Genomic DNA, 72,089 nt, shown 5'->3' with positions numbered 1-72,089 from the left:
AAATCTGAAGCCTGAATCCATTAAGTTTTAAAAATGTTTAGTATTAAATCAAATACATTTGAATGCATATCACATTCAGTAATAAATGAATAGCTTGCCCAGAAAATTCAGTGCCACTTAATTAATCCAGATGTTCAATTTTTTATTATCAAATGCGTCTGAACAAATTAAGATTTGAATACATTGAGTTTAAGTGTTGAATTGAATTATTAAACAGGGACTAAGACACTATCGCAGATAGAGGAGATACAGGAAAGGGGGCAGCAATCCAGAGGTGCTCTAGAACAGGTTTTACATTTCCTTTTGCGTCATTGTATGTTGCCTTACTAGATTACTCTTAAAAGCTGTAAATAGCCTTTACCTCTTTTATTTGTAGGTGGAAGTAACCAAAACACCCTCTGTTCAGATGTCAAATATCAGGAAATGACTAATTTCAATTATCACCATTTGTTAATAATTTGGCAGAACAATATGCCCTTCCAATTTTATCTGTCCAACCACCCTTTTCTACGCAACTGGGATGAATTAACCAAGCCCACAACAGCCACCACATGACTCCAAGCAGCAGAAGTTGAACCTCGGACATTCTGGGTTTGATCCTATTGACTTGTACTGCTAAGCCATATCCGTTCAGGACAATATATATTTTAACAGCAAAGTTACAACAATTGTTCCCAACATTGAAATCGTAATTAAAGTATATCAACACTTAATGGAAAGCAAAATGAATAAAATGGCACTACTAAAATTGTCCTACAATTTTTAAGACAAATGGGTGGTGAGACGATATAGTGTAGAAGGTTTTACACATGAAATTAGAAAAAAAAAATTTTAATTTAATAAAAAGGCGGTTACAAATGTTGGTCTCAGAACTGGATTTGTCATGCAAAATTAATACTTATAGAGAAGTTTCCAAGAGCTAGGAGCACATATAATTGCTCATGATCATACTCTGAATGAGAAAGGTACATAGATTTGGTTGTGATGAAGCTGCAGCAGGGAGAAAAAAAAATCTCTTATGGCTTAGTATTATGGATACAGCTTACAGTAATAGTAATGTTTTTGCTTCAAGATTTCACAAATTTCTTCCCAGTGTAGCGTAGAATTTTAATGTTACTTGGTTTTCTAATAAATTTACTTGGCAAGAGAATATGAAGTCCAGTTACGTTTTCTCATTTTAAAGTAAGACTTGGCAGCTTATTTTTGGCCTTTTTCAGTTTACATTAGATGAAAATCTCTGCTAAATCAGGCCCATCTTCAAGGTTCTCTATTGATACTTGGCTGCTTATTTTTAGAGTTGTCAGTTTATTAGATGAAACCCTGGGCTAAATCAGGCCCATATTCAAGGTTTTCTATTGATACTCTGTGCCTCTTGTAACTATAGCATACATTGCAGAAGCTATTTTAAGGCAGGCCATGGTCAAGTTTCAACCTAGGCCTTTATGCCACACACATAGAATCCTTTAAAAATTATTGTCATGTAGTTTTCTTTACATACATCTTAATACATGCTTTTCAAACAACAATGTACTCTGTCTGGTACATCAACTTTATACACCACCACAGATGAAAATTCGTTCAAAATAATTCCCCTAACAAAAAATGAATCACTAAAGTGAGAACCCTCTCCACTATAAAATTCACAAAAAAGGGAATGATTTGAAACTTGTTAGGTAACTACACAATTTCTATATCATTGCTTCAACCCTTCAAAAGATCAGTCAAACCAACAAAACATACTTAAACACTACAATCAAAAAATCCTGTACAGAACAGAGCTATTGAAATCCATATATGAAGTGACAAGGCTTGAGGACCAAAAGACATCACATGATGACTATTAAAACCAAATAAAATCACCATGATTTTCCACCAATGGACTTGTACGTTGCAAAACTCCAGCTAACCCACGAATAGCATGGACTAGAGACACTAACAATACACTAGTTGTGAAACACAAACTTCAGACACAAATCGAGGCAACACATGCTAATATAAGCAGCACTGAAATGGTAAAGCTGTAATCATGTGAAAACTAAATGATCCTAAAAGATGCAATCACTACAAGGGCATCATGACAAACTCCAGAAGCCTCATATCACTCTGTATTGCATCAGATGTACTAATAAATATATTAAAAACAAAGTCACGCATTAGATAAGGAACAAAAATTGTATTCAAAAGTTCATGAAAAAAAGAATAAGAAATATACCAAGAAATTTGATTCATCAGAACACAATTGTGTAGGGGTAGGTAAAGAGATGATCTCAAAGTATGAAGGGGGTTAAGACTTTGAGTCAGCTTAGAATTGGCATTCCACTTGAGAGGAAAACTAAATCCGCATGCAACAGGTGCTCAAGGACTATTCTTATATGTCAAGAAATGTTCCTAGTAGTACGTAATAACCATGTGAATCTTTAGATTGGTAATTCAGCCTCACAACCATTTGATGAAATAAGATTCAGTTGATGTAAATAGCAAAAATCCCAGTTCTGAGTTTAGGGAGTGTTTCCTCTAAAGGTACTTTTGCATTATCTTTTTTTAAACTTAGTTTGAGTTTATGAGAAAATCAAAAGCAGCAAGGTTTACATACTAAAGGGCAGTTAATTAACATACCAATCTTCCCATGACCAATATCAACCGTGCAGCCTGAGATGCGCCCTACTGCATAAAGCGATAACACTGCTTGCTCAGAAGCATAAAAGCCAGAGATGTTAAATGTTTCAAACATCAATTGCACCAACTGCTCCCTAACAGCCTGAAACCATCAAACCGTTATAGGCATGTTAAACGTTGAATAAGGAATGAATGATACATGATTTTGTACACTTCATGAAACATAAGTATCTACAAAGTAGTTCTTGGTATCTAAGAAAATTTTAGCAACTTCTTAACCCAGCCTCAGCATAATGCAACATAACTTACATATCAGTGGGCCTTATGAAATCACCTCTCTTAGCTTTCAGAACATTTAACTCATCACATAGACATGGACAACAATTATTTAACAGTTCAAACATAAAAAGTTCCCAACATAGCCACAGTGCAATGGCACGTAAAATTACCAAAGACCTGGCCTTATGAAAGTACCTTGTTTTTTAAAAACATTTATCTACTCACATAAACATAGATGTCAAAGCTTTTAATAGTTCGAAGTTGAAAAGTAGACATCATGACTACAACATACTTCATGATAGGCTACCCATCCTGAATCACTAAAAGCATTGGACATAATCTATAGAAATGAAACAATCTCACGAGGGAATCATCAGACAGCACTACTCTGCAGCACAAGATCAACCACTGACTAAGAAACACAATGGTGTACCCAAATATGAAGCCAAAACCATGAAAAAAATCACTTCCATCATTTTTTTCTTCTAGTCTCTAGTCATATGTGAATGAGAATGAGTATGAATGTACATATGCCATATATTTCCAGTTTGAATGAATTAGAATTTAATACACACATACAGCAAGTTCTTGGTAGCTTTTCAAAATAAAGATACATTTTTTCCTTTCACATTACACTAAAGATATGTATGTCAAGGTGCTAAAATCTATATGTTTTTATATAAAAAGATATATATATATATATATATATATATATATATAGAGAGAGAGAGAGAGAGAGGGAGAAAGGATCAGACCTTGGGAGTGCAAAGTGGATCTGTGAATAAAATTTGGCCTTCGTTGCCCATTTCCCACCCAAGGCCAGTATAAAGAACATGGTGCAATAAATCTTCCATGGCATCCCAATCTTTAACAAAACCTCGGACAATTGGATCCACCGTTATATCTTCAACCAAGGAAGGATCATCTAATGAAGCATCTATAGGCATCCGTTTCATTTGTGTCGGAATTATCTAAAGCATTCATTTAAATCACGTTAAACACCATCCTTCCAAACACTAAAGAATAAACCAAAGGACTAGAAAGCCTCAAAAAGATAACACCTATAACATCTGTGATCATCAAACAACAAAACAAAACATATTTCAAACGACTTTCTGGGCTTTTTCCATTTTTAGAGTGGGCGAATGGTTTCAACCTTGGACACATGATACCGTTTTAGTCGGAAGAAGTTATCTAGATAATAACCAGCTCAAAATTCATGAAATATTTTGCTCCACTTGGAATTAAGTAGGAGGATTTTCCCCCCTTCTGTTTGTAGCTGTATTTTACATGTTCACATCAGTATTGTTGACATAACAAGAAAATTTCAGCTCAAATTGAACTGACTTGCAGATAAAGTCTTAAAGGCCTGAGATTTCGGTTTCCAACTTATTTTTACTAATCTGCACATAATGTTTTCCCAACAAAGCTTACCCAAGAATGCAACTGAGGTTCAATAACAACCGGATTAAAACCCCCAAGTTTCCTATAGCTTGCCGCATCAATTTGCAAGAACGGTAGACTTCAAACATGATTCTTCACTAGAAAAAGCTACATAAAAAATTCAACTTAAACATGAATTACTTAAGTTACTCGGAATGAACATAGCCCTAATTTTTGGAATCCTCACTCCTCATTTCGACATAACAATAAAAATTTATCCAAAAATGAGAACTTTTCAGCTAAAGATTGAAGAACTATGCAGACCGAGAAAAAAACGCACGGTTTTTTCCCCCAGTTACTTTCTATCATATTTTTGTCGGATTAATGGAAAGAGAGAGGCGACAATGAAAGTGGGAAAAGAATTATCAGCATACCATGGAAGGAGCCTGATCAGGAATTGCAAAGCCGGCTTTGAGGAGCTTAGAGCCGGCATCCACTACCACTGCCTCCATTTTACCGGCGAAGAGCAGTTCAACGGCGCCGTCGGGCGGCGGGAGCACAATGGAGACTGGGAAGTAGAGGTACTGAGATAGGTAAAAGGCTAAAAAGTGTTTTTTTTTTTTTTTTCCAACTGAAATAATCCCTCCCTTTTCGTTTGTTCATTTGAAAATTGAAATAGAAAACGGTTTTACCCATTTTCGGGTAATTCCAAATCTTAGTCAACCCACACGGGTTCTAATTGGCACCCGACTTCACTTGGGCTGAAAATGGGACCCGAAAGGTGATAGCGATGCAAGTTTGAGTATAGAATATGGGATCCATCTGCAATCTAGTATTGAGAGAAATACTACACGTGTAGTATTCATTAACATATATAGTAAATGTGTGAATGCCATTCCCTCAAATTGAACTCAATTGCTGACGTGGCACTCTCCCATTATCAATTGGTGGTAGTCCTCCAATTGATTCCAATTTGATGAGTTGTCGTCCTTTGATTCGTCAATTGGTGGTAGTCCTTCCAATTGTACATGAAAATAGTGATGTGACGAGTTTTGATTGGATAGGAGGCGGTAGTTTCCTAATTGCATGCAGGATTGTGCTAAAATTTAGCCTTTTTTTCCCTTTCCCAACAATAAATTGTGTTAACAAAAAATTGGTATCCCAATTATTCACAATTATCAACGTTTTTTTTGGTTGCCAAATAAATCATAATTATTAATTATTATTTTTTATTTATTGTAATAATTGCTTATGTTATGTTCTAATTGTATTAATTATTATTATGTTATCTTTTTTGTAATTGCTTTTGTTATGCTCCAATTGTGAAAAATTTACTCTTTATTTGATTTTTTTCCAACGACAACCTAGCTAATCTCATTGAAAAATTAACATATATAGTAAATGTGTGAATGCCATTCCCTCAAATTGAACTCAATTGCTGACGTGGCACTCTCCCATTGGTCAATTGGTGGTAGTCCTCCAATTGATTCCAATTTGATGAGTTGTCGTCCTTTGATTCGTCAATTGGTGGTAGTCCTTCCAATTGTACATGAAAATAGTGATGTGGCGAGTTTTGATTGGATAGGAGGCGGTAGTTTTCTAATTGCATGCAGGATTGTGCTAAAATTTAGCCTTTTTTTCCCTTTCCCAACAATAAATTGTGTTAACAAAAAATTGGTATCCCAATTATTCACAATTATCAACGTTTTTTTTGGTTGCCAAATAAATCATAATTATTAATTATTATTTTTTATTTATTGTAATAATTGCTTATGTTATGTTCTAATTGTATTAATTATTATTATGTTATCTTTTTTGTAATTGCTTTTGTTATGCTCCAATTGTGAAAAATTTACTCTTTATTTGATTTTTTTCCAACGACAACCTAGCTAATCTCATTGAAAAAAATTGGTGCTCTTTATTTTTGTTTTTTTTTGGAATGAGAGGGGAAGACATTCAATTATTATTATCAAATTTCCACGATAATCTTTATTTAGTATTAATTCTACGTAAACAATCAACAATGTGGTGCCCTTCCATTAGTGTCATTTATTATTTGGTCACGCCACACACCATGTTTAATTATAGATTCCCCACTATTATTTGTTATAATTATTTATTTATTTACTTTTTATTTGGGTTCCATTTTTCGGTTACCCAATAAATCACATTTAATTACCAAAATTTTACAATTCATTGTTAATAACTAATTAATAGCGTTATTTTTTTACCTAACAAATCACATTTAATTAATAACTTTTTTGCAATTATTAACAAAAATTTTGGCTTCTTTTTTGTGTTTGCCCCAAAAAACACATTTAATTACAATTTTTTTCCAAATTTTATAAAAAGTGTTCTCTTTTATTTTGGGTTGCCCAACAAATCAAGTTTAATTATCAATTTTTTGAAATTAATTTTTAATTAATTAAGTAATAATTTCACAATTTTATTGCCTGACAAATCACATTTAATTATTAGCCTTTTATAATTATTAATATTATTTTGGTTACCCAACAAATCGCATTTAATTATCAATTATGTGTAGTTATTAGCCAAAATTTAACCTCTTTTTTTTGGTTGCCAATCAAATCACATTTGGTTGTCCTTTTTAACAATTAATTGATAATTAATTAATTAATATTGTTACTTTTTTGTTGCCTAACAAATCACAATTAATTACCAATTTGTTGCAATTAGTTGTTAGTTAATTAATCTACCTTGCTCCACCTTGAGAAAAACGCTTCCCTTTAGTCTCGTTGTCCCATTTTTTTTTCACTTTTCTGAATAAACATGTGGTGGGTAGACTTCCTCTCTCTGTAACAGTTTTTTCTGGTGGGATTTGACAGGGGGTTGGGCTCGATGCATCAAAAGTCTCATCTTTCCCTCTTGTTCATCGACCGTCACTCTCTAAACCTCTTAGAACAACTCTCTCTCTTCTTCTTCATCTTCCAGCCTCTCTCTGAGAACAACAACGAGCAAGATGGTTTTCTTCATCTTCCAGCCTCTCTCATCTTCTTAGAGAGGCTTTTTGTTTTAAAGTTCTTCCCTCCCTGCCAAAACTTATTTAGCCCTTTATTTTTTTTAATTTTTTATTTGTCTAATATACATAAATTTCTGATCTTGCAGGTGAAATATTACAAATTTCCTCCAACATTTTTTTCAAATTTTGTAAGTTTTTGTTGATCCCTTATTAAAAACAGGTTCTATATGGTTAAATGTGCTTTGTTGCAACCTTTCTTTTCTATTACTGACTTATTCTTGTTTTTCTTGCCACATGCATATCTCGATTTTTCCCATGGCTATGAAGCATCAAAACACATGTAAGAAATTTGAGAAATTTTTTCCCTAATGCCTTCTGATGTTATGGGTCGAAATAATAGAAATATGTCTACAGTTTGTCTTGCCTATGCCTTATTCACATATCTTGCTCCAAGAAGATTGTCGACCTGCTTCATTGCTATTCTATAAATGGTTATATGTAGGTAAATCGCTACTCTATTTAAGATTTTTTTCCCATGAGTGCGAATGTGTAATCTTTGTCATGGTGCAGGGTTTTTACCCATAATATTTTGATTGGTTTATTTGTTTAGACAAAAGAAAAAGTGTGAGGTTGAATATTATATAGGTGCAGTCTTCTGATGAGTTTTTCCCTTCAACCTTCTATTTTATCAAAATACCAGATTTTGAACAAATGTCATGAATCAGAAATGTCTATGCTCAATTATAGACTGATATGTGAAAGTTGTCTCTAATAATTTGAAATTCACTCCTTTAATTCATTAGTGAACAGTTTGATAATAGTAGCCTTCCTACCTTTTATCATGCAACTTATTTTAGACGGGTTTTCCTTCTGGGTTTATATTGTGTATGGCATTTTTAGCAATTAAAGGATTATTCTATGACTAATTAATATGTTAACAGGTTAGACAAAATAAGTTAGAGCGAGACTAATTGGCAGTGGAGTGAGAGGAGTCTTAACATGGAAAAGAACAAGTATAGAAGACATGTTAAAGATTTGTCAATTGACAGAGCAACTCTGTATGAACTTCAACTAGATGCTGCCTAAGGTATATGTCATTTGGTGATAAAACACTGCATTCTGCTGAATTATTTTGGTGGTTCTTGATTCTCATTTTGCAGAATTTAACTAGTGAACTCTACCACAAATCCTTGGAAGATGCTGCTAAGGTATAATTGCTCATTATCTTTCATTTGCTAATCACCGGATAACAATTTGTTCCATGTGTGTTTCTTGTATTAGGAACAAAAAGACGTTTACTTGAAATATCAGACCTAGATAATCAGTTATTACAAAAATGCCTGGTCTGTGTGTCTATCTATTTTTTGCATATGATGTTTTGACTTGGACAAAAGATTGAAATGTTTAGTCCAGATTATTATAGAACAATGGTGAAGTATGTGTATGTGTGTGTATAAAAGATTATTACATGTGGTGAGTTTATTCCTAGCATGTATTTTGAGACCATTAACAAGTATAAGATTAGGAAATTATGGCTGCATATTTGCTCAATCCAGCAGTTTTGCTAGAGAAGTTTTGCTCAGCTATACTTGGCTTAGTGTCTTTAGATCTCGACATATTACTGTTGCTTGGGAAAATATTTTTGCTTTAGGAATCAGGGTTTTTTTATTGCCTTGAAGACTGCAGGGTGTAAAAAACATTTACTCATGTTGATATATTCACCAAGATTTATTATGGCTATAGCACAACGTATGGTAGCACAGGCGTGATGTGGACATGATTTGCTTCAAACAAGCAAATTTTGTTTGGGAAAAAATCATATGATTTGCTTTAGTATTTGTATTTAACATGTATTTGCATTATATATGTTGACTTTTTTTTTTTGAGATTTTAATATTTTAGGTTCCAATCTTGGTCCTTTATGTTTTGCATTGCTGGTTAAGCAGAACCACCCAAAAGAAAGAAGAGGTTTAGATGGTTGAAATTCATCATATGTGGAATTTGATAGTTTTCTTTGATGAAAAAATCCGGATTTGTTTTTTCTTTACCTTTTTCTGGTTTTTTTAGTTGGCTTTTTCCTTAATTTTGGTTTCTTAATCAATTTGGATGTGAAACTTTGGAAATGCATTCCAAAGTTTAGTGCTTAATGCCTATTTATGGTTTGGCAAACACAAGTTCTTTGCTTCCTGCTAATCCTCAGGCTTTGTTGCTATTGTTTTGTTTCATATTGTAGTTTCACACACCCTATGCTAGATTTGGTGGTCTAACATATTAATTATAATTATCTTTTATGCTCTAATATGTTCCAAATGTTTATTACAAGATATTAAGATATGCAACAAAGGATTGGAGAAATTCTTTTCTCAAAGTGCACATTATTTAGACTCTCTGTTTTTTCCCCTGGAAAAAAGTTAATCTAATTTGATTTTGTCTTTTCTTTTTCCTAATTAATTTGATTTTTTCTGCATTTGTTTGTTCTATATTATTTCTAGATAAAGGAACAAGGAAAAAGGAGGCTGCTTTTCTCCATTCAACCATGAATGTGTGTTTTAATGTTTTTGTGTTCTCTTCATTCCCCCCTCTTCCTCCTTAGTAGTTTATTGTAATTTTTTTCTTGCTTTGCCCTATTTATTGGTTTTGAAAAAAGTGGAGGATGATTGTTTGGGAAGGTTATCCTATTTCCTCTAGATTTAAAGTTAGTAGATTACCTATTTCATTTTTATTTTTTATGTTTGTCTCTCTCTCGTATTTTTTGCATCATATTGAAGCATTCCTTGAAATTTGAAAATGGATTGTAGGAATTAAAAGATTAACCTCCAAGTGAAACTTCATATATAGGGGAATATCTGACTTTTTTTGCTAGCAATACAAAATAAAAAACAATTGGTTGCGACCAGATTATCTTTGCATTTTATCCCTTGGTGAATGTTTAGTTGTAAAACAAGACATATTGTACTGATGTTGGAATCTTATTGATTTTGTGTAAGTATGACTAAATATAATGTATATTGATGATATCTTGGCGATGAATACTCTTTCTCAGCTCTTTTTGATGAATCTCCTCTTGTTCCCATCATGATTCTGTTGTTTGGTGATTTCTCAAATCATTTTCTTGGTTTTGTTCTTGCTCTAGCTTTTATTTGTTTAAGCTATCATGGGACATCCTTTTTGGTTTTGACCCTTTTGATCATTTTTTCCTCATGGTAGATGGCTACCAAAGCACATAGAAATAAGGTAATTTCTTCCTGACAAAGAAGAAAATAGTTATGACTTAAGATATGCATGTTAATAATTGTACTTCTTGCTGCAATTAAATTTGTTTTATTGAAGCGTATATAAGGTTCCTAAGCAAGACACAGAGAGCATCATCCAGAAAGCTAATTCTTTTGACTTTTGAATCTTTGAATACCTGTGCATCGTGGCTATGGTAAAAACTTGGTTCTAAATTTCTTTTTTGCTTTTCAAAATAGAAGTAAGAAAATTGTGCCCAAGACAAAGGTGCAACGGTTTATGTATACGCGGTCTACTATGAGAGATAGGTAGCCAGCTATTTCACACTTTTGGATAGCATTTTATAACTCAAGTAAGTGAAATTAAATTCTTGGCTTCTTGTTTTCTTAGTTTTGTATCAATAAGTTTGATTATGCCTACATAAGTTTGATTATGCCCACAATGTGCTGCTTGCTTTAGTAAGATGTTTGGTGTGCTATGTAAATAAGTTTCTTAATCATTGACTTTAAAAATTTGGCTACTAAGATAAGCACAAAAATTAGGACGAGAAAATTCCTATGGTAGATTTAATATAAATTGGGAACTTAAGTGGCGTGCCACTTTTGCTGTTTCATTGGAGCACAAGGACTTGACAATTTAGGAAGTTGTTTAACTAATAAAATGGCTGAAATGGTTTAAAAAATGTATTTTTCAAAAAGGTGAAACAGATTTAAATTGTAGCACTAAAGAAGTTGTCATTTCTTTTTATTGATTTTTTTATACAGTATGTATTATACAAAATTTTTTTTTTTTGTCTTTCTTCTTTTCTCGAATTCGATTAAAAACTTACATACAACTCATAAGTAATGACAAAAAGATGCAGAATATTGGCCGACTAATATCTTGTCCTTTTTTGAGGGCACAAGTGGGAATGCAAAATTTGGTTTAAATCCATTTGACAAGTGTGCAGTTTCAAACCTTTAAACATGAGATACACAATTTTTATACTTAGTCTAACTCAGCCAAATAAATAGTTGTGTATCTGCTTGGTGACTTTTGAGTGTAGAGATGTTTTATTACATTTGATGAAACAAGAGTATGAAGCCTCCTTGGTGAGTTCTTACTTTATGTTAGTTAAATAGTCAAAATTAGTTCAAAAAATATTATTGCAAGTTTTCTATTCTACAAGTTCCTATATTCCTTTCTTGATGTCTCTACCTTGTATGAATTCCAAAGAAATTGAACTTGTTTCGTCTTTTGGTGATTTTAATTCCAAGATTCAAAAACAGTTCTGAATAAGTTTCAATTGTTGTAGGAAAACAAGACTAAAGTGATAAAATTTGTTGGGTCGGTGGATGAATATTTTGGCCTCAAATGCCATTTTGAAAGGTATTAATACCTTTCTTTGCTGTTATCATGCGCCCAAAATATTTCCATTATATTTCTATTTCATTTGCTTTATCATATCTCATTTGCTATGTCAATAAGGTTCTAAACTTGAGATAATGACTTGTTTATCTTATCACAGACCGGAAGCATATGCAGCTCTCCACTCCCAATTGTGTTTGAGTCTTGTATCTCTTACTGTTTACATTAAAAAAAGGAGTCTTCATGGGTGTTAGTAGTTGAGAGAAAAAGGGCATTTCATAGCTTTTTTGTATTTTTATAATTTATACCTATTGGAACATTAAGAATATTGTACTGATACTGCTTTCTAATGGGAAAATCTGGTGGAGAAAGAAATCCAACAGGTCCTGTAACTTACAATTATACTATTCGTTTTCTTTCTAGATGAGAGTCCATTTTCTTAAGTCTGCTAACATGGATGCACTTCACGGTTACAGTATCATCGAAAATTACTTTTGCTAATTGCTTTAGAAACTTTTGAATGGATAAATACGATACAGCTTTATCTAATTTTGAATGGATGAATACAATATTTATGATTTAGCTTAATATAATTTGCAACCATTATGTACTTTGTATAACTAGAAAAACCTAAATAATTGGGCAAACTTGAAATTTAATTATGTATGATGCATAACTGGGCAAACATGAAAATTTTCACCGCGCATCGCGCGGTGTTCTCCTCCTAGTTATTGTCTAATGTGGGAGTGACGCCTCAACAAATGATAATTGCAATGATCGATGAAAATAAGTGTTCATATAAAATGTCCTATTTCTGCCTTGGGTCATGACCGATTGTTGTAGATGCATAACCGGGAACATGTGTATTAAAAAATGAGAGAAGTGGGGACAGGCTTAAAGAAACAAAAGAGCATACTCTTGTATTCTACCATCCACGTCATAAAAATTTATGGTCTTCCCAATGAATTTGTATCAGACAAAATTCAATTTAGTTGTACCGCAACTAGATTGTCCGAGGATTAGTTCCAAGTTTGCTGTCCAAGTTGCATTTAATGCTTTCACCAACAGCCACTCAAGCGTTTGGAAATGAGTTATTAAAAATTTAATGAATTAAAATGGTTGTTGAGAATAATAAATAGCATTACTTTGAACCTATACTATAAATTGTTCAAGAATGGCAAGGATCCATCACAATGTATATGGAAGAAAAGTAGGTGGAAAATCAACAAAGAAAACCTCCCAAAATTGAAAAGAAGGTAAGTAATATTTATTAAATTTTGATAAAGACCACGTTTATGTTTTTTAAATAATTAGATAAATCACTAATGTTAGAGGAAAATGTTATCTGTGGGTCTTGCATTATGCGGTGGGATATGCATCTCTTTGTTTGATTAATTTTTACGAAGTACAAAATAGTCAATTTTTATGCAACTAATTTTTTGTTTAATTATTTTCACTAAGTTTTGGGTCACTATTTGGCTATTGGTTCCGTTAAGGACATGGATTTGATGTCATAATAATAATTTAAAATATTAATAGAAGAATGTGATAGACAATAAAAACTATGTAAGGACATAGTTTTCATGTTTGTAAATTTGGAAGAAAGAATCGGAATAAATTATCAGGGAGAAAGCATTGGAAGAAATTAACCAACCAAATTGTGAATGAGTTTGTGTCCAAATCAAATAGTAAACTGTTTTTGTCCACTTATGACTTTTATTGTAAGTAAGGTAGTGGGAGAAAATGGTGGATAATTAACATAAAAGCCTCTTTTAAGACTTTAAATCCTATTACTGATTCTGGAGTCGTAAATTATTCAATGTTTTTTTTCTGCTACTCCACTGTTTTTTCTTTGGTAGGACTAAGTTTAAAGATTTAATTAATTTTTTTTTGAAAGGAAAAAAATTAAGGAATGACATGTATTACATTCTTTTGTATAATTAATTTAATTATGAATTTTGTGGAAGAAGTGAAGTTTAAAAGTGGCGTGTTTATACTATTGAATTCATATAAGTGTGGTTACATGGGAATGAAATGTAATAAAAAGGATGTGAGTATTGATTACCAATTTTGGCAGTACATGAATGGTATATAATAACGTCAATCTTTTGTTTTATAGAATAAAAATGGAAGATAGCGGAGGCATGTGTGGAAGACAATCAATGTTAAATTTAAATGAATGTCCAGAAGACCCATATGTAGATGTGGAAGAAAATGGCAGTAGAGAGACTAGGGGCGAAGAAAATGTCGAGAACACTGCAATTGATATTGCCTTGGATCAATTTTGTGTGGATGGCATTGAGAGTGATGAAGTGATGAAAATGACATTTCCGTCCGAGTCACATGTCGAGCTATTTTATAACACATACGCAAGAGCAATAGGGTTTAGCATCCGCAAAAGTGATTTCAAGATGTTTGATAGTGAGATTTTGAAATGCAGAAAATAGGTGTGCTCGTGTGAAGGAGAGCGCAATCCAAAATGGAAAAATCTTCAAAATAGACAGAGGGAGGCAAAACCCGACTTTAGAACAAATTGCGAAGCTTGTTTTCGGATAAAGTACAAGTCTACAGGAGATTAATGGCATTGACTTTTACAATTTTGTCTAATACATAGACTTTGAGTATGGGGATGGTGGTATCGGCGTTGAAAACGAAGGCCGCACCAAGCACAAGCCTATAGGAGATTAACTATTGTCCCTCAAATTCACAGTTCCCACCACACATCGGCATGTTGACGGGAAGTGAAAGTGTGGCAATTGTGAAAACTTTCCTTGTTTGAAATAGAATTCCATCCTGTGCATTTGCGCCAATTTTTCCCCTAATGAATTGTACACGATTGGATTCCGTCCATTTCATCAATCCAATATGGTCTTATATTACTTTAATTACAATCTACAAACATTAATACAAGATTGCATAATTAATATGTAGTTAACTATGTTTGTTGCATATTAATAAAATTGCAACATTTTGGCTTTATTTATGATAGCTAATAAATAATTAATTTTTGGACTAATTTGTCTAAATTAATCATACACCATAATATTGGACCGATATGGTCATACAATTAGCAAACCGCTACTGTTTACGCATTTACCCATATTAAAGAAATAATTAACATTTTTGGGCAAAAAACCCATCCCAATTTGTACAAAATTTATGTATTGGAGTAATTTAGGGATGACAATTAAAATTAATTTTTTGGACTAATTTACTCCTAGTTTTTTTTTTTGGCTAAATCAAACATCTAACTTAACACTGCCAACCAAACGCTGGACAACAGGATTACTCATCCAAAGATGAGTAATCGTCTCTCATTTCACGGAGAGTTCGTTTGCTCCATTGGATCATATGATAATTTGAAGTTATTTACTTCTATTACTTGTTATAAACGACTATTATAAATGAATAGTCACCCATATTAAAATAATAGAAGTAAATAACTATTTTTTTTAACAAATAGAATAATGATCACTTGCTAGTATTATTTTTCTCGAGCTCAACTAGGCTCAAACTATCATAGATTAATGTTGAACTCGAGTTTTAAAATGAAAGTTGATAGAGCTCAAGATCGTTGTCAAGATTTGCATTGTACCAAAAAGCAATTTTGCAATCCTCAAGTAAGTAATTCCTTCCCATGCTATTATTGACAGAATAAATATTGATGTTTATTTGTTAAACTAAACGTTTAATGCAAAACCAACCAAACGCTGGATAACAAGATTACTCATCCAAAGATGAGTAACTGCCTCTCATTTCATGCAGAGTTCATTTGCTCCATTGGATGAATATATTTTAACAAATTGATGGTATAAATTGCTATTTTATTCTTCTTTTATAAATGACTCTTTGTGCAGTCTTATATTACTTTTATTACAATCTACAAACATTAATGCAATACCTTCTATATAATAATTTATTCAAACAATCGTATAATCTATGTTAACTAGATATTAATAAAATTGCAGAATTTTGGCTTTATTTACCATAACTAATAAAAAATTAAGTTTGGGACTAATTTGTTTAAATTAATCATACACTATGATTTTTGACCGGTATGGTCATACAGTTAACAAACCGCTGCTATTTACGCATTTACCCATATTAAAGAAATAAATAACATTTTTGGGAAAATTGCACATGATTTATGTATTGGACTAATTTCGGTGTGACAATTACACTTAATTTTTTGGACTAATTTACTCCTTTTTTTTTTTTTGGTTAAACCAAACATCTAACATGACACTACCTACCAAATGCTACACAACAAGATTATTCGTCTCTCATTTCATGTAGAGTTCGTTTGCTCCATTTGATCATATGATAATTTGAAGTTATTTACTTCTATTACTTGTAATGACTATTTATTTATGTTATAAATGTCTTTTTTTTAAACAAATAAAATAATGATCACTCGTTGTTATTTTTCTCAAGCTGAAGCTCGAGATTAATATTGAACTTGAGCTTTAGAATGAAAGCTGGTGGAGGTCAAGATCGTACTGGAAGTTGTGAAAATTGAGCCAATTCAGCTCATTTTGCAATCCTATATGTTATGGAGCCTTGTTATTAAATCTATGTACTTTTTGTAAATTCAATATTAATACATTAATCAAAAAATGAATAAAAAAAATAGAGCCTTGCAATCCGATATGACTCGATAACCCGTTTGTGAATTAATAATAATTTAATAAACATAAAAATTATTTTATCTAACTAAACTAAGTTTTTTTTTTCCAAAGGCATTAATCACTTAATCCTAAATGAATTTATTTAACTTGTGTGAAGTTAAAGTTATTATATTTGTACAAATAATGTATTATATTATTTTTTTACTTTTATACTGTTTTAATTTAATTTATATTTGGTTTGGGATAAAACACCTTTACGATGTTTGATTTATTTTAGATTTGGTTTGGGATTATTTATTTAAATTTTTATTACTTGATTATGTAATTAGTTTTGTGCGAAATTGGTTTATTAGAAATTACAATGATAAATTAATAAATTAAAATTAAGTTTCGGGTCATTTTGGGTCACCCCACCAATCAAAAATTTTCGAGTTTGTGTCAAGTATCTTGACCTGTTTCAGTTTGGTGGGTCAGGTTCAGGTCAGCGGGTTTTCTGTTACACTCGGGTCTCAACTCGACCCGTCACCCCGATTTGGACCCGATTGCCACCCCTAATCGTATTGGAAGTTGAGAAAATTGAGTTGATCCAGCTCATTAAATCTATATTTTTTAAAATATAATATTAATATATGTAATCAAAAAATGAACAAAAAAGAATTTGGCAAAAATACAATATATTACGGCTACTTTGTATTTGCTGCTTTAATTTGAAGTATCCCAGTTAACAGAACAAAGTAAAGTATAATGAATTTTTTTGCAAAAAATATAAAACATTTACCCATATCAAGATTTCTATTGTACCAAAAAATTCACTCCGAACTGTGATATGTTTTGTTTTGTTCATTCTTGATAATGCCCACACAGAGTGTTATTGATATATTTCATCTGCTGAAGTCTCTGGAGTTTGTCAAAAAGAACCGCTCAATTACAGCTCAAGTGCTCTTGATATACCCGAGGTGCACTTTATTTTATTGAACAGCGAGTACTCTTTTTTTACCTCTTAACCCGGTGGCCTATTGCTCAGTTTTTGGCTGTATTAGTTGACAAGTTTTACTCTTCTATATTTTATTAATTTCCACACCACTGGTACAGTGTTGATACTAGACAATAGAGTCGTCCATAGAATATGAGTAAATTTTGGGAAAATGATCAAATTCGCCTCTAAACTTTTTACTAGTGCTAATTTAGTCGCTAATTTTTATTTCTTGCCAATTTGATAGGTGAATATATGTTGCGGTTCTAATTAAGAACTTTCGAGGCAACGCCACCACGTAAAAGTACTCGAACCTCTAATTGAATAGCTAAATAGGGGTATTTTGAGAACTTCAAATATAGATGTTAATAAAACCAAGTAAATAAAAAATCATTAGTTTTTGGGGTATTTTAATATTTAAAACTTTTTTGAGGTATTTTTAAATTTTTTTATTTTAATTTCTTTCCTCTTCCTCTATCTTACCTCTCCCCTATCTCTACCATCGTCACCACTCTCCTCTCTGCCACCGCCACCACCCCCTCCTATTCCCTTTCCTTTTTGTCTATTGCTCTCTTCCTATCCCCTTACTAATGCTGCATCTCTTGATCTCGTTCCATCAAAGAAAAGTCCAAAAGATAAAAAGCTAAAGTTCCCAAATTAAAGGAAGAGAAAAAAACTTTCAAAACCAAATCTTGCAAAAATCCTAGATTAAAGGAAGAGAAAAAAGCTTTCCATTCGAACTCACTCCATAGGATAAGATTTCTATTCCAAAAGTTGATCTTGCAATTCAAATAATTAAAAAGGTGACTGCATAAGAACATTTTGAAAGACCCAAGTTCAATATTAGAAGTCTTTGGCTTTTCTCCTCAGTTCGTTGAACATTGGGATTTGTTATCCATAGTATACTTCCAGTTATTTTTCTCATTGTTAGATTTCCTGAAATGTCATAAAAATGTATCATTTCCTCGGGCAATTGTCCTTCAAAAGAAAATTTTACTACTACTGCACTTCGCTTCTCATGTCCCAAGGGAAAGGTGGGTGGCAGGCCATGGAGTTTGGTGGTGGAGGAAGAAAATAATCCAAAAATACCAAAATACCCTTGTTTGTTCGGTCTATCAGGAACTAAATCGATGTTCTATGGTGGCGCTGTTGCGGAGGTCCTTAATTAGAGCCGCAATATAAGTTTACGTATCAAATTGTCAGAAATAAAAATTAGGGACTAAATCAGCACTAGGAAAAGGTTCAGGGATGAATTTGGCCATTTTCCCGTAAATTTCACATACACTGTCAATATATACACAATCATGGTTAGATAGATGACACATCAGTAAATTTTAAATTTTAAATTTAAAGTTTGCACATGTGTCATATATCTAATGGTAATAGTATATATACTGACAGTGTATATAAGATTAATTCATAGAATATTTAGAGTACTAGTGTTAGTGAAAAAAGAATTCTATCAAATTTAACAAAGAATATTACTATTAGATTTGTTATTTCTATTTTTTTTTAAAGTTCCTCGCCTATAGTTTTGATTCAAGTAAGGATTTCCTAGTCACTAATAACAAATTTATCTTTTTCTCATGCTAAAATTATTTTTTATTTTCTTTGTGCATGTTGCAACTCAAAAGGTCCTTTTTTACCTATAAATAAATTTGATACTTAGACAGGTAGTTTCAGACATAGTATAGACTCAGGAGCCTTCCAAAATTAATCTATAATTTCAGCATATGAAATAAAATAAACTAATTAATAGAACAATTTTTGAACAATTTTTTGTTATTACATCATTCCATATTTTATCAAATGGATAACATACAATTACAAATATAAAAATATATGATAAAAGAATAGACTTACAATTCTCAGATGATGCAGACTTCTACTGAAAATTTATGAAAAATTATAACTAAGATGCAAATACTGTTACTAGAATATTGGGGGTTTCTACAATTTGAGAAGTGCCTTAAATTGGCCTATATAAAATAGTAAGAGGATCTTCAACTTCTAATTGTTGGATCTTAAATTGTTTCCATCATCTCCTCTCCTCATTGGCCTGATGTTGAGCTGATGATGTTTTAGTGGTGCGAGCCTTGTTGGTGGCAACAATTGCAGCCTTTTTTTCCTCTCAATCTCTTATTCTCTCCTAGGGCTTGCTTTTCTATCCTCAGTTTTGGATCCTTCTATAGATACACATTGTTCCTGTTACTTTCTTAAATTATTGTTTCTTCCTGTTCCTGATAAGGTTCTGTATTGCAAGTTGAGTCAAAAATCAGTTTGTAAGGGCTAATGCAATGTCTTTGAAATTGAAATATGGATGCTTTGATATTTCTCCTGTTGAAGTGGAGGTCAAGCCATTTAATTGCTGCTTCTTGCCAAAGATCAATTGGAAACTTTGCGGTCTTCTTGAACTCATAGGCCATGCATGCATTATGTTTATATCTCCTAATTCTACTAATGATTGGTGAATGACTAGTGTGAGATCCCGATTCGTCCTTAATTTTGAATAAGGATTATTAGTGCTAAATTTTGTTATAAAATTTGATTTTTAGGATGATGGTAATTCTTTACATGTGATTTTGCTTTTAGAATTAAAAAAAAAACCCTAATTTTTTGCTTATGACAAAAGGTTGTTGTTTAATTGCTTTGATGTAGAATAAAGTATGTTTAAATATAGGTGATTAAGATAGGGAAGTGCTTAATAGAGAAACTAAGTAAGGTTAATGAGATTGGACTAGATTAAGTTTAAGTCCTATGGAGTAAATTGTAAGGAGTTCAAATGTTCAAGGGCAAGAGTGGAATAAAAGGGTAAGTTGAAGTGTAAGGGTTAAAGGAGCAAAATGGAAACTTTTATATGATTGGGTGATAAGAAAATATCTTCTCATGTGTTGACTAGGCTTATGACTAAGCTTATATCTAGAATATTCAAGAGGAACTAAGTTGTAAAACAACAAAAATAAGAAAGAAATAAAGAGAGAGAGGGCCGAACCTCTTAGGGAGGAAAAGAAAGAAAACCTTCAACTTATATCTTTCATTTCTTGCTTGGATCTTGCAAACCAATCGATTAAATCTTGAATTTTTCCATAAAAGTGATTTGCTAAGGGTGTTTCAAGGACTTGGTGGAGTTGTTTTGGAAGAAAAAAACCTAAGCTACTACCTTTCTCGGGGTGTCAAGACGGTGGTGAGTTAGACGGAGCCGGTGGGGCCCACTAGTTGGCGACTTGAATTCATTTCCATACTTTCTCTTGTTATACTTGCTCTTTAGGTGAGTAATCAGGGTTTGTGTGTAACTCAATACTAATATGAGTTTACTATGAAAAATGGGCACTTAGGCGAGAGTGTATTTTATCGCATTCGATCTAAACCCCATTAGTTGCTATTGATACCTGTGAAATATGATTTGTGAATTGTTATGGAGCATTTATTGCTTGTGAAACATTTGCGGAGCATTTATTGCTTGTGACGCAATTTGAGAGCATTTATTGCTTGAACCAGAGCATTTATTGCTTGAACTACGGTTTTAGAGCATTTATTGTTTGAAAAATATTTTAGAGCATTTATTGCTCGTGACTTAAGTTGAGGCTCATGGTCTCTCTATGGGGGATCCTTTAAGAGAAGCGAGTTGTGTGGCTCAGGATCTCAAGGGTCAACCAGTGATCAAACTCGACAAATGAGTTGGCTTGGGAGCCACTCGTATCCTTACCATGTGATGTTACTTTTCTGCTTTTGCTTTGCTCTCACTGTGCAAATGTTGACATGTAAAAATTACATTTTTACCCTGATTAGTCACTAAGATTCTAGCTTACCCCCTTTTCTTTTGTTTTCCTTAACAGGGGCCGACGCGGGGAAATTTTGACACCATCACTATTATAGTTGGGTTTTGTTTGTAATCACCGAATAGTTAATATGTTTTTCCCTATTATAGTAATCCATGTAAAGACCCTTCTTAGGGTCTACTCTTTGATTTTGGGTCATAATCATAAGGATGTAATGGTATGGGTAGTCACTTTTGGGGATGTAAATAGAACTCTTTTGCCGATGTATATAATGCGAATAGTACTCTTTTGCCGTGTGAATAGCTTTTATTTGCTTTTGCCTTCGAGTCCCGGCGAGAGTTGGGCAAGCGGTCCGCCGAACCCTCTGGTTCGCCTTAGGGTGAGGTGGGACTGTCACAACTAGTCTATTATTCGAATGGCCAAAATACATTATTGGTTGAATTTTTTTAAAAAAAAACTTCAAGCATGTTTTCTACATTAATCATCCCTTTCGTCACCAATGCTGTTTGCTAATCCTTCCTCGTCATCGTAGTCTTCATCCATGTATGGATCTTGAATTTCTTGATAAATTTCCTTTATGTGAAATTCCACCAATTTTTCGAGTTGGGTTCTTTGTAAAATATTTATATCAGAAAATTTTCATTCACAGTAGATTTTTTGAAAGTCATCTTTTAGGACAATCGGAGGCTACTGAGAATGAGTTTCATTTTTCTTCAATTCTATCATAAGCTAGTTGTCGTGCTCTCCAATGGTCCATTTGCTCTTGTCGTGCTCTCCAATGGTCCATTTGCTCTTCTACAGTGAAATTTTTGCAATCCAAAAATAATTTTTGAAGGGTATGCTTGACCTGTTTCTATGTTCGTCAAGAATAGTATGATGTTGAACTAGCCAATATGCTTCTTGAATAAATTTGAAATCTTTGCTAAATATTGTGACTTCTATTTACACTTGTCTTGGGTGAATAAAGAATTAACTCCATATGCTAATTTTCTCCCAAATTGGTCTATCTTCAGAACGGTTATTCTTCTGGGAATTTTTCTTTCTTTTTAAAGGAATTCTCTATATCATGATCTAGTGGAGAAGATGATCTTTTGCCTTTAGCCAATGGGATTGAAAGGTCAACTTAGTTGACCATAAATAGTTTCGTGAGAGACTCTGAGTTGACCTTTCTATGGAATTATGAATAAAAGACAATCAAGTTAGTAAATTACCTAAATAATCCTAGATCATAACTATTAAGGCCCCGTTTGGGGTTGCAGTGCTTTTGGTAAAAAAGCACTTTAGACGTTAAAAGTACTTTTGAGACGTTTGGGGAACATCATTCCATAAATTTAGGAGTGAAAGTTTTGGTGTTAAAAGCACTTTTAGCAAAAACTCAAATTTGGTGCTTTTAGAGTAACTTTTGTCATTTAAAAAATAAAATATTAAATTTAATCATTTTATCCTATATTATCAACTAAATAAAGAGATAAATGCATTTAAAATTTTTCAAATTACACATAATCCAATACAATAAATACTTATTGAATTATGTCTCCAAACAATATATTTAAAAGTGCATAAGCACATATTAAGCACTTTTATTAAAAGTTCTATTAAAAAAGTATTTTTCAATAAACTACCGTAATCCAAACAGGCCCAAAGTCTAACAAAGTGTCAAATACCTATGAGCGACAATACTGGTACTTATAAAATAAAAAATTTTGCCAGAAATGTCTTACTCCCTGGTATCAGAGCCTCTTATCTAGTACATATACAATAATAATGCAACAGCTAAAAGATGAAATTAAAAGTATAAATATTTTGATCAAATTAGCAACTTTAAATACTTTAGTGAACTTGTTAAGAAGAAAGAAAAAAAAAAGATAAAATAAGGTTAGTTAGACAACAATTAGAATTAGTTAGTCTATGAAAAAAATATAATAAAAGAAAATTAGTTAGACAACAATTAGAATTTCAATTGCTAAGGTGCTAAGGATTAGAATGAAGTGTGTGTAATAAAAGAAAATTGTTAATTGATAATTTTTGAATAGATTGTAATTCTAACACTGATAGATCTAATTATAAATTTTCTAAACAATTAAAAAGAAGAATTTGATAAAAGGCTAAATATTGTTAGAGTAATCATAGGCTTTAGTAAGAAAAACAACCAGTTAATAAAAGGGTTAAAGAAGAGACTAGATTATATAAAAGAACAAGGTAATCAAATAAATATTAAAATAAATAATTTAGATTTTAAACCCTGTAGTACATACTTGATTGAAATAGAACTTCAAACACCTAAAACATTAGAATCTAAAATAAAAAAATTCCCTGCAACAAGTAGATAAACAAATTTGTTAGGTCCATAGACAAGTATAGAAATTAGAAAATTTGCAAATAAAATTGAATGAAAAATTAGAAGAAATTAGAAAAATTACATATGGTGAATGAATAATTTAGAATATATAGAAGCATTAAAAAAAGTTAAAAAATATAACAAAGATCCGGAAAGTCTTAGTAAATATCAAGGCATAAGTAAGAGAGAGCAAGTACAAACTAATCAATCCAATATACAATTTTTAACACTATTATAATTTTGTGAAAAATTAAATAATCTTGAAACAAGGGTACAACAATTAGAAAATAAGTTAGGATAAAATAGTAAGTTTAAAGAAGACATAAATAGTTTAATAAGCCAATTTAAGAATATTAGTTTAGGAAATAAAGACAAGGAAAATAATCAAAATTTTAAAAGACCAATTAGTAAACAGCACTATAATTATGGAACATCCTAAACTCATTTTTTCTCAAGGTAAAGTCAATATGAACTGGATAACTAGGGTAATGAGTAGTAGAGTCAAAATGAAACCCAAATAGAACATTTTAGACATAATAAAGTAGAATTAATAAAACCATCTTAGATATGCCAAAAAGGAAATATTTTAAGTAAATCTATATTATATCAACATTACAGTGAAAGATTCGTCTCTTACACCCACGAGTCTTAAATGGTTAAGTTAGATGTAATAGAAGAAGAAACTAATAGGCAAATAATCATTCAAAAATATAGACAATTCCATATATGAATGATTGTACGATAAATTCAAGAATTGCGTGGAGAAAATTTAGGAGTTAAAATATTAGTCACTCTCTATGATAATCGTTTTACGGATATACAACAAGCTTTGGTAGGAACTATAGACTTAGATATGAATAATAAAGGTGGATTGGTGTATTTTACTCCAAACTATTTAGTAGAAAGCAAAAATTTCTTTAAAAACATAAAGATAGGAATTAAAAGTAGAGGTTATAATATGAAACAAGGAGAAAATAATTTATTAATATATGTAGGAGTTTTAAATAGGTTTAGTCAAAATAGTAAAACTAATTACAAACAAGAAGAATACCAGATGATTAAAATACTAGGTAGCAAAGAAATAAAAGCTATACTTGCCAAAAAGTTTTCTACTGAAATATATGCAAAATCAGAATGGAAAATAAAAACAATTATTGAAGGTAATATATTAGTTCTTGAAGAAAATATGATGAACAAAAATTCAAATAGCAATCTAAATATTAGGTTTGGAAGCTATAGATATGAAGCAAGATGTGGTTCTAGCAAACAAGATGACAACGATTTAGAAGAAACATAAATCATTATGATGAATAGCAAAAAAGAATTCACATATTTAGATATGAATAGAATATTATATAATAGGTATGATGAATTAAGGATACAATACAATGGTAATAAAACAAAAGCTGTAGAAACTTTAGATATAGAATATAAAACACAATATATAGAAGATATAATAGAATGAAAAAATAGATACGATTTTGATTTTTAAATCAAATAGAGAAGTTTTCATTAATAGAAAGAACTATAACTAAAGAGGTCGTAGTACCAATGCACCACCATAAAGTGGGACAACCAGTAATAAACAACCTAGTACTTGATTAGCATAACAGGACTGAGACATATGATTTAAGAGGCAGACAAACATTAAATGCATGAAAACCTTTTAATAGACATGAATATAAATATAAAATCCATGGAAAAAGACAGCCACTAGACAGTGTTAGTTATTTACCCGCGTCAGTTAATAATGGGACAATGTTAAATTTAGCAAGTTGGAATTCTCAACTTTGACCTAAAGTTATTGATAAATGGGAAGCAGATGCAATAAGAAATTGACACAACTATCATATTCAAACAAATGATATGTGTAGTTATTTGGAAATGTTATTAGGACAAACTGCATTGAATTTATATTTATTATATTAGCAAAAATGACTAGATGAATTAGAAAAATTAAAAGTTTTAGGACATAATCTTATAAATTTTATTAGAAAAATCAAAATAATTTTAGTAGAATTTAATTCGAGTAAAGCAAAAAATACAAATTTGCAAGATATTGCAATAGTTCAACTACAATAATGAACTTTAGGAAGCTGATACTAAGAGTTTAGAAATTTTAGCGGTAAATCTTGATTCCAAACTAACAAGTTTTCCTCTCCAATACTTTGATTTTGCCATTTTATGTAGTTCTATGAAAAATGGTCATTGTTACTAAATTCTATTATACTCATGCTAAGTTTAGTCTTTATTTTCTATTTTTAACTAATATTTCTTTTTTATTTTAAGTTAACCAACTAGTAATAATTTAAGAGGTACTTTTGATATGAAATATTCTTCTCACTATTGAAATCATTTTTTTATTATTGGTTATTTTGAATTGGGCTAATTTATTACAAGAACATAGTTTTAAGGGAGGTTAATGATATTTAGAAAACCTAAGAGGAGGGTAGTGAAACAGTCAGAAACCTCAGGGGAGGTTTTTAAAATTATCCCAATGATCTAATAACAAAAACTTATCTAAAGATTCTTCTATTAATCATTTTATCTTATTTCATGTGTTGGGCTTGGGTTTTGTGGGATAAACCCAAGCCCAACATCATGTGTTGAAGTTATAGATTAATTTGGAAGGTTTTTATGTCTATTCTTTGTTAGAAAGTACTCGTCTAAGTATCAAATTAATTAGGAGAAAATTGACCTTTTCAATTGGAACATGCCCAAATAAATTAAGAAATAATTTTAATATGAGAAAAAGACAATTTTATTATTAGTGACTTAGAAAATCCTTACTTGAATTGAAAAAACCCTACCTTTTATTAGATCAAATCTTTTTATCTAAGTTGTAAACAAGGAACTTTTAGAGAGAAAAATAAAATAGTAAAAATAACTAACAAATATTCTTTTTTAAACTTGATAGAATTCTTCTTCACTCTTTGCAGCACTCTATATTCTATATTCTAACTCAAAGTTTGCATTACTATCACTCCTAGAATCAATCATACTTTTTTGGGACAAAATGAGGATCGTAAATGGTCTAATCAAGTTTGGTTCTACTCTCAAAGTCTTTAATTTTTTTTTAAAGAGGAGAATCAAAACCTTAGAAGAAAATTATTTTAAAAATAAGAGTTTGAAAATCAAATATGAGATCTTGGAATCTTTTCCCATTTATGAGTTTAAAGTTTCTTTAACCTAAAACACAAAAGTTAATCCATAGTAAACTGTGAATTCTATATTTTATATGTTAACTAGCAAAATGCATGTGCTTCGCATGTGTATGAAATGAATAATGTTGCTTAAATTTATGATATTGAACTTAAATCAAAATTAATGTCATTAGATGCAAGAAAAATCAAATGTCAATGAATCTATTGATGTTTAAAGTTGAATTGGTCCTATTTTATAGTTCTTAGAGCAAATCAAAAAAGAAAAGAATCCACTATCAAGTGCAAAACCATGACTATGGCTTTGCAAAGATTTTAAATTGATTAAGTTGAAAATTATATATTACACCATCAAATTTTAAATTCTAAACAAAAAGATTGAAAAAAATTCTACAAATTCTTATACAACTAATAACAAAATTGGTAAAAATAATAAAGAGTTGTATGGTGTACAAGCTTTATAGACTTTCTTTCTTCATCCATTCTTTAGTTTGTTATCTACTTTATTGTGCAACATATGAAGTGATTTCCTTCTCAAAATTAACAAAAAAAAAAGTTGTTTCTTTTTTTTTTAAGAATATTTAATATAACATTATGAGATAACTTTTATTTTTTACATTATGAGTTTTTTACTTTGTATCATCATTGAAAACGGTGTTCTTTGATTTAAAATATATAACTAATAGAAACTCATGTAACTTACAAATTTCAATATTATTTAGCTTTAACTTTTATTGCAATATGGACTCTGTTCAATAGAATTTATGAAAGATAAGTACAAAATCCTAAGAGTAACAACCATGATTCTTATTATCTAAATAAAGTTGTCGAAAAAAATTCAAAAGGATAAAACATTAAGATATCTAATATAACATAAGTCTAGCAGTAAACCTTAAATTTGCTGTCTCATCTTTAATTGTTATATTGAAATAGTTGGCATGAAAGCATATGTGTTTTAAAGACTCATTTATTTTTCAATTTTTTATTTTAGTTGCATAAAGACAACACTACTATTTTTTATTTTTTGCCTTTTTTTTATACTTATCAATGATTTTCTTTAAGAAGAATATCAATCCATTTCATTATTAAATCATAATACAATTCAAAAGTATCTTAGTAAAGAATATAGAAATATTCATATATGATTAATTCAGGTTGCAGTAAAACCTTTATTCCATCTAGGAGTAGATGCTCCTATATATTTAGCTTTAAGAGACATAAGACTTAAAAGATATAAAACTTCACTTTTATCTATGATTCAAACAAATGTATGTAATGGACCAATTTACTTTAATTGTTCTCCAAATATTTCAGTAGATTTAACTGATCCACATGTTTTGAACTCAGTAATATTAGATATTCATTTACAAGGTGATGAATTTGAAAAACATACAAAGAATTTTTCTATAATTTACAGAATGTATTATAGACCTTTGTCTTCACAATTAAATCTAAAATTCATTTTGACTCAAACTTTAAAAGAAGAAACAACATTATTATAGGTTGATGTAGATAGACTTACTACTTATACTCCACCAAGAGTCCCAACAAACCTAAGACTCTCAGCAAGCCCATTCCAGAGTCCACCACCACCACCGAGAAGTACACTGACACCAATAACAATGGTGCCAAATCCGAAAAAGCAAGAGGCAGAGGACATAAAGGCAACTTCTTTCTAGGAGGCATTAAACACAAGCTGAGGAAGATATATCAACATGTTTCGGATTACCTCACAAGGAGACGAATCCACGTATTAGAAGCAGAGTTGAGTTCCCTGAAAGAGTCCGTAAAATAGATAGGTGGTGATGTGAAGGAGTTGAAAGGAGGGATTAAAGAACTGAAGGATAAGATTGAACGGGTCAACAAGAAGGTTGACGAGATGGAAAGTAAGAAGAAAAGATGGTGGTGGAAGATCTTTTGGTTGTTCTGAGATGAGTGAATCTAATACCGCCATCACTCTTGTGGCCTAGGCTCAAGGAAATGACTTGGATCCTTTGGGTTAGCAGGTATTCATAAACGCTATCTTCCATTAGCTTGGGAAAAGTTGTTTGTTAAGCCAAATTTTATGACATGATCCTATTGTGATACTTGATAGTGGATTACAACTCAGGATAATTGATGCTTTAAAAAAAAACTTTAGGAAGCTATAAATATATAAAAGAATTTAATCAAAACTATTTAAATTTAGCTTCAAAAAACAAAAAGAGAATTTGATGAAGATATAGCAGATGGATACCATAAAAAATTGTCTGAAAATCTAGAAAGAGAAATAGAAAAGAAATGGAAAGAAAGAAATTATTGACAAAATCTAGGAGTAGGTCTACGAGTAATGTTTACAATGAATTATTTTAGAGAAATGTCTAGAAATAGATCCGCAAAAACCACTTAAAAAGTTAAGTTATGGATTTTGTAAAAAAGTTATGTATATACTCTACAATAGTATAGAGAAGAAAGAAGGAGAAAAAAGTATTATAGAAAATTAGAAAGACTTGATAAATATGATTAATATATTAGAAAGAAATATATAAAGACAAAATTTATAAGAAAAAATAAAAGTTACCAAAGGGTAGAAAATCCAATAGATATGTTAAAAAATCTAGTAATAAAAAATGTAATTACTATATTTGTAGACAACCTAATCATTTAGCAAATAAATCCCTTAATATATATATAATAAAAATTTAGAGAGAGTAAAAATTCTAGATGAATTAGATGACATGATAGATGTGATAAACATTGATAGTAATGATAGTGAATGAAGCATTAAGCATTGTTAGTATAAATGAAAAAAGCGACTATATAATAATAGAAATAGATGCTAGTGAAAAATAAGTTGGGGAGCAATATTATTAGCTAAATCCAATAAATATAGCCGTAAAAGTGAAGAAAAATTTGTAGATAAGTATTTGAAAAATATAAAGAATCAGGATTGGGTAGTCTAGATTATAAAATTTTAGAAGTTCTTAATGCTTTAATACCTTTAGATTTTTTTTTTCAAAGAATGGAGGTACTTTTTGTCCTTCATATTTGAAGCTTCACATTCTCTAGTATTCCCCACGCACTCAAGGTTCATAATCCCTAACTCTCCAGTTGTTTAAACAAATTCAATTTACAAAACTATTGAAGCATCCATTTACAGAACTATTGAAGCAAGAATTGTAAACTTTCACTGCAGCTTTTCGTTTGCGTCATCCTCATCATTAAAGCATGTGTGTGTTCCAGTTCCTCTAGGCAATGTAGAGCAACTTGGTTCGTCCTCATCAGTAAACCGAATATGTCGTGACCCAACCTCCTGCCTACCAATCCCTGTGCTTCTTGGCTGAGAATCAGTTTTTGGCTTAGTTGCAGCGGTGGGGAAGTATTTATATGTCGCCCAACTGCTACAAGGTATGGCATCGGCTTTTACTTCAAATCCATCGCAGTAAATCTCATAAAGACCTGGATTCTGAAGCCTCGCATCGAACTTCTTGGAAAATACATCAACCACAAAATCAGCCAATACCAAGTCTATCGAACCCAGGCGACACACATAGGTTCTACCCAACAATTTTGCCGAATAGAACATACACATGACATCCAGTATATTAGTCAACACTCGAGACCTGAAGACAGGAGCATTTGTAAAAGCTTCCTTTGTCTCTGCCTCAGTGACAGAAAAAGCTTCTCGCAAAGCTTCAACTTCAGACCTTACAGCAGCAACATGATCTGACATCACTAAAATCTTATCTCGGAGAAAGTTTTCTCCTTTATTCTTCCCTTCCAATTTCTTCACCTTAAGGCAGAGTAGCTCTTTTTCTAGCTTAAACAAGTCTCTTTCTCTGCCTGCAAGCTCCACCACTGCATGTTCATATCGCAATGCTTGCACCTTTGCAGCCTACCACGTACCCATTCCTTAGGCACCGGATGTTTACTTTGTTGTACTTCTTCTTGATTCTTTCAAACTTACAAAACAATCAATAATAACAAAAGCAAGCATTTCTGCTAGGAGGTCAATTTTGGGGAAAAAAAGGCTAGAAAACTCAACAATAAATTCATCAAATGGCTGAAAATTGATGCGAAAGTATGAGTTTTTCTTCATGTTTTTGCTAGGAATGCAAATAGGGGTGGGAAGGGGAGATGTATAGTGCTTTCCCCTCCTAATACCTTTAGATTATTCCTAAATAAACCATTTATAGTTAAAACTGACTACGAAGTGATAGTAAAATTTTATAATAAAACTATTAATAAAAAATTAAGTAGTAAAAGACAGCAGAATTTTGTAAATACGATAACAGGAAACGGTTATTAGGTGAGATTTGATCACATAAAAGGTAAAGATAATAGCTTGGCAGATTATCTATCTAGAAAAGTGCTATTTTTTTTTGTTGTGATTTTGCAGATGGAAGGCAAGACTTGACTTTTGATCTAATCTCACTTCCCAAATTATCAAAGAAACTAATCTCAACTTTAAATCATTTTTAACAAATGTAGCATTAGACGATAGTTAGCAATGCTTGCTTGATAATATATGGAATGCTAGAGGAGATGCTTCAAAAGGATTAAAAGTTTTAAATGCATTAACACATTATTTTTCAAAAATGGAACAAAAACTCCAACAGAAAAACTTTCCTATTATGTTGTATTCCGAAAATATCATCCAAGAATATATCATCAATGGATAAAAGTTTTGCAACAAATAGAAATTTTTCAAAAGTTTTGGTATAAAGGTTTTTACAATTTTCAAGAAGCAGTATATGCATGTAGAAAAAAATATAGGAATTAATGAAGAAAAAGAACAACTAATAGAAAAACTGAAAAATCTTTTAGCCCCACTGGCTAAAGGCAAAAAATCATCTTTTTCACTGGATCGTGATACTAAGAATTCCTATAAAAAGAGCAAAAAATTTTTAGAAGAATCCCTGATTTTTCTTCTTCCGACAACAAAACCTTGGCACTACTTCCTTATGAAATCCAAAAAATGATCATCTCTAAATCTCAAAATAGTGAAATTAAAAAGATGATCACAATTCAAGAATTTTTACAAGATATCCAAAAATTCGAATTTCATCCGCAGAGAATGTTGTTCACTTGAGAGTCATATTATGGGAATTTCAGTGCTTGTCTTAGAACTAATCCTTTATGTCAAGTAATTCCTTTAGAAAAAGAAAATTATAAATGTCATTTAATGTATAGCATTTGTAGAGTGTCTTTGTACCTAGGTGTATATCAGCCATCAAAATTAAACATTAGAGGACAAAAAATCAAAGTCGCCCCACAGAATCTCTTAGATTATGTATTTGTATATCCATTAGTATTTTCTGATCCATAGCAAATAGACCAATTTGGGAGAAAATTAACATATGCAGTCAATTCTTTATCCTCCCAAGATGGGTGTAAATATGTAGAAACTATAATATTTAGCAAAAGCCCCAAATTTACCAAGGAGCATGCTATCAAACTCATCATCATACTATTTTGGATGAAAATAGATGTAGACCAAGCATACCCTACGAAAATTATTCTTGGATTTACAAAAATTTCACTATTGAAGAGTAAAATATAATTGCACATAATCTATTCTTTCCTTTCTTTTCCAAAATATTTGGCGTTTCTGTTCTTTTCTTTGTATACATAATCCAAACAAGATGGTATGAAAATTTTTTTTCTACTTTGATTTATTTGCTTTGCCATTAAAATCATATCCTTTTTATTAATACAAATGCTGCTTGAGAGTTTTTTTTTTAATTACAAATGATGGAAATTTCTTGTTAATCATGTCAAATAATGAACCCTGTAAGTTAAAGAAATAATTTAAAATGCATAACATAATTTTTTATAATCTATATTTTTTTTAATCATTAGCCATTTATTGTGATATTTTTTTCTTGAAAAGGCCAAACTTTCTTGTTCAATTCCTGCTGCATTGTAGTAGTTTTTGTAATTTCTTTCTCCTAAAAAAGATTAAAATCCCTATTGAAATATTATTATTTCATAAATTTTTCATAAGAATAACAAGATGAATTTGAAAATACACAAAAAGAGGGTCAACTATGAAAATATGTTTACAATTAGATTTTATTAAGTTGTGGATAAAATGTAATTGCACATAATTTATTCTTTCCTTTCTTTTCCAAAATATTTGGTGTTTTTTTTTCTTTTCTTTGTATATGTAAACCAAACAAGATGGTTAGAAAATTTTTTTTCTACTTTGATTTATTTGCTTTGCCATTAAAATCATATCCTTTGTATTAATCCAAACATTGCTTGAGAGTTTTTTTTTTAAATTACAAATGATGGAAATTTCTTGTGAATCATGTGAAATAATGAACCCCATAAGTTAAAGAAATAATTTAAAAAATGTAACACATTTTAGCATATTCAATATTTTTTTATCATCAACCATTTATTGTGATTTTTTTTCTTGAAAAGGCCAAACTATGTCTTGTTCAATTCCTGTTCAAAATCTTTCAAATTTTGATACTAAGAGTTTAAAAATTTTACCGGTAAATCTTGATTCCAAATTAACAAGTTTTCCTCTCCAATACTTTGATTTTGTCATTTTATGTAGTTCTATGAATAATGGTCATTGTTATTAAATTCTATTATACTCATGCTAAAGTTTAGTCTTTATTTTCTTTTTTTAACTAATATTTCCTTTTGATTTTAAGTTAACCAACTAGTAATAATTTAAGAGGTACTTTTGATATGAAATATTCTTCTCACTCTTGAAATCATTTTTTTATTATTGGTTATTTTGAATTGGGCTAATTTATTACAAGAACATAGTTTTAAGGAGGTTAATGATATTTAGAAAACCTCAGGGGATGGTAGTGAAACAGTCAGAAACCTTAGAGGAGGTTTTTAAAATTATCCCAATGATCTAATAACAAAACTTATCTAAAGATTCTTCTATTAATCATTTTATCTTATTTCATGTGTTGGGCTTGGGTTTTGTGGGATAAACCCAAGCCCAACATCATGTGTTGAAGTTATAGATTAATTTGGAAGGTTCTTATGTCTATTCTTTGTTAGAAAGTACTCGTCTAAGTATCAAATTATTTAGGAGAAAATTGATCTTTTCAATTGGAACATGCCCAAATAAATTAAGAAATAATTTTAATATGAGAAAAAGACAATTTTATTATTAGTGACTTAGAAAATCCTTACTTGAATTGAAAAAACCCTACCTTTTATTAGATCAAATCTTTTTATCTAAGTTGTAGACAAGGAACTTTTAGAGAAAAAAATAAAATAGTAAAAATAACTAACAAATATTCTTTTTCAAACTTGATAGAATTCTTTTTCACTCTTTGCAGCACTCTATATTCTATATTCTAACTCAAAGTTTGCATTACTATCACTCCTAGAATCAATCATACTTTTTTGGGACAAAATGAGGATCGTAAATGGTCTAATCAAGTTTGGTTCTACTCTCAAAGTCTTTAATTTTTTTTTAAAAAGGAGAATCAAAACCTTAGAGGAAAAATATTTTAAAAATAAGAGTTTGAAAATCAAATATGAGATCTTGGAATCTTTTCCCATTTATGAGTTTAAAGTTTCTTTAACCTAAAACACAAAAGTTAATCCATAGTAAACTGTGAATTCTATATTTTATATGTTAACTAGCAAAATGCATGTGCTTCGCACGTGTATGAAATGAATAATGTTGCTTAAATTTATGATATTGAACTTAAATCAAAATTAATGTCATTAGATGCAAGAAAAATCAAATGTCAATGAATCTATTGATGTTTAAAGTTGAATTGGTCCTATTTTATAGTTCTTAGAGCAAATCAAAAAAGAAAAGAATCCACTATCAAGTGCAAAACCATGACTATGGCTTTGCAAAGATATTCAATTGATTAAGTTGAAAATTATATATTACACCATCAAATTTTAAATTCTAAACAAAAAGATTGAAAAAAATTCTACAAATTCTTATACAACTAATAACAAAATTGGTAAAAATAGAAAAGAGTTGTATGGTGTACAAGCTTTAAAGACTTTCTTTCTTCATCCATTCTTTAGTTTGTTGTCTACTTTATTGTGCAACATATGAAGTGATTTCCTTTTCAAAATTAACAAGCTTTTTTTTAAGAATATTTAATATAACATTATGAGATAACTTTTATTTTTTACATTATGAGTTTTTTACTTTGTATCATCATTGAAAACGGTATTCTTTGCTTTAAAATATATAACTAATAGAAACTCATGTAACTTACAAATTTCAATATTATTTAGCTTTAATTTTTATTGCAATATGGACTCGGTTCAATAGAATTTATGAAAGATATGTACAAAATCCTAAGAGTAACAACTATGATTCTTATTATCTAAATAAAGTTGTCGAAAAAAATTCAAAAGGATAAAACATTAAGATATCTAATATAACATAAGTCTAGCAGTAAACCTTAAATTTGTTGTCTCATCTTTAATTGTCATATTGAAATAGTTGGCATGAAAGCATATGTGTTTTAAAGACTCATTTATTCTTCAATTTTTTATTTTAGTTGCATAAAGACAACACTACTATTTTTTATTTTTTGCCTTTTTTTTATACTTATCAATGATTTTCTTTAAGAAGAATATCAATCCATTTCATTATTAAATCATAATACAATTCAAAGTATCTTAGTAAAGGATATAGATATATTCATATAGGATTAATTCAGGCTGCAGTAAAACCTTTATTCCATCTAGGAGTAGATGCTCCTATATATTTAGTTTTAAGAGACACAAGACTTAAAAGATATAAAACTTCACTTTTATCTATGATTCAAACAAATGTATGTAATGGACCAATTTACTTTAATTGTGCTCCAAATTTTTCTGTAGATTTAACTGATCCACATATTTTGAATTCAGTAATATTAGATATTCATTTACAAAGTAATGAATTTGAAAAACATACAAAAAATTTTACTGCAATTTCCAGAATGTATTATAGACCTTTATCTTCACAATTAAATCCAAAATTCATTATGACTACAACTTTAAAAGAAGAAACAACATTATTAGAGGTTGATGCAGATAGACCAACTACTTATACTTCACCAAGACTCCCAACAAATCTATGACTCTCAACAAGCCCATTCCAGAGTCCACCACCATCGCCGAGAAACACACTGACACCAATGACAATGGTGCCAAATCCAAAGAAGCAGGAGGCAAAGGACATAAAGGCCACTTCTTTGGAGGAGGCATTTGACACAAGCTGAGGAAGATATATCAACATGTTTCGGGTTACCTCACAAGGAGTCGAATACACGTATTAGAAGCAGAGTTGACTTCCTGAAAGAGTCCGTAAAAAAGAATATTTAAAAAGATTAAAGAGTTTAATCATACAAGAAGATAAGATGCCAAAAATAATTGAACCATTTAGTATTTCAAAATTAATAGATAAATATGCTAATATAAATAGTACGAAAAAAGAAACTACTAAAGATCTTCAAACATAAATTAATAATTTAAAGGCTCAAGTGAAACAATTACAACAAGAAATTATAGAATTAAAAACTAAAGATTTAGAAATAGAAGCCAAAATGACATTAATAGAAAATAAAAAAGATCAACCTTCTACTTCAAAAACATTAACTACAAAAGAAATAATTATTCCAGTAAAACCAATAAATGAACAACAATATCTAAATATAATAGAAAAAATGACATTTCAAAAGTGGTATGCTTTAGTCACAATAATAGTAGAAGATTTTAAAGAAACATGTGTAGCTTTATTGGATTGTGGAGCAAATTCAAGCTGTATAAAAGAAGAAATAATTCCCACAAAATACTGTGAAAGAACAAATGAAACATTAATGGCAGCAAATGGAGAAAATTTACAAGTAAAATATAAATTTACAAAAGGATCAATATGTAATAACAATTACTATCTTAGACATAATTTTTTAATTGTAAAAAATATAAGTAATGATATAATATTAGAAACACCCTTTTTAATTCAAATATATCCTTTTTCAGTAGGATATGAAGGAGTCTCTACTAATATTATGGGAAAAACTATTACTTTTAAATTTTTAACTCCAATTAGATAAAAGGAATTACAAATATTACAATCATCCTCTATTTATAAAACAATAAATACTATTACTAGAATTAAACAACATATAAATTACATAAAGGAAGAAAAATTTTATTTAAAAATTGAAGAACAATTAAAAGAAATAAAAATGCAAAAAAGAATTTTAGAATTAGAAGATTTAATTAAAAAAGAAGTTTGTGCAGACATTCCGAATACCTTTTGGGATAAAAAATAACATATGATAAATTTACCTTATGAAAAGGATTTTGATGAGAAAAATATTCCAACAAAAGCTAGACCTAAACAAATGAATACTGAATTACTAGAATTTTGTAAGAAATAAATAAAAACATTAATGGATAAAGGATTAATAACACTTCAAAATCATCTTGGAGTTGTACAGTTTTTTATGTTATGAATCAAGCTGAAAAAGAAAGAGAAGTTCCAAGATTAGATATTAATTATAAACCATTAAATAAAGTTTTACAATGGATTAGATATCCAATTCCAAATAAAAAGGATTTATTAAATAGGTTATATAATGCAAAGATATTTTCAAAATTTGATTTAAAATCAGGAAATTTGCAAATAATAATAGCTCCTGAAGATAGATATAAGACAGCATTCACAACACCTTTTAGCCATTATGAGTGGAAAGTAATGCCATTTGGATTAAAAAATGCACCTTCAGAATTTCAAAATATAATAAATGATATATTCAACCCTTATAGTTCATTTAGTATAGTCTATATTGATGATGTGTTAATATTTTCAGAATATTTAGAGCAACATTTTAAACATCTAAATATATTTTTGAAGGTAGTTAAGAAAAATGGATTGGTAGTATCCGCATCTAAAATGAAATTATTCCAAACTAAAATAAGATTTTTAGGACATGATATAGATAAAGGAACAATAAAGCCAATAAATATAGCTTTAGAATTTGCAAATAAATTTCTAGATGAAATAAAAGAGAAAAATCAATTGCAAAGATTTTTAGGATGTTTAAATTATATTGCAGATTTCTTTCCTAAATTAAGATAAGAATGTTCCATATTATTTAATAGATTAAAGAAAAATCCTAAGCCATGGTCTGAAGAACATACTCAAAAGGTTAGATATCTTAAAGAAAAAATTGAATCATTACCATATTTATGTCTTCCTCATTCCAAAGCTTTTATGATAGTAGAAACCGATGCATCAGAATTAGGATATGGAGGAATTTTAAAACAAAGATTAGTTGATTTAAAAGAAAAATTAGTTAGATTTCATTTAGGAACATGGTCTGATCCACAAAAGAATTATTCTATTATTAAAAAGGAGATTTTATCTATAGTATTATGTATATCAAAATTTCAAAATGATTTGTACAACAAAAAAATTTTACTTAGAATAGACTGTAAATCGGCAAAAGAAGTTTTACAAAAAGATGTTCAAAATATAGTTTCAAAACAAATTTTTGCTAGATGGCAAGCAATTTTATCAGTATTTGATTTTGAAATAGAATTTATCAAAGGAGAAAATAATTCTCTTCATGATTTTTTGACAAGAGAGTTTCTACAGGGAAATGGAGCAAAGTAAGCAATTGCTCAAGGCAATCCGAAAAAGATACAATGATAAAAATAATACGAAAAAATATCTTCATATTATTTCAAGAGATACAATACATTATGTAGTTTAAGGAGAAAAAATTAAGAGAATTGAAGTCTATGATATTCCAAAATATGATGAAGTGAAGATGAGACCTTTAAAAGCTATTATTAGTATTAGAAAACGATGTTTTGCAAAAAAGAGAATGATTGATCTTACAATATTATAAAGAGAATGGGCTAAAAGAGTCCATGAAGAAGATGATGAGTCAATAGAAGGATATAATTATGAGATCAGAGAGAAAAAACAAAAATTAAGTTGTATTATTTGTTAAATTTTGCAGGATTATGGATTCAAAAGCAGGAAGTTCTAGACCTAAAACTCCTCAAGATTATGAGATGAGTCTTACTCCTGTAACTCAAAATAGATTTCAATTATTACAAGATTTTTCAGCATTGACTTATAGTCAAATTGCTCGTTCTCAAACTTTTTCTCAAATAAGACCAATTCAACAAATTCCAAGAACCCCGGAGAAAACTAATGAAAATCCCTATTTCACCAAACCCTTTACTCAATACATTACTTTAACTAGATTTCAAGAAGTACTTCTTTATAATACACTCAATTCCTTTACTCAAAGACTTTTCCCTTCAAAATGCTTTTGCCAACCAGATGACCCATCCAAAAATTTAGATTATTATGAATTAATTCTCACAAATACTCAATCTTTAGAAATTTTTCCTATTCTAGATAAAAAGAACCCAGAAATAATCAGCCATTCAAAATGCATTATAAAGAAAGTTTGTTCTCCTAATGAATGGACTTCTCTTTATTCAAAGAAATCCTTCTCAGTTAGGTTTATTCCAAATGGATTCACTTATCAAGATTACAAAATGGCATGGTATCGTGTTTTTTTGTATAGATCTTTCAATCATTCATGGTTCTTCACATTCAAAGAAACTTGCAACAGAGAATTCCCAATTTGGTTTAATCATTGGTGGCAATGGTTTGGACCTCAAAAAGAAATTCTACCTCCAAACGTTTTAATGAGATTTCAGACTTATCTCAAAAAATGCCAGAACCAACCCTGGTATATAATAAAGCTAATAAATATAAAAAGAATGAGCATAATAAAGAACTTACAGAAAGTCAGAGTAACCTTTGAAACGGAAGCTTTAAATTGTAGAGCCTTTGAGATGAAATCAAACTTCAAATCTTTTAAATATTGAAATATGATAACAGAAAGATTTAGAAATTAGAAGTAAGAGGTTTTCAGAGAGTTTCATAGAACAGCTAAAATACTCGATGCCTCTACATTGGGTTTTGAATGCTATTTATAGAGTTTTTTGCTTTCGAATTTCATCTTCATTGATTGCCGATACTTTTATTTGAATTTCATTTGCTTTTTTTCTGCCGACACCTTATCTTCTTCTGATTGGTTGCTTTTGAAATTTGGCCGACAACTTTATCAAAAGTCTACCGAGTCTTGAGCACAAGGACCATCGAAAGGATCAAAAGTACATTCTGACGATGACCTAATTGACTTATCTTTTTTGTCTTCTTCTTTGTTGTCTTGCTTCTGCAAATAATTCAAATATTCTTTAAGCATCTCCGGATTCTGCATCATCTTCTGCATTAAGAAATCATTTGCAATTGTCTCTGAGGCTGAGCTGTTTGATTTTTCTTTTTCTTTTTTTTTTTTTTTTTGTAGAGTTGTTGGGGTACTAACTTCTTTTACTGCTGATTTGGATTTATCCATTTGAACTTTTCTCCTGTTTCTAAAAATCTCAAAACATTCTTTTGATCACAGAATTCTTGGTTGAATCCTATCCACCATTTGATCTTGAATTCTCTGACTAGTGACATTGAAAGTGATTTTTCTAATTCTTGATGAATTTTGAAACTCCAGTAAAAAATCCATGGAACTTTGAACTCCATGTGAAATAAAATTGGCCTTGTATTCTTATTATCTAAATAAAGTTGTCGAAAAAAATTCAAAAGGATAAAACATTAAGATATCTAATATAACATAAGTCTAGCAGTAAACCTTAAATTTGCTGTCTCATCTTTAATTGTCATATTGAAATAGTTGGCATGAAAGCATATATGTTTTAAAGACTCATTTATTTTTCAATTTTTTATTTTAGTTGCATAAAGACAACACTACTATTTTTTATTTTTTGCCTTTTTTTTATACTTATCAATGATTTTCTTTAGTGTTTTTACTCTTTTATGGCCAATAAATGTTGAAGATAATGTCTTGGAAAGTTACATTTTCTATCATATAGCATAATTTTTCATATTTTAGTTACCGACTTCCAATTTTTTAAAATTTTTTTTATCAACTAACTGTTAGTTTAATCCTCACTCTTAAGATACTAAAATAGATCTTAAGCAATGCCATTTGATAACTAACATAGTCATAATGTTTTAATATTTTATAATTTAGTCACTTAGTACTCATAAAATCAATCTAATTCAATAAAGATATTTTTCTACATGAAAGAGGTTATAAATAAAAGAAATTCACATTCCTTATACATATCTGACTGGTCTGGTGTACACTATACGCACTGAAGATTTACAATTATTGGCTTTAGCTTGTTATAGAAGATATTAACAAAAATGTATCAACTATACAATTAAAAATATTTATTTAGATTCATAGATATTTTACTTCGACTCTTTAGAAATTTTTTTTAAGTTACATTTTGACTAATGTGTTTTGAGAATTTTTTTTTAAATTTTAGTTTGGAAGAAGTTCAAATACTTTCTAATTTTTATTTTTGTGATACAAACTATGAAAAATGTTTGATAGAAAATTGTTTTTACAAAGTTAATTTTATTTGTCCATGTACCCTTTTTTTTATTTTAAATAGTTTGTCACTGACATTTGTGGTTATATTTTGCTCAACTATTTGGTCACCATATAATTTATCAAATCTCTTTTGGATAAATTTGTCATTTACAATTAAAAGTTATCATATATTATTTTATTACTTTCAAATCGCATTTCCATAAAAGGTCAACCATTTCCTCCAATATTCACATATTTAATAAAATCATACATTTCTTTCATTAATATATTATTAAAATATCTTACAACTTTTCATTGAAGTAGAGATTTTTCCTTTATATTTTTTCTATGTAGTTTTATTACTTTCTTTTATAAAATTTAGCTTCAAAGAGAAATGCCTGACAAAAAAAGAACATTCTGCATCAACTAAAAGGCCTAACTAAACTAAAAATGGTAAATTGTAACTATTAATCACCCAAAAGATTGCTAAAATTGTATATTAATTGTGACTTGTGTTTTTGAATATTAGTGAGAGCACGAGAGTGTGAGAGAGAGAAGCCAATTTACAAGTTAAAGTCAATTCTTTTACTATTTTCAACCAAGAGTGTCACTTTTGATTTTTAGAAAATAGAGATTTATTCACCGACTAAAACGAAGTATTGAATCATTCTTGCACAACTTATGAATAAGATTTTCAGCCACTAATTTTTATCTTTTTACTACATGTACAAACTATGATCACAAAATTAATAAGCCAAATGAATGTGTAGAAATGCTTGTTCTACACTCCAATATTGTGTACCACGATAAAAATCATGAGAGGTTGACCTTAATACCTTGCCAAGATATTGCATCCTCATCTGTAACCAACTTTATGGAGTTTAACATATACACGCTACATTTTCAAATGGCAACTTTAAGAATCTTTGCCATTAGAAAATCAAATGTCTAAACTAATCCATCTTCTTATAACTATGTCATTTTTAGTCTGAGACAACTAAATCATTTAACATTTTTAACTTTTCACTAATAAATTGTACTAATTGTCATAAAGATTGCTTGTTCGGGTCTTTCTTTTTAATATGAAAAATAATTATTTGACTCTAAATGTAACTTAGATTTTCATTCTCACCATTGTCATGCTTTTTTTCTAACTTATATTGCTAAAAAAATTAAAAAGAATTAAAATTGAGAATTTTTGATAATACTATTTAATATCTACTATTAAAAAAGAATTAAAACTGAGAATAGGTATATGATAATACTATCTAATATCTACTATTATAGCCTTTATCTATATAACATATAATGTGGTAAATTAATCCAGTAAACGAATGTGGTAAAATGATATCCTATCCCGTTTTATCTCATTTGAATTCAAGATCGGTTGTTACCAAATTGAGAATCTAATTATCAATTCTGCACCATAGTCGAATTTAATGAATTCAATTCACACTAATTTCGTACCAAATTCCACCTTACAGGTTTCAAATTACCAAATTCATTTCATAATCGATCGGTAAACCTGTTCGCACCGATTTATACTCACCCCTAAAAGAAGGGAATTGGACCTCTCCGGTGGTCAAGTGTTTAAAAGAAAACATGAGAAGTGCCCCGGCAAATGCCCAGTTCACATCAGCAACAGGTGAATGACCTGATGATCTAGGTCAAAAATCCTAGCCATAGTCTTTTTTTTTTTTTGTCAACGGAGTGGGTGTCCGGGTCAAGTCCGTAAAGGCGGCCCGACTAATCCCACTTCGGCCCGGCTCAACGCCCCAACCAGATCTAGCACGTTAGATGCACGGAAAAGCCGATGTTGCTGCGGAGGTTCAATCCCAGGACCTGACGGTCCCGAGGAAGAGGCGCCAACCACCAGCCCATTCATGTGGGGCCTCCTAGCCATAGTCTATAAAGACTAAAAGACAAAACTTTTTTATTGATGGACACATCCAAATCAGGGATTACAAATGTTTCATCCGATTGAAAAGTACGTGACCAGTTTGTGATGCAAGTGGTAATACTGTATAACTTTCTATAGCAACATCCTAATCTGGGACATAATTTAACCACGGGCCTAAAAGGCCGGAAAAAAAAATTAAAGAACATGTATTCTCAGAGCCACCATAATTATGTGAAAACTAGAAAATCCCAGTAGCATAGTTGTTCCAGAGCAATTTGTATTATTTAATCCACTTGAAGTCCAGCTTAGTCCCTGTTTGATAATTCAATTCAGTACTTAAATTTAGTATATTCAAATCTTAACATATTTAGACGTATTTGATTGAACATTTAAATTAGTTAAGTGGCATGAATTCTATAGGTTTAATTTGTTCATAGAAATAAGTGATGAACTATTTACTTATGATTTAATATAAAATACAATCAAATATATCAAATTTAGTACTTAACAATTTAATAATTTAATAAATTTAAATTTCAGATTTCAGATTTTAATTTTCATACTTCAGTTTTTATCAAACGCACTAATGAATAAAACCCCACTCTTAACTTCATTCCGATCCACAGCTCGTGGTACGATGTAATACTAAGTAATTGTACTTGGGTAAATCTATATACGGATCTTTAGTATACATCAATAGATGTTTATCCATATAAACCTATACATTAATTCTACTTTGAAAACACATTGAACACGAAATACAAATAGAGATATTCCAGGAGTCGAGAAAGTCATTCATGCTGCTGAGGATAAACAGCTAGATTTCCTGGGCCGTGGAAATATATGGTGTAGTTCACTTTAAAGGGTCAGTGTCAGAAAAGGGGTCCACTTTATCATGCCACTATAACGAAGAAGCCCAGGGTGAGATTCTGATTGCTTTCAAGCCCAGTATTGACTTTTCTAGCCTAAAATTGTTGAAGATTGTCCTCATAGATTTTAGGTACTTGGGGATGTACACTTACTGAAGAGATTATGATAAGCCAGGAGACGTAATTAGAGTATGGTTCTGGTGAATCCCGCTGATTTTTTTGGAAACAAATAGGGTATTAACTTCGAGAGTTAACAGAATATATTGCTGCATACATGACATTTTCCTTGAGAGGAAATTACTTGTACTTGTAGACATGGTTACATTCATGGAAACAATATAGTCTGAAAACACTAACCATTTGGACAATTGCGGTATGCTATTTGTGCAAATATTATTCTTAAGAAAAAAGTTGTCCATCTCTGCAAAACAAGAAGAGGGTGGGTTAGTACTATGGCCAGTTTGGCCACCTCCGGCCTGACAGAAGTCATAGAAGACTAATGGAAGTGCAGAAAGCTAGAATATTGGTTCAACTGTTGCAAAAGAACAGGTTGATCATAGTTTTCACCTCACATTCTCTTCAGCTAGAATCATAAATTTCGAAATGGATGTCCCAAAATCTGAAAGAGAACGAAAGAAAAAGGAAGGGACCAAAAAAGCAAAAGAAAACAATGATCGCCAGAATTGTTAAAGAATGATTTTACTCCTATGTTCAGTCATTTCTAGTTGTGTCATGATAACGTATACGTACTAGAGCAAGAGATGAAACTTATTATGAGCAAGCTTCCTAGGTCAAGATTTTGCATTACATATTACTAATGCAGCAGAGTGATTTCTAGGCAGCATCTATGGAAAGCTATACTTAATTTAAACAAAGGGAAACATTCAGTTATCGGGTTCCCACATAAAACTTACAATCAACAACAGTATCTTCTAACAAGTCACAAGGGTCAGAAACCTAGTGCTGTTTCCATCTTAGGACAAACATTGAGAATGTAGGAACATTTTAACTCTCAAGCAGAATGGAAAATGATACTTCACTCTAATCTGCCTATGTCAAGAGCATTAGTTTGGCTTGCCATATTCTGATGCATATAGGTGTATTTAGCATCTCACAGAACTTTGAAGCCACGGATGTCAAGATCCAGAATCTTATCATGCTATGCAAATGCAATGTCATCATATAGTTAGTCAATCTAATAATATGTAACTGGTGCTATTACTCATGAAATCCATTACATATTTGCACTCCATGCATGGGAGGGAACAGGAAACTCGCAGAAGGCAATAGATGGTGGTGGGCAAAGGTAACCAAGTACAGATGAATGAAGTAAGGGGAGTATATCACAAGGACTATGACAGTACTTGAAAGCAGGCGTTCGTGATGTCTGCCGATCTCTTGTAACTTGTAGAGACTAAGATTATTCTGGAACAATCATGAAAATTTGTAGATTCCCTTACACTGAGGTCTCTGTCTTGACGGAAGCTTGTTTTTAAGTAATGAAAAGTCTTAACTCACCTAAGTTTCCTAAACCGTTGGGATCATACAACAAACATACATATTGGTAGATCAAGTTGAAGTTTTGACCAGATTAAAGAAGCTAGAATGTCCAGTGTAGACGGTTAGCTGATAAAGAAAGTCCAACTAAGTATGATTACTAGCGCAATTGCAGCTGCTATAGACCAGTTAATAAGGATCTCAATATTTAGCCTATTGCCATGGACTAGAAGAGTTTTGTATACCAGGACACATCAGGTTTCTGACTTTCGTGTAATAACTCCTCTATGCAAACTCGCCTCAACACCCATGCCAGCAATTCTTTTTCTAATAAGCTGAAGGCAGGATTTGAAGATTTTAAACTTTGATGGAAAAACTCTTAACTACAAGAAGATGCGTAAGAAACCTCAATTTCTTCCCGATGCATTTTTAACACAAGTTAAAGCAAATGCAACTTATTTATGACAAAACTTCAGATATACATGAACAAGGTATAATGAAGCCAATGACTGTGAGCCAGTAAAAGGAGTTCCAAAAGTTCCACAAGGGCAAAGTATGATCATATCACCGGCCAAACCGCTGTGATCTGAAATTTCTTCTGGACATGACTATTATGATAATGGAGTGTAATTGAAACTTGTACCGTACATTGATGGCAAGGAATTTGAAAAAGAATTAATTCAATATATTTTAGTATGTCGGTAATTGATACAGCAAGTACTGACTAAAAATAATCAGAAAGAACACTAGCTACAAAATTGGACTCTGTATCAATCCATAATGTTCCTAGACTCCGGCAGGAATCCTAAAACTAACTGGATATTGCTGTGTAGTGCTTGGCGGGATCGGTAAGGGAATTTGCAATGATGCTTCAGTAGCATGATCAAGTCCAGCCTCTTCAGTGGAGCTTATTACGCCGTTACTTTGTTCTAAACCCAGTTTCTGCTCTTCACTGATTTGAGATACAATTTCATCCTCAATCTCCCCTTCATCTCCTTCAGACCAATAAGATATTGAACAATCTTCTGATGCAAAGCTCCACTCATCAGAGACATAGCCACAAATGACCTCATCATCATCAGTTTCAGATACTACCAGTATAGACTCAATCCCATTAATATCTTCAACCTCAATAATTTCTTCAACATCATCATCACCATCAACCAATCCTTCCATAAACGCATGATTCAGCAACATCTCAGCTGTCAACCTATACATGGCCTTCTTCACAAAACAGCCTTTCAGAAAATCCTTTGCCTCCTTAGACAATTCACTAGGAATCTGAGGCAATTCATTCTTGATCCTTTTCAGAATATCCTCAGCATTCTGCTCCTCTTTTGCATCCCATGGAGGTTTTCCCGTCAACATCTCTAAGACAATACATCCGAGAGCCCAAATATCGCTAGGTTGCTCTTGTACACCATCTCCCACAACCTCAGGTGACAAATAAGTAGGCGTTCCCCTCCAGTAAGGCTCTAATTTCCTCTTCTTACACTGTTTAACCCTTTTAGCCAACCCAAAATCACCTATCTTTGCCCTGAATCCAGCCCTCCCACCTCCAGCATTGTTGGGCACAAGCAAAATATTCTCAGGCTTCAAATCACAATGAACATAACCAATCTCATGAATGAAATTCAACCCTTTGAGGATAGACCTAGTATAACACCTTACCTCAAATTCAGGCAATCCGTTGCCCCCTGATTTCTTGATCTTTTCGGCTAGGGTTCCACCTGAGCCATATTCGAGCAACAAATTAAAAACCATGACACCATTCACCCCCGTGGTAGTCTCTTCACCAAAGCATTGAATTATGTTAGGACAACCTTTGACATTACTCAAAACTTCGCGTTCTTTCTGAATTGAACCTGAAACAGAAACCTCAGCTGATTTCACAGCCATAACCGATGGCAAACAACTATATTTTGATCTGGGCTTCTTCAAAGTTGCTAAATAGACAGACCCAAAGCTTCCTTTCCCTAGCATTGCACCTCTTTTCCATGCCACCCCATCTCCATATTTGTTCTCCAACATGATGATCCTCTGCTGCGCAAGATTTCCTTCAACCTTCTTCTTCTTTGTTAGTAGTATTTCTTTCCTCCATTCGTTTGCTTCACTCAACAATATTCTTCTCCTTTCTTCTCTGTTTCAATTGCTTCTGAGGATTGCTTTTGTTTCCTTGATGTACAAAGTGAAGAAACGAAAAGGGCTAATGCAGAATGCACAAAATTTTGCAACTGCCCAAATCCTTCAGGTGCTGGGATTAATTTTCAGGGGTATTTATCAGGAGGGGAAATAAACCAATATCAATACCATATATATATATATATGTTTTTTTTTGGACAGGGCTTACTTTGTTGCAATTTTTTCTTGAATTAATTATGTATAGTAATGAAAGGAAATCACAGACAATTAGGGTTTTGGACAACAACTTGCGGGGTGGGCTTGCCAATATGCGTGGTGGATTTATTTCTTAAAGAATACAAGAGCCGCGTTTCTTCTAAGGCATACAAAGTATAGTACTCTAATGTGTTAACTGGAATAACGGTCAAGTGTCAACCCCCCTTTTTTTTTCGTGTCTTTTCGGTCAGAGAAGGCTCAAACGCGGTCTTACTTATACGGCTTTACAGGTCAAAACGCAGTAGCAATTAGGAAACTGCATGTGCTTTTAGATATTTGATGAATTTGTTAAAGTTCCGAGCAGATCCATGGAATCTTTTGTTGGGTTTTTCTATTATTTGTTTTTGAGATTGCTGGGATGTGAATGTCTGGCTATATGATTAACCTAATGTCATGTTTGGATTGTAATTTTCTGAAATTATTGTAGAGAACGTACTGTAACGATTTGATATATGTAAGGTAAAAAGTTGATTGAAAAATGTGTTCACGAAAGACGTAGAGATTTTTTTGGTGAAAAATCCCTTATTTATCTAAGTGTTATTGGTGATATAATACTAACATCATGGTTAGCTTAAAATTGTTCACGTGAAAACGTCATTAAGAAGGATTAATTTCTGTTATCTTAATTAATGTATATTTTGATGTTTCAAAAGTCCAAACGTTATATGTGCCTGTCTTTGCTGCTAGAAAGATAGAAATTTAGAATTAGAACTATCTTAAGATGCTATGGTATGTGCTGGATCTCTTGATTTGTTGTGGTTAAATGGGTGTGTTGTGTTGGATCTATGGCAAAGAAAGAGCAAATTACCCGGTTAGTCATTAAACTTTTTCAATCGTCGAGTTTTGGTCACTCAACTATTAAAAGTTTGGTTTTGGCCACTAAAATGTATAAACTTAAGACTCAAGGCTATTTTGTTAGCTTTAGTCGTTAAGTTCGCCGGTCTGTCTGTCAGCGCAATTTCCAAGACAAAAGAAAGGGTTAATTTAGGAAGTTCAATATGCATCTTCTTCTTCTTATTGTATAAACCTAAAAAAGGCAGAGTATCAGAAAAACTACAAGAGAGAAGAAAATGGAAGAAGCTCAGCTTGGATTAGAGGAAGTAGTAGGACCAAACTCAACGCCACCAAGAGCCGTGCCAGCAAATTTCATTTCCCCATAGGGGGTTTTCTGGACTGAACCCTAAATTGCTAATCCCTTGGGGGAGTAGTGAAGATCCTTGGATTGAGGCCAGTGTAATTTAGGGCATGAAGATTGGGAGTTCTTGGGAATGGGTTGTTGCCCCTCTCTGCAATTACGCTGCTGCCGATGATTTCATTTCAATGCAAACAAACAACCCTGTATTCCTTTTATCTTTTGATACTACTCTGTACAGCTTCAATAGCAGATCGGGAATATTTGATTAAAGCAATCGAAGGACCTGTGCTTAACTTCGACCATCCATAGCCATCTCCTCCCTCGAGTCTACCTTTCATTCTGGTTACCTCCCTCACCTCTCCTCTCCACTCCAAATTTCAGCACCACCACCCGTTGCATAAGATATGAAAGCCTTCTCGTCTTCTTTGGCCTTTTTATTTTTTCCTTCTCTTGAATCTCTGCCACCCACTTGCTGAGTCTTTGAGCCATGGGGAGATTCCATCGATTGAGGCAGTGTAATTTGGGGCAGGGAGGTTGGGAGTTTTTGGGAACGGGTTGTTGCCCCCCTCTGCCATCCAAAAGATGTATGTTGAACTTTCCAAATTGACCTCTTTTTTTTGTCTTGAAAATCACGTCAACAGACGCATTAGAGAACTTAACAATTAAATTTAACAAAATGACCTCAAGTCTCAACTTTATACATTTTAATGGCTAAAACCAGACTTTTAATAGTTAAGTGATCAAAACTCAATGATTGAAAAAGTTTAGTGGCCAACTGGATAATTTGCTCGCAAAGAAAAGGTGAAAGAGTGATGGATGTGATCTAATCTATGTCTAAAATATCTCAAGGTGGTGATAAGCATTGTGTTCATTTTTATATTCTTTTTCTTGGAAGGCTTTGCTCGACAATGTAGTTGATTTTCTAATCGGAAAAAAAAAGGGCATAGAGGTATTGCCACGTTTATCCATCTTTTTCAACTTCAACTTAGGACAATTTCAAGGATTTGATGAGAATAGTAGTATTATTCAATGTACTTCATTTTGGCCGAAACTTCCATTCGAGTTCCCTTATTACTTATTAGCAGTCGTGGATTAAGTCATGAGTTTGAGAATTTGAGGGTTTGGTCAACCATTCAAATTGAAGGCTAACTAACAATGTAATGGCAAATTTGCAAACAAGATGAGTTGAGTGGAATTTTGGGTTTAATTAAATTGAGTCTTGATTTAATTTTATCAAATTCGAACTCGAGCTCAAACTTGATGAATTCTCAATATAAAGATTGAGTTCGAGCTTGACTTCAAATTCGAGTTGAGTTGAACTCGATCTCAAGTCTTCTTGATTTTAAAAAAATAAAAAAATATTAATTTTATTTTTTAAAGAATGAATAAAATAATTATTTTTAATTAATATATTATAAAATATTAGGAATATTATATACATACATACATATATATATATACATATATATATATAAATATATATATAAAACGCAGTGGCTTCTAGGTTAACGTTAGGTGTGTTGGGCCTCGAACTGGAGTCGAATTTTGACGGAACCAATTTACTAACATGATTCCTTTGGGGATAATGTTTGACCTCTCTTTCCTGTTAGTTCTTCTGTTTCTTGGGAACATTGACGCTGTCTCTCTCTTTTAATTATTGGTTTGATTTTTGAAGGTGGGATAATTTCATAAACCTCCCCTAAAATTTTTATAATTTTACTAGATTTTTCTAAAGTTTGTAAAATTATACAAACCTCTCGTAAGATTAAAATTTTGATAACAAAATTGGTTCAATTAAAAAAAGTAACATTAAGAAAGTACTTTAAGGATGGAAGTGAAACTTTTATTTTATAAATAACGCTTATACACGTATATAAGTTGTAGTAGTAAAAGCATAAAAATAATTAAAAATTAGAAATAATTAATATACATATTTTACCATTTAAAAAATTCATATTTAATAAATTAGATAACATAAATAAACAATAAAATAATACTAATGATTACAGGATTTAATAAAACAGACTATTCCTCTCTTTTAGCATGATGATGTTTGCTATGATTTATGAATTTTAGGGAATGAATAATTCATCTCTTTACTATTCATCTCAGGGAAGTTTATGAATTTTACAAACTTTAGGGAAGGCTGGTGAAATTGTTAGAAACCTCAGCGGAGGTGTCTGAAATTACCCCTTTGAAGGTTTCTTCAAAACATTGACTCTTCTCTCTCTCTCTCTCTCTCTCTCTCTCTTAATTTTTGGTTTGTTTTTTTGAAGGTTATTGAAGATCCAGTCGTGATTCTGCTGTACTGTCTCTTTCGAAATCGTCCAAATCAATGCTTTGTAATTCCAACTAATCCCATTTCCTTTTCTGGTTAATTTCTTTTTTTTTTTGTTGGTGGATTTTACATGTTAATCTCTTCTTTTTAACATATTAAACGAGGTTTTAATATGTGTAATTGACAGTACTTGAAAGCTGTCGTACGAGGTTTATTAGCACTACCTGAGGGTTAGTCGTTCATTGCTTTTTTTTTTTATTTAAATATATAATTTAATTAACTTTTATCACTTAAACTTTTTGGTTATATGGGTGGGATTTCAAAAGTTGCAATCTTTAATTGCTCTGTGCTCTTTATTTTTATTTCTTGTTATTTTTGAAAAATTTATGAAGTGATTTGGGTTTTTGAAGGTTAATGATGTACAAGTAAAAGATAAAGTTGAAGGCTTTGAGAAGTATCTTTTAGTAGTAATTTGCAGGTTGAAAAGACTTGCGTTAGCACAGTTTAGCACCTGTACCTGTAAAAAGATGGTGGTTTTTTGAATACAGAACAAGGATGTTACTTGAGGACTCATTCTTACACAACTTTCTATCTTCTGTTTCAATACTTTGCCTGCACTAGTGGTATAATAGCTTTATAGCTGAATGTTCGTCTGCCAATGCTTGCTTAACATTTTTTTTTTTTGTCTTTTTCATTGTATTGGATTCTAGGTATGTTGGTTTTTGAAGGCAAATTTATAGGGGAGGTAGTGAATGCACTTGGAGCTATAGCATTGGGAGCACCCATGATTCAGTATGTGACTTATCTGGTTATTTCCAGTCTATTTATGATGATTTTGAGAACTAGAGGTTAAATTTCAGGTTGGACAAAATGGTCTCTGTTCTAGTCTATCCCATGGTACAGCACAGCTCTTCCAGGTTACGGAGTATAGCAAATCGTAGACTATCTTGTCACTGAAATGGCTGAATAATAGTAGCCATTACTATGATCAAATAGACGTGCAGAATAATACACATCCTTAGTAGCAAAAGTGAAATGGAGTTCTTCTTTTTTTTTTGGGACATTATAGTTCAGGAGTTATTTTGACACTTCACAACTATTTTGTGGAACAAATTGAGATAATTTTCAGTTTTTATCGTGTCCTGGATCTGAGGTTTTATTCTGTGGTTAATTACAGGAACTTCAACAGGACCTCTGCTGGTCTCTTCTGATGTCAGTGCTTACTGTTAGTATTTCATATGACGTCTCATTTGCCATTCTGCCTCTCATGCTTCAGTGAACCCCTGGATCAAATGGACTAGGTGGGAAATCTGTGCTGGAAATTAGTTACTTGATGTAAAATTTGCTTTATTTTGTAAGTAATCATAGATAACCATCAAATTTTCCTCTGTGCAATAAAGATCTTAATCAGTCATTTCCTGGTCCGGAAAACTTCTGCTGTTGACAGTGTGTCCCAGCGGCTTCTGTGTTTGGTTCTCCTTGGGCTTCCTGGCACTGGATATTTGCTCACACAAAGTAAGCGTATGAGAATAATGTGATTTTGTTGGTTTTTTTTTTTTTTAAATTTTCCTGACTTCATTCCCTTTTTGTTGTTCTAGCATTGACAAGTAATACTCATGTTATTCGACTTCTGCAATTCTTCATAACTTTTTGTTAGGCCAAGTGGACCTGTAGAGTACATGATCTGTCTACCTGCTCATGGAGCTGTCATTGGAGCTTGGTTTGGCGCACTTAGCCAATGCCACTTGGCTGGGAAAGACCATGGCAGGTAGGCTTACCTTCCTATCTAATCCTGGTCATTTGAGACTTAGATGAGTTATGCATTCCTTTTATCTACATAATTCATCTGGATACTCTATGTGATTTTTTACCACTTTAATGACAAAACTCGATCTAGTACAGCCTTTTTTCCAAAGAATTTTAAAATTGTCCAGTAAAATTCAAGTATTGGTTGCAGAGCGAAACTTGAAACAGTTATTCTTTTCTGGATACATATTGAAGTTTGTAACGTTTGAAACTGTAGCCGAATGAAGTTGGCAAAAGGTGGCAGGTTTCAATTCTCTTTTTTCTTTCTTACTGTGTACATGAACAGTTGGTTTCATCAAGAACTTAGTAGTAAGAGTAACTCAGAAACAACTGACAACTTCAAGAGTTACCTGAGGTCTACCATCACATGGCCAAAAAATCTTTGAAATGATGTTCTCTTGTTACATTCTCTAAATTGAAACAAAGTATGGAACTTGATATGTTAATGCAGCTGTATGATATAGTCAGGGTTCTGAGTTAACAATTCAACAATTGATGCTTAGCTTTCATGCTTAGATTGTTGTGTTGGCTCTGATATACTTGTTCACTTTGCCTTTTCATGTAAAGACGCCATATTAACATTGTCCTAGTACAAATGTTACACCTTGCAGGTGAAATTGTGCCTTGAAAAGCACCAGAGAGATGATGAGGGTTTACATAGTAGTCCTGATGTGGTTCTGATAATTCCGCGATGTAGTGATGTGTTGATCTACTGTTCCAAGTATAATCTCCTAGGACAGGTTAGTTGCAATGGTTTTGGTAAATGTAGTTGACCATGTATGTTTGAGCTCGGCAATTAGATTCTGAATGTTGGATGTCGTTCAGCCTTGGTTTGCAGCTTGTTGTTCAGTTTGTTATGCTTTGTACCCTGACACTGATATGATTTGAAGTTGTTTGTAAGACTGGCCAATTTTTGTGAGCTATGGAGCTTTCGCTGGGTACTTTGTTGGGATGGTGGCAGCTTTTGATTGTGTCCTCTTCTGAAATAATCCAAGGCATGTAAACTGAGAGACTAATGATGGAGAATTCGACATTAATCTTATTGAAGGTTGCTATCGATGACCATATTGATAGACCGAGTTGCATCCAACTGACCATAGGACCTCACCTGCTCAGTGGAAGTTTTGCAATTTTTTCCCAGTAACATTACAAAACTCACCCCTCCCATGAACTTCCCTTACCCACTTTTCTTTTTGCCCAGGCAATGCAATTTGCAGAAGCTTAGAAGTACCTTTGGTTCTCACTGGAAGTTCTTTCTTTACCTTTTTTCCCTTTAACTCTATTTCTTCAATTATGATCTGCTGGTGTCTTTAAATGGAAAATCCTTGTCTGATGCATGCTTACTTTGTAAATCATTCTGTCCAGTTTGTGAGGAAGAAGGATGTTGTTAGTGCTGAGAGATTAGTATACATGGCACATTCCTCAATTCGCTTTCTAGTGTAAAAGGCTTGAATCACTAAATCCTGGCTTTTGCTTACAGTTACAGGTGAAGATATTTCACAGCCATTGTTTATGTTTTGTCTTTAAATAAACTTTGGGCAGATGGACCCTTTATAGCTTTTAGGTTTTAACCCAGCCATGTACATAGATTTCCACTTCTCATGGACTCGCTAGACTTGACAAGGAGAAGCAGACGCAAACGAGGTCATCAGTCATTACTCATCCCCTGTCACTTACCTAAACCGTCTGAATTGGCGCTTTCACCACCTGGGCCGAAAGTGAGATCAGATATCCGATCTTTCGAACAAAATGAATATAAACGGGTCTAATCGGTCTAGTTTCACTCTCAAACTCTTTAATTTATTTTTTTTAAGAGGAGAATCTACACCTTACAAGAAAAAATGAAAACAAAGAGTTTGGAAGTCGAATATGAGATTTTAGGACCATTCTCCATCTCTTATGAATTTATAGTTTCTTTAATCCGAAATACAAAAGCTAGTCTATAGTGAGTTGTGTATGCTATATCTTAAATGTTAAAAATATATTCTCCTTAAGGAAAACTAACAAAGAAGCAAATGGTAGTCACATAATATTTAATCAACTATTCAAAATAAAAATAGAAAGAAGAATGTTAGTTACGTTGTTCATTTGGTATATACTTTTAAATATTAACTAATCAAAAATTCTGGTTTGCTAATATTTGTTTAAATTGTTAAATTGCTGGTTTAGGGGTGGTAATTGGGTCCAAATTGAGTTGGCGGGTCGGGTTGAGATCCGGGTATAATAGAAATCCGTTGATCCGAATCTGACCCGTCATTCCGAAACAGGTCAGGGTATCTGACCGGAACCCGAAAATTTCGGGTTGGCGGGTCTATCTGAAACTTAATTTTAATTTATTAATTTATCACTGTAATTTCTAATAAAATCAATTTCACACCAGACTAATTACATAACTAAGTAATAAAATTTTAAATAAATAATCCCAAATCAAATTTAAAATAAATTAAAATACCGTAAAAGTGTTTTATCCCAAATTAAATATAAAATAAATTAAAATAGTATAAAAGTAAAAAATAATATAATACATTATTTGTCTAAATATAATAATTTCAATGTCACACAAGTTAAATAAATTTATTTAGGATTAAGTGATTAATGTCTTTGGAAAAAAAGAATAACTTAGTTTAATTAGATAAAATAATTTTTATGTTTATTAAATAATTTTTAATTTGTAAACGGGTTATCGGGTCATATTGGATCATCTACGGGTTGATCCGAATTCGACCCGTTTTCTTTTCGGGTTCATTGAGTTCAACCCGATTCTGATCCGAACTCGCGAAATCTCAATCCAAACCCATTAATTTCATATTAGTTTCGTGTCCTGTTTTCAGGTCGTGCTAGAAATTGCTATCCCTAGTTATCCATGCTTTTGACTATGATAGTTATATAGTATAAAATCATGAATTTCCTATTAGTGAATACATATGTAAATTAAAACGAGAACGAAATTGTAAATAAAAGAATACTAAAATGTTATAATAAGCATACAATCAATAATACTAATAGGAAAGTAAAAAAAAAAATAGTGACATTCGAGAAGTGAAAAAATAAAAAGAAAAATAAAATATCAAAAAAGAAAAATAAAGGATGAATAAATAAGGAGAAAATTAAAATAATATAGTAAGGGCACTTTTATTCTAAAACATCAAGCAGGAAAGTAAAGTACCTATTTAATGAGTTTAGGGAAGTTAAAGTGCAACTGAAGGCAAAAGTCTCAAGGAGGTTTAGTACATTAATCCATTTAAAAAATGCCCATCACTTTTGACCCAATAAATGTACAAACTCCTGCCCAATTGGTAGGTTATGAACCAATGTAGACAATATGACATTCAACATAGCTCATTGGTTGCTCAGTGGATTAAGACATATCACTAGCCTAGCCACTAGCATGAAGGTGATAAAATACACATTTTGTAAATGGTTTCCATACTTTCTTTTCTTTCTTGACTTCCTTTTTCAAGATCGCCAAACACTTCTGATAGTATGGATGGAGTTTCTGCTTGGGAGTTTGTGATTTTTTAGGAATCCAAGAGGACGGAATTTGATATCCATCAAAGTCATTTTTTTCTGACATGAAGTTGTCAATATCAGGGTCCTGTGGTTCAAGATTTGGTTCACAGGGTCTTTCCTCACATGACTTTGTCTTTTTTTTCCCTTTTGAAGGTAATGAATAATCATCATCAAAATGATGTTCCCACCAAAAGTCATCACACTTAGTACATATATCAAAATAAATATGTCCAGAAATAGGATCTTGAAAATGATATACTGGTTCACTTTCCTTAGTAAAATGAGCAATAATATCTTGAGCAAAACCTTTTTCTCAGTTTTCATCATATCTTTCAAGAGATATTTCTTTTTTAGTTAGTGTCTCCATGGAAACCTGTGCAAGCATTATAGTAGGATAAGATTTTTTTGATGGTTTTAAATGGGAATGATCGAAAGTAATTGAAATTCTCCCTTCTTGTGTCTGAGAGATTTTTGAGTTTCAAAACTCAATAGGTTCATTTGCTTGAGAATGCAGGGACTCATAATCAGTAATCCAATTGTCTGGTAACAATTGAATTAATTCTGATTTTGAAATTTGTCTTGGCATAAGGGTGTAAGAGGCTGAATTCTTCTCATTAATACGGCTAAAAAGAGCATCTTCTCCACCAGGAATTGTGAGATGTAGAATATGATTTTGGACACGATAAACCATCTGATAGTGGAGGGTTGCAGCAATAGCATCTGTCATCTGGCCTGCTCCTATGATTTGTACCTGGACTTTAAGAGCATCAAGCAAATGGGGATCTGGTAGAGACATGTTAAAATTGGGAAAAAGAGTCACAAAAACAGTTCCAACATTTAGAGTAGTTTCTACGATTGCTATACAAGTATGCTGGTATTTTGTGAATCTGGTATCAAGCAAGGCTATGCGAGCCACCATTGGTAGCTCCTTTCTACCATGAAAGGATAAAAAGAATCTAATTGCACCAAAATGGATATGAGTAAATCCTTGTTGTTTCCGTTGAGAAGGAAATTCTGGAGGAATTTAGAGAGTAATGAACTATTCCTTCTTAGTAACAAGGATAGAATGTTGACTCACTTTTGAAGTCTAAATATATTCTTTTATACTCTTGGGATAGTGTTTGATCAGGGATTTGATAGCCCTGATAGGTGAGAATTGTTGTTTGCCAAATGCAGTATATAGATTAATAACAGACAAAGAGGTAGGATTAACCATCTCTGATTCAACAGACACTTCATACAAATAATCTAATTTATTACTATTAGTTCTATTTAATACAAGTTTACCAGAAGTAGAATAACTCATTTTAGAAGTAAAAGAACTCATATTTTTAATTTATTAAAATCTTTCTCACCATTTATCTTATAAATACGATACCATAACATATATATATACCTGTCTTCTAACTATCTGGTATGATTTAGGATGCAAATAATCTAGTGAATTAAAACTTTCTAACTTAAGTAGTCTAATGTAATCTATACATTTTTGTTTATTATAATATTCAAACATAAAATATGGAGAATCTCTACAAACATCATTAAAGACATAATTATATTAATTTCCTGAATATGGATCAAAGTGGTACCATGAACCCATAAAAAGTAAAGAAAGAAATTTTAAGAATGAAAATTTGGATGAGAAATTTTCCTTTTAGGTATGGCTCTGATATCAAACTCAGTGTAGCCAACTCTAAACTTTAAAGGTATTCTCGAACACAATAGCCTCTCTCTCTTGAACTTTTAAAAGTTTAAGGGACTTTTATCACAAGATCAGAGTGATTACCTTCATAAGGATCTCGGTCTTCTTAAAGGGAAAATAAGAAGTTTAAACCGCCATAACTTTGGGAAATTGTTAGAAATTTTATTGGGTTTCTCAATCTTTTCTTCGATGATCCTTCAAAATGGTAAGAGTCATCTATTTATACAAATTAAAGTGATCTTTTGGACACTTGACCTTTTAGAAATCAAATAGTAAAATTACTATTGGTGAAAAGTAATAGACAACCTTTCAAGAACTCAAAAGACAAACAACCTTTCAGAAAAATAAAAGACAAATGACCTTTTAGAAAAGTAAATGTTACGGATAAAGTTACAGACAACCCTTATTATTGGAACCTATTATTGTCTAAACATCCCAAATCCACTGGTAGTTTTCATCAGGGGTATTCGAAGGAGTGGTGTCAGGATCAGTGATATTGTACAGCTCAACTCATGTGCTTCTCGATTTTTCGTTTTATTCAATTGTTTTTTTTTTCTTTTGATCTTGTTTTATGAATATAAGAAGATGAAGAGGGTCCAACTTCTATTTGACTTATCTCATATGGATCCTGAGAATCTTGCATTATAGTGTCATGCATTTTATCTTGATATTGTTTCTTGGTCTTTTTAACTTTAGTCCAATAAGGATGACTAGTTTCATAGTTTCAAGGACCATAATGTCCTGGCCAAATCTCAGGTGGAGTGCATCGTTTTCCTAGAATATATATCTCTGAATTTCTTCATATTCATATTTAAGGTCTAAAATAGTATGAGATATTTTTTTATAAATGGACCACACTTGAAAGGGATTAAAACTGGTTGTTTATCAGATGATAAGATCTATGAAAATGGAAAATAACATATTTTGAGTTGGTTGAAAATAATCCAGACCAAAATGTTTATGGTTGAAACAATTGCAGGAAAACTTGGAGGTTTGGATTTAATGGTTGATTGAAGAATGAACTCTGAAATTTCATTAAAATATGATATTGATGGCATAGACACCAAAAATACCATAATAGTGGTTTTGAAAAATCATGAGTTGGCTATGAAAATTTGACAGAATGGGTATTCATGATTTTTACCAAAGGAACTTAAGATTGATCCGTCATATGAACTAAATACTTTTAGTTCATATTGGTTTCGGATTCTTTTAAGATCTTCTTTTTCCAGTGAAAAGTGATGCCCTGTGGCCTAAAGACGGCACCTTCACTTTTTCAAAAGGCCATGATAAAAATTTTTCAGCCTATTCTTCACATTGCATTGGTGTATATTGATGACATTCTTCTTTTCAGTAACACTTGGGAAGAACACATTCAATTGCGTAATGATTTTCATAATATTGTTAAACAATATGGTATCATGATTTCTAAAAAGAAAATGATTTTGGAAAAACAAGAAATTCAATTTCTTGGAATGAAAATTTCTGAAGGAAAATGTACTACTGAGCAGCATGTTGGACAATCAATTACAAATTTTCCTAAAAAAGATTTGTCAAAAATACAAGTTCAACAGTTTCTTAGAGTTGTTAATTATGTCCGAGAATTCATTCCAAAGACAGCCAAGCATATCAGTCCCTTGACTAAAATGCTTTAGAAAAAACCATCCTATGGGGTTCATCTCAAACCCGATCAATCCAAAATCTTAAGAAAGAATTTTTTCGTCTTCCAATCTTGTACATTCTGTTAGGATCGGCCCAGGAATAGACAAACTAAAGTTAACACAAATTAGGCGGTATAACCGACCATATAAAGATTAGGCGGTAGACATCAATCATATAATAATTAGGCGGTAAAACCGACCATATAAAAGGGTTATGACAACCCAATAAAGACAAATAATAAAGCAAATAAAAAGACACAGAAGATTTACATGATTCGATCAAATTGATCTACGTCCACGGGTGAGGGAGGAGCAATATTTCTATTATGAAAAAGAAATTCAAAACCATAGGAAAGTGGTTCATAAATCAATAAGGCACTTATACAAGGTTTAGGAAATATTCCTAAACACAAAACAAGAGAGTTTTAAATATTTGACTAAATGGGTTAGATGACTCAAGAAACTAATAGCCCATATAACTAGGGGTGGAGTTGAGTCAATCTACTGGACTCGAGCTCGATATGTACTTGATCAGAAGCTCGAGCTCGATCTCAAGCTGCTCGTTAGAGCTATCGAGTCGAGCTCGAACTCAGAAATTTAATACTCGAGAGCTCAACGAGCTCTATCGAGTATCACATAAAAAAATTAAAAAAAATTATATATAAAATTACTAATATAGGTAAATAAATTTTGAGAAATTACGGGTGAGTACCCTTATCGAGTCGAGCTCGAGCTTTTTAAGGACTCGATCGAGCTCGAGCTGTGATTCTCCGATTCGATCGAGCTCGAGTATAATTATATTATACTCGAGTATAATTATATTATACTCGAGCTCGACTCGACTCGAATACACCCCTACATATAATTCTCTTGAGTGGTGCAATCGATTCCTTTATAAGGCACCTTATTTATAGGAAACCAAAGGAAGAATTCCTTTGGCTTCTATCGATGTGGGATGAAACACCAAAAGCATTTGGTCAACAAATGCGGCTTCAACAAATGGGGCCCGCTCACCTTGTGGGGTTCGTTCATCGGGTGGGGCCCGCTCACCCTGTGGGACCCACTCACGAGACTTGCATATTTTGACCAGTTTTTTGAGACAAACTTCAAGTTATAGATTTTGTGACAACAATGACGATAACAAAGACGGTTGTCGAAAAATTCGACAGAAATGTCAACTTCGGCATGTGGCAGCTCAAGATGGAGGCCATTCTTGTTCAAGACGAAGTTGACTTGATAATTCAAGGAATTGAGAAAATGCCAGAAGATGTAAAGGATGCGGATTTCGCCGATATGGATAAAAAGGCCAGATTCAGCATAATCTTAAATCTCTCCGATGAGGTATTGTGTGAGGTAGCAACGGAGACTTCGGCCAAGGCTATTTGGGGCTTATATGGAGAAGGTGGAGCAAGTTTATAATCTCTCGATGTTGGGGACTCATCAAGGTGGAGATTTGTTGAAGCCGCATTTGTTGACCAAATGCTTTTGGTGCTTCGTCTCACATCGGTAGAAGCCAAAGGAATTCTTTCTTTGGTTTCCTATAAATAAGGGAGCCTTATGAAGGAATTCCTTTGGTTTCCTATAAATAAGGGAGCCTTATGAAGGAATTGATTGCACCACTCAAGAGAGTTATATGGGCTATTAGCTTCTTGAGTCATCTAACCCATTTAGTCAAATATTTAAGACTCTCTTGTTTTGTGTTTAGAAAATTTCCTAAACCTTGTATAAGTGCCTTATTGGCTTAGGAATCACTTTCCTACGGCTTTTGTATTTCTTCTTCATAGTAGAAATATTGCTCATCTCTCGCCCGTAGACGTAGATCAATTTGACCGAACCACGTAAATCTTCTGTGTCTTTTTATTTGCTTTATTATTTGTCTTTATTGGGTTATCATAACCCTTTTATATGGCCAGTTTTACCGTCTAATTATTATATGGTTGGTGTCTACCGTCTAATTTTTATATGGTCGGTTATACCGCCTAATTTGTGCTAACTTTAGTTTGTCTATTCTTGGGCCGGTCCTAACACATTCCCTCTGATGGAAAGAAGATCTTACAGATTGATCCTAGTGATAAATATTGGGGAGCAATCTTACTTGAAGAAGATAAACAGGGACAAAGGCATTGATGTGGATTTGCAAGTGGAAAGTTCAAAGCTTCAGAGCAACATTAGCATTCCACTTTCAAGGAGATACTTACAGTAAGAAATGGAATTAAAAAATTCTCTTTCTTTCTCATCATTTCTTGGTTGAAATAGATATGGGATCACTTCCTAAGATGCTGCACTTTAAACAAAAAATCATCCCTCATCATCAACTACTCCGTTGGCCAGCCTGATTTTTTCAATATTCCTTTGATATAAAAACATTAAAGGGAAAAAAAATGTTGTAGCAGATTTCTTCTCGAGAAAAGAATCAACTGAGCCAAAATTTTCCACTCACCCATAGGAAATATCAACTTGTTTCATGTTTACACCTGTCTGTTTAGAACTCCCAGATATTCATGAAATACCTTATCTATTGGAAAAGAAGATCTTGAAAAAATTTGAAATCAGTATGAACTAGAAGTCTTTAGTTCATATGGCGGATCAATCTTAAATTTCTTTGGTACAAATCCTGAATATTCATGGCTAATTGCTCTGATTATTGCCAAAAAAAATAATTGGAACAATGTTGTTCTGACAATTTGACAGTATAAAACTATGCCTACCAGGCTGACTCAACCTGGTAGACGAGAATTCCTTTTTTTTTTTTTTTTAAAGGTTTGGCTGCAGGGCTAACTTGCCCGGCAGCCACTGAAAATTTGTTAAGAAAAGCTGTAGGCTGTCAGACAGCCTGCAGCTTAACCCTTTTTTTTTAAAACATGCAGGCTGCCGAGCTTGTAGCTTACTCTTTTTTTTAAAAAAATTAAAAACTTATGCTATCGGCCTTGAAGCCTGGTTGCCTTTGTAGTTAATTTTTTTTTAAGTTTAAACATAAGAAAAAGGCTAAGATAAATTTGCTAAATCAATTATTTTTATCTCTAAAAAAAGTTTTTAGATAAAAAAAAAATCTCATTCAATTTACAAGAAGATGCATTTCCTAAATGTTTGAAAAATAATCGTTGAAATTATTATGTATAAGATTTGGTTTTATATTTTTTTATAAAATATATAGAAAATTGATATATATTTAAATAAAATATACAAATAAAATATTATTTGGCAGTGGGTTGTTATAAAAATAACGGTAAAAATAAATATAATAGTACTTAAAAGTACTTAACAATATTTAGTTGGCTGACAGCCTGCAACTTAATTTTTTTTTAAATTGCAGGCCAGCAGCCAACTTAAATTTCTTTTTTTTTAATTAAAAACTTTTGTAGGCTTTAATTGGGGTTCGCCTGCACCATTAGCCCAAAAAGCTGCAAGGGAATCTCTTTTTGGTCAATGGGGTTCACTTGCTCCTTTCCTTTTCGTTTCTTTTTTTTCCCCGGATGGAATAATGCAAGTTTTGCTTTGGCTGATCTTGTCGTATGAGGATCAATTTATTTGATGTATCTTTATTGTGTAAATTATCAAATTATTTATTTGTCATATTTTCTGATAACAAAAGCAACAGAGTCTACCATTTTGTGCCATGAAGATCTATTAGCCAGACTCTTAATTGACTTGAACGATCTAATTCAAGGATTTCAATATGTGTTTGGATAAAATAAATTGTTGATATAATTTTGTGTCTAATCTATAATTTGCATGTGCATTTATTGTGCATGAATTCTGAACATGAGATCTTTGAGTTTTCACATTTCAATATGCTATTTAGCATTATTTTAAACTTCTATTATTTGAACGAGTATCATTACTTTTAAATTTCATCATTTCACCATTTCACATTATCAAAATTTTCTTCTTTTCTATTGTTTGCCTTTTCATTTTTATATTGCACAATAATTTTATATTTATAAAATTATAGTTTACATTAAAAATTACTTTTATACTTAACTACTCATTATTATATTTATTTTTACCTTTATTCTTATAACAACCCACTGCCAAATAATAATTTATTTGTATATTTTATTTAAGTAAATATTAATTTTTTGTAGATTTTATAAAAAATATAAAACCAAATCTTATACATAATAATTTCAACGATTATTTTGCAAACATTTGGGAAATGCATCTTCTTGTAAATTGAATGAGATTTTTTTATCTAAAAACTTTTTTTAGGGATAAAAATAATTGATTTAGCAAATTTATCTTGACCTTTTTCTTACGTTTGAACTTAAAAAAAAAAAAAGAATTAACCGCAAAGGCAACCGGGCTTGAAGCCCGATAGCATAAGTTTTTATTTTTATTTTTTAAAAAAACAAGCTGCAAGTTTTTAGAAAAAAAAAAAGTTAAGCTGCAGGCTGTCTGACGGCCTGCAGCTTTTCTTAACAAATTTTCAGTGGCTACCGGACTGATTGAGTGGCTGCCGGGCAAGTCAGTCCGGCAGCCAAACCTTTAAAAAAAAAAGAATTTTTTTGCCTACCGGGCTGACTCAACCTGGTAGGTATAGTTTTATACTGCCATATTGTCAGAGCAACATTGTTTCGACTTTTTTTTTTTTTTTTTGCAATATTCAAAGCAATTAGCCAATATCCATTCTGTCAAATATGCATAGCCAACCCTTATAATTTTTCAAAACCACTGTTATAGTATTTTTGATGTCTATACCATTAATATCATATTTAATGGAATTTTAGAGTCCATTCTTCAATCAACCATTAAATCTAAGCATCCAAGTTTTCCTGTAATGGTTTCGACCATTAACATTTTGGTTTAAATTATTTTCAACCAATCCAAAATGTGTTATTTTTCATTTTCATAGAGCTTGTCATCTGATAAACAACCAGTTTCAGTCCCTTCTAAGTGTGGTCATTTATAAAGAAATGTCTCATACTATTTTAGATCTTGAATATGAATATGAGGAAGTTCACAGATATATATTTTAGAAAAATAGATACATTTCACCTGAGATTTGGCCAAAAGACATTATGGTTCATGGAACTAAGAAACTAGTCATCTTCATTGGACTAAAGTTAAAATGGCCAAGAAACAATATCAAGATAAAATGCATAACACTGTAATGCAAGATTTTCAGGATCCATATGAGACAAGCCAATAAGAAGCTGGACCATATTCATCTTTTTATGTTCATAAACAAGATCAGAAGAAAAAAAAAACAGTTGAATAAAAGGAAAAATCGAGAAGCACATGAGTATCATATTGAGTTGTACATCACTGATCCTGATACCACTTCCTCGGATACCCCTGATGAAGACTACCAGTGGATTTGGAATAGTTAGACAATAATAGGTTCCAACAATAAAGGTTGTCTGTAACCTTTACTTTTCTAAAGGGTCATTTGTCTTTTATTTTTCTGAAAGGTTGTTTATTTTTTGAGTCCTTGGAAGGTTGTCTATTACCTTTCACCGAGAGTCATTTTACTATATGATTTCTGAAAGGTCAAGTATCTGAAAGATCACTTTAGTTTGTATAAATAGATGACTCTTACCATTTAGGAAGATCATCGAAGAAAAGATTGAGAAAACCCAATAAAATTTCTAGCAATTTCTCAAGGTTATGGCAGCTTAAACTTCTTATTTTCTCTTTAGAAAGGCCGAGATCCTTATGAAAGTAATCACTCTGATCTTGTGATAAAATTCCCTTGAACTTTTGAAAGCCCAAAAAAGAGAAGCTGTTGTGTTTGAGAATACTTTCAAAATTTAGAGTTGGCTATCTGAATTTGGTATCAGAGTCAAATATAAAGAAAAAATTTTATTCTTAAAATTTCTTTCTATACTTTTTATTAGGTTTATGGCATCACTTTGATCCATATTCAGGAGATTGGTATAATTATGTCTTTAATGATATTTGTAGAGATTCTCCATATTTTATGTTTGAATATTATAATAAGCAAGAATGTATAGATTATATTAGACTATTTGAGTTAAAAATTTTTAATTTACTAGATTATTTGCATATTAAATCATACCAGATAGTTAGAAGGCGTGTATATATATATCTTACATAGTATCGTATTTATAAGATAAATAGTGAGAAAGATTTTAATAAATTAAAAATATGAGTTCTTCTACTTCTAAAATGAGTGCTTCTACTTCCAGTGAACTTGTATTAAATAGAACTAATAGTAATAAATTAGATTATTTGTATGAAGTGTCGTTGAACTAGAGTTGGTTAATCTTATCTCTTTGTCTGTTATTAATTCATATACTGCATTTGATAAACAAACAATTCTCACCTATCAGGACTATCAAATCTTTGATCAAGCACCATTTCAAGGGCGTAAAAGAATATATTCAGGTTTCAAAAGTGGATCAACATCCTATCCTTGCTACTAAAAAGAACAGTTCATTACACTCTATATTCCTCCAAAATTTTTTTCTCAATGGAAGCAATAGGGATTTACTCATATTCACTTTGGTACAATTAGATTCTCTTTATCCTTTCATGGTAGAAAGGGGCTACCAATGGTGGCTCGCATAGCCTTGCTTGACACCAGATTCACAAAATACCAGCATACTTGTATAGCAATCGTAGAAACTACTCTAAATGTTGGAATTATTTTTGTGACTCTTTTACCCAATTTTCATGTCTCTGTCCAGGTACAAATCATAAGAGCAGACTAAGTGACAGATGCTATTGTTGCAATCCTCCACTATCAAATGGTTTATCGTGTCCAAAATCATACTCTGGATCTCACAATTCCTGGTGAAGAAGATGCTCTTTTTATTCGTATTAATTAGAAGAATTCAGTCTCTTGCACCCATATGCCAAGACAAATTTTAAAATCAGAATTAATTCAATTATTGCCAGATAATTGGATTACTGATTATGAGTCCCTGCATTCTCAAGCAAATGAACCTATTGAGTTTTGAAACTCAAAAATCTCTCAGACACAAGAAGGGAGAATTTCAATTACTTTTAATCATTTCCATTTAAAGCCAAATTAAAAAAAAAAAATCTTATCCTACTATGATGCTTGCACAGGTTTACATGGAGACACCAACTGAAAAAGAAATAGTTCTTGAAAGATATGATGAAAACTGAGAAAAAGATTTTGCCCAAGATATTATTGCTCATTTCACTAAGGAAAGTGAACTAGTATATCATTTTCAGAATCTTATTTTTGGACATATTTATTTTTATGTATGTACTAAGTGTGATGACTGTTGGTGGGAACATCATTTTAGTGATAATTATCCATTACTTTCAAAAGAGAAGAAAAAGACAAAGTCATGTGAGAAAAGACTCTGTAAATCAGATCTTGAACCACAAGACCTTAATACTGACAACTTCATGTCAAAAAGAAGTGACTTTGACGGATATCAAATTCCGTCATCTTAGATTTCCAAGGAATCACAGACTCCCAAGCAGAAACTCCATCCATACCATCAGAAGTGTTTGGCTATCTTGAAAAATGAAATCAAAAAGAAAAGAAATATGGAAACCAGTTCAAAAACCCATTTAATCCGTACAGCCATCAAGATGCCTGTACCAAAAACCTGAGGAATCACTTCAACAAGTTTTCATGTTTAATGAAGAAGATTTCCCCAAACTAGAACCTTTTATCAAAAATGGTTCTAGACATGTGCCAATAGTTTAGAATGCTCATCCTACAGTTCTCCCAACAAGAGAAACTGTTAGATCCAGTCCTATTGAAGAAATTATGAATTGGCAAACTGAAAACTCCTTAGTTCAGAATACTGCTCTTAATTCCATCCATAAGAATGTGACTGAGGTAAAAGGGAAAATTGATCATGTTGATACTGCTGTTAAAACTCAAAACTCTTAGGTATCTCATATGATTGAAGTTCTTGAAAAAACGCTAGAAAATTTGAAATATGAATTGCTTTCACATTCTTCATCTTTAGCTAACTTTGTTTTGAATCAGGAAAAGAAAACTCGCTTTATTAAAAATCAAATTGAAACTCTCAAAACTACAGGTGAGGTCCCTAAATTTGATGTTTGACTATTTGAACCAACCGCACCCAAGGTAAGTCCAGGATTTGATACTACTTCTATCAAAAATTGGCCTACTCCTTTTTACTTTGGTGGTGTAGCTACACCAAATCCTTCTGTCTTCTTTCCTAGTCAACAAGAGCAGACTCCTCCTGCTTTTGATATTGTTAAAGTATTACGAGAATATCGTAAGAATAAGCAAAAACAAAAGGATGAAGAAAGAGAAAGGAAGAAGGGTGAAAAAGAAAGGAAAAGGAAGCTGTTCAAGAACCAGAAAGTTCATTGATGTATACTAAAATACATACTAACCCTATATTTTCTCTTGAGCAGGAAAAGGAAGCAGGAAAGACTATAAAAGTCTATGACAATCCTTTATCATCTATGCTCCAAGAATTGCATGATGAGTCAGTACCATACATTTCTATTTAGGGCAAAAAACTTGGGCGGCCATTAAACTTTTCTCAACATCATGTTTTGACCATCGAACTATTTTTTGTCAATTATTGACCACTAAACAACTTAATCAGTCCACCCGTGCCCATTTCGTCGGTAATGGCTGTTAATTTCTGAAATTAGCATTACACGCGGCAAACCACAGGGGCAATTTTGTCCGTCAATCCACTGACCGTTCCCTTACATTAATACATCAACTGAAAAGAAAAAAAGAGCGGTAGAAACAAGCCAATCAAACAAACTGAAGTGTCTGGTCTTGTGGAGGAAACAATTGGGACTCAATTTCCAGCCCTAAATCCTGTGTCAGAAATTGAAGAAGCCAAAGAATGTCGAGACGCTCTCCTAAACCCATACCTAGATGCTCCTGCGGATTAACAGCAATGGTGAAGACCTCATGGACAAATTGGAACCCAGCAAGAAGATTTGTGGTCTGCACTTTAGGAGAGGTAAGATCTTAGAGAGGTAAGATGTTAGATTTGTAATGGAAATGTTATAACAAGAGGATTTAGTCTTGGAAAATGTAAATTGCAGGATGAGGGATGTGGTTTTTGGGAATGGTATGATCCAACAATGTGCGAAAAATCAACTCAAGTGATTCCTGGTTTGCTGCGAAGAATGAATAGAATGGAAAGTAATATGGAGGAATTAGAAACTTCAGCAAGAAGATGGGAAAATAAAGCTCAAAAATTGGAACTTAAAGTTGCAAAATTGGAGGGTGAAGTGAAAAAGTACAAGACCAGAGAGCACTATCTCAAAAGAGCTCTTCTCGGTACATGGGCATTTCTATTGCTGTATTGTTTTTGCTGCTATCTGAAGACTGTTATTAAGAGTGACCATATGTTGGCCATCAAGGGATAGTTAATGTTGTTGGGTGATTGTGATGAAATGAGAGTAGTAAGGTTGAGTGGAGACAGCTTTTGGTGGTAGTGTCCGTAGCAATAGCAGACCAAAGATTCCCATGTTGTATTTTGTAGTGATTTTTTCATTGGTTTGCTTTCTTATGTAATGGAATCCCTACTGTAATTGTGTTACTTTTTACTGAATGAATGGATGCAAGTTTTTTGTAGTTTCTGATGAATGCGGCATTATAACACAGAAAATTAAGACAAAAGGACCATTTCCATTAGATAAAACCAACTAGAAAAGTTTCCAATTTGCAAAAATACACAGCTTTCTGTTGAATAAGCAAAAAGATAGTGGATGAAAAACAAAAGGCATCCACCATAACAAAACAAAAGCCGTCCACTATCAACATGAAGTGGATCCCATCAACTTAAATAAACTATTATAAGTCAAAAGACTTATGTACATATCAGTCACCATCATCAACATCTCGGATCACATCTAAAACTGTATCCAATTCCATCTAACTTGCACCTGCACTTCTGCCTCTTGTAGATCTAGATCTAGATCTACCAGCATTTGCACCTCTTCTACCTCTCCACCTACCAACCTTGAAGGGTGGTTCCTTTCCCAAGTAGGCATAATTAGCATTAATCATCCCTTTGTCAGCATCAGTCAAGGGCCGTTTACCATTTCTGTTGAATTTCATGCCAGATCTAGAACTTGTAGCTGCTGGATCTGGTTGCTGAACTACTGGTATTGGCTGTTGAAGTGGTGGAGTTGGGTGTTGGGACATTAGATCTGATTGCTGAGTTGCAGATGCGATTGGTTGGCTTGGTTGGCTAGCTAATGGAGTTTCCTGTTGCTGTAGCCCTTGGGTCTCTATACCTTGTGACTGGACTACTTTTGCTTGCTGTTTTCTTCTAGAAACCTTATACAAATGCCAGTTGATTAGAGACTATATGTATGTATACTATATGACATTTGAAATACATTGAACTGTATGTATACTCACATGTTTTTTCTTCTTTGGCTGGCCAGATTGTTGGTGCTCAGTCACCTCTTTGCATGTTGCAGCATTGTGCCCTGTTTTACCACATTTTCTGCAATGCATAGTGACATTTTTTCTAAGTTTTCTTCCATGGTTCTTCCCTTCTGTCTCATCTCTTCTCCTTGCCTTTTTTGGCCTCCCAGGCTGGACAGTGGGAATTGGAGGATCAAGTTGAAGCATGCTGGACTCAGGCCACAGTACTTGGCTGCTGATGGGTTGTAAGACATTATTATAAATCTGTAAAAATAAGCTCTTGTAGTAATATTCCACAATCATTTCATGTGGATCATCCTCAGTTTGCTTTATTGCTGTAATGGCATGGGTACAAGGTAAACCAGATAATTCCCAGATTCGACAAGTGCAACTCTTCATTCTCAAATTCACAGCAAACTGGGAATTTCTTGGACCCTTTACCTGATAACCATCAATCCCATTGAACTGTGGGAACCACTGGAAAGATTCTTCAATTCTGTCCTCAACAATTTTTCTAATCAGAGGACCAGTTGAGTGTGGATATCTAGTCATGGCAGCCTTTCTTTTTTGAATTCTTTCCATCATCAGTTCTCTAATATTCTCCAAGCAAGATATAATTGGTTTATCCCTGGCCTCTAGTATATGTGAATTGAAAGATTCGCACAGATTATTGACAATCATGTCACATTTAGTGTGAGGAGAAAAGTAAGCCTTACACCAATGCATCGGATGAGGAGCCTTCTCCACCCACTTGTATGCTTCATTGTCATACTCTTTCAAGTCCTCAACAGCTTTCTTGTACATCTCAATTGTGCTGCTCCTAGCTATCGCCCACAGCATCCCTTTAAGTGCCTTTCCAGGATGTTTCTTCTTGAAATTTTGATACATATGCTGCACACAATATCTATGCTCAGAGTTGGGTAGCACCTCGGATAATGCTCTGTCCAATCCCTGCACAAAAACAAATGAATTATTGGTTCAAGCAGCCACAAGTCTCACATCAAATGTTGGATAATAAGATCCATACCTTTTGTTGATCAGAGATGAAAGTGTAGTGACACTGATTATCTATTTCCAGATCTGCTTGGAGAAGTTGTAAGAACCATTTCCACTGTATTGTAGCTTCCTTCTCCACTATGGCCCAAGCAATAGGCCACCAACCATTGTTGGGATCAACTGCCACTGCTGATAACAGTTGACCAGGGTAAGGCCCTTTTATATGGCAGCCATCAAGTCCAATCACAGGTCTACACATTTTGAATCCTTCTTTTAGTGCACCTAAACAACAGTATAGTCTCATGAACCTAGGATTCGAACCTGGATCTCTAAATGGAGTGAACTCGACCACCATGGTAGAATTAGTATGAGTCTTCTTAATCTCCTCACAATATTCCCATATATGCTTATACTGTTCGACTGCACAACCTTTGATTCTGTCAACAGCTATACCTCTAGCATTTCTGGCTATTGTTTTCGATATTTGTATCTTGTACTCCTCATGCACTGTCTGCCTTAAAGCATGGACTGGAATGTTCATATTGGCCCTAATTTTGTCCTCATATCTCTCAGCAACCCATTTAGCAGTCATCATTTTATTTTTCCAGGCATGACTGCAGTTTGAGTGTACATCATAAAGGGTCTTAATCACCAAATCATTCGGCCCAATTGCTTTCTCTTGAGAAGCATAACACTCCTAGTTGCATGGATCCTTGCACCTTACTCTTACTCTCAATTCCTCATTAGTGTAGTACCAAACAGGTTTACCATTAGCAATAGAATAATTCTGCATTGCGGCCTTAAACTCAGCTGATGATGCAAATCGCATCCCAACCTGGAAATGTGGATTTCTCATGTCCTTTTCAGCATTGAAGTCAACATATTTGA

The 72,089-nt window shown here is 32.1% G+C and overlaps 2 protein-coding genes, 1 long non-coding RNA gene and 1 pseudogene across 3 annotated transcripts in view; 2 read left to right on the top strand and 2 right to left on the bottom strand.

Moving 5' to 3' along the window:
• The window catches only part of LOC113697881 (actin-related protein 7), a 10,943-nt gene extending 6,012 nt beyond the window's left edge, over positions 1–4,931 (bottom strand). The window contains exons 1-3 of the mRNA XM_027217482.2: positions 4,713–4,931; positions 3,651–3,866; positions 2,617–2,758 (exon numbers count right to left, since the gene is read on the bottom strand). Coding sequence (XP_027073283.1) covers positions 2,617–2,758; positions 3,651–3,866; positions 4,713–4,790 — 436 coding nt within the window. The 5' untranslated portion in view covers positions 4,791–4,931. The remainder of the gene's footprint in view (positions 1–2,616; positions 2,759–3,650; positions 3,867–4,712) is intronic.
• Positions 4,932–46,016: 41,085 nt separating this feature from the next.
• LOC113698582 (mitogen-activated protein kinase kinase kinase 20-like) lies at positions 46,017–48,014 on the bottom strand. Its single transcript, XM_027218451.2, has one exon. The coding sequence runs from the start codon at positions 47,418–47,420 to the stop codon at positions 46,176–46,178; it is 1,245 nt and encodes a 414-aa protein (XP_027074252.1). The 5' UTR covers positions 47,421–48,014; the 3' UTR covers positions 46,017–46,175.
• A 2,894-nt stretch (positions 48,015–50,908) lies between these two features.
• On the top strand, positions 50,909–51,991 carry LOC140010805 (uncharacterized). Its single transcript, XR_011817958.1, has 4 exons — positions 50,909–51,121; positions 51,198–51,263; positions 51,387–51,429; positions 51,610–51,991. It is a non-coding gene; the product is annotated as an uncharacterized lncRNA (long non-coding RNA).
• A 78-nt stretch (positions 51,992–52,069) lies between these two features.
• LOC113699680 (uncharacterized) lies at positions 52,070–54,563 on the top strand (annotated as a pseudogene).
• The last annotated feature ends 17,526 nt before the right edge of the window (positions 54,564–72,089 follow it).

The sequence above is a fragment of the Coffea arabica genome, chromosome 7c, assembly GCF_036785885.1.
Source record: "Coffea arabica cultivar ET-39 chromosome 7c, Coffea Arabica ET-39 HiFi, whole genome shotgun sequence".
In the NCBI taxonomy this organism is placed as follows: Eukaryota; Viridiplantae; Streptophyta; class Magnoliopsida; order Gentianales; family Rubiaceae; genus Coffea; species Coffea arabica.
The sequence above is the reverse complement of the archived record's forward strand: the minus strand, read 5'-3'. Positions and strand labels throughout refer to the sequence as shown.

Coding starts and splice junctions, on each gene's coding strand:
- LOC113698582 (XM_027218451.2), bottom strand. CDS start 47,420: ATGTTGGAGAACAAATATGGAGATGGGGTGGCATGGAAAAGAGGTGCA.